At 46.6% G+C, this 71821-nt stretch overlaps 4 protein-coding genes across 4 annotated transcripts; all 4 read left to right on the top strand.

The window, feature by feature from the left end:
• Nucleotides 1-6596: 6596 nt before the first annotated feature.
• LOC146341478 (olfactory receptor 13G1-like) lies at nt 6597-9352 on the top strand. The gene is made up of 2 exons (XM_084807483.1): nt 6597-6737; nt 8384-9352. The coding sequence occupies exon 2, from the start codon at nt 8408-8410 to the stop codon at nt 9350-9352; it is 945 nt and encodes a 314-aa protein (XP_084663609.1). The 5' UTR covers nt 6597-6737; nt 8384-8407.
• Nucleotides 9353-28267: 18915 nt separating this feature from the next.
• Nucleotides 28268-45538, top strand: LOC146341477 (olfactory receptor 13G1-like). Its single transcript, XM_084807482.1, has 6 exons — nt 28268-28282; nt 28531-29474; nt 39959-40112; nt 43868-44146; nt 44375-44593; nt 45467-45538. The coding sequence occupies exons 1-6, from the start codon at nt 28268-28270 to the stop codon at nt 45536-45538; spliced, it is 1683 nt and encodes a 560-aa protein (XP_084663608.1).
• Nucleotides 45539-51949: 6411 nt separating this feature from the next.
• Nucleotides 51950-52894, top strand: LOC146341476 (olfactory receptor 13G1-like). The gene has a single exon (XM_084807481.1). The coding sequence runs from the start codon at nt 51950-51952 to the stop codon at nt 52892-52894; it is 945 nt and encodes a 314-aa protein (XP_084663607.1).
• A 15768-nt stretch (nt 52895-68662) lies between these two features.
• On the top strand, nt 68663-69601 carry LOC146341475 (olfactory receptor 5V1-like). Its single transcript, XM_084807480.1, has one exon. The coding sequence runs from the start codon at nt 68663-68665 to the stop codon at nt 69599-69601; it is 939 nt and encodes a 312-aa protein (XP_084663606.1).
• Nucleotides 69602-71821: the final 2220 nt, after the last annotated feature.

The following is a 71821-nucleotide window of genomic DNA, read 5'->3' as shown; positions in this document are numbered from 1 at the left end:
GAGTGATGAATCTAATTATGGTTCTACTGAAAAGAAAATGCCTCTCATATAGGGATGTCAGAGAATTCCATGACAGATCTCGATGAGGCCGAATGCCAGTGCATTCGGCCCCCCGAAATCCGTCGTGGAATGAAACCCCCACCCCCCCATGAAAGGCACGCAGAACGAAGTCCCCGCTGCCCTCAACCCAAGAAAGGCGCGCGAAACGGAGCACTTACCTGCTCCCGTTCGCACTGCTTCGTGAATGGCGGCTGTCCTGCGGCCGCCATTCGCTTCCACCTCTTCAACCCATGATAGGCTATGTAAATACTTATGTAGCCAATCATGGTTAACGCAGGGACGCCATTTGCATCCCTGCAGAGGCCATGATAGGCTACGTAAGTATTTATGTAGCCTATCACAGCGGGGGGGTAACCCCAGCGTACACAAATGGCGGCGGCTACCGCCATTTGCGTACGCTAGGGTTTTTTTCCCCCTGTTACGGCAGGGGGAAAAAAAACCCAGCATACGCAAATGGCGGTAGCTGCCGCCATTTGTGTATGCTGGGGGTTTTCCCCCTGCCGTGATAGGCTACATAAATATTTACGTAGCCTATCACGGCTCAATACAGGGACGCAAATGGTGGCGGGTACGACAGCCGCCATTTGCGTCCCTGCAGGGTTGCCCAGCAGCCAGATGTTCGGCTGTGGGCGGCCGGAGCCGGCCGGCGGCTCTGCGGCTTGGCCGCAGAGTGGAGCCAGCCGGGCAGGATTCCGGGGGGAGGGATGGAGCGCCTCCCCCCCCATTGAGGATTCTGAGGGGAGGGACGGAGCGCCTCCCCCACCACCGCAGATGCCCCTCAGTGGAGCAAGGTAAGGGATTCGTACATCCCTAACCTCATATAGTCCATGTTTTATTAAATGTTTCTGAAGTTAAATTGCCTGATTTTAAATGTATGTTCACCCTCCTCTTATTTATTATAGAATAGAAGTGTGTAATTTTGAATTGCTTTGTTCCCACAAGACATTGTCATTGTTACATGTATCATTTGGTTAAGATAGAACAGGGGAAGGCAAGATGGGCACTAACGTACCACTAGATACTCGAGGTGCCCACTAAGTAACTTACCCCTCCAACTTTTCTTTTCTTTTTAACACAATTTTTTATCGGCAGCTGGGATTGCTGTTGGTTTCTGTTGGTGCTGAAACCTGTGGGTTCAAAGAAGTTGTTTAGTGTGTTGGGGCTCAGACCCCATCTCTGCCTTGTACTCAGTTTTAGGGTGGGTTACTTGTCCTTTGCCGTGCCTCCCATGGCAGCCATTTTGCCTTGGGGCCGAGGACAGCTTCTTAAATTGCCAAATGTGCACATGGCCACCAAAAGGTAGCCTCCCTGTGGGCTAGAGGTGTTAGATCTTGAAATGAAATTTGAAAAATAAAAATGCCTGTCTAGTGTATAAATATCATATTGAAAAAATTATGGGCCATGTTATAGGCCAGGATTGAAGGGACTTGACCTGCCTAATGGTATTTTTAAAACCCTTAATACTACTACTAGTATTACTACTACCACTAATAATAACATAAGGACATAAGAATAGCTTTAATGGATCATACCAAAGATCCAAACCCAGCCGTGCGAAAAGTCTGGGCGGGGGGGGGATCTAGATGGCAACAGTTTCTGAATCATTTTGCGGTTATATCCGGATTTTCATGTAACTGCTTTGGCCCATCAGCAACGCACAAAGCAAGAAAAATGGAGTATACGCTACCTAAAAACACACCTTCATGGCATGTCAAATGAGAACACCATACATCAGGGTTGAGTGGGTGGTGTCCAGCAAGTAGAACTGAACATCATCAGCTGAGGAGGTGCTGCTCAGCCAGTGATAGAAGCTTGTTCCCCACCTGTGTCCATGCTCTCCTGCTCAGGGAAGGTTAATGGAAGTGCTGAATTAAGCCCCTGTAGCTTACCCCACACTTTTTGCCTCTCATCCACCATTGGGATATTGAGAAAGTTTAAAAGAGTGCTATTGTGATATTATGAATGGTTAAAATAGGCTACAGATTGTGAATGGGTAAAGCAGGCTACTGTGATATCGTGAATACAGCGCTAATGTGATACTGTGAATAAGAAAGCAGTGCGACTGCGATATTATGAATGGTTAAAAGAGACTGCAGATTGTGAATGGTTAAAACAGCACAACTGCAATACTGTGAATGGGAAAACAGCACATTTTTAAAGCAAAATTACTCTCCTGAGAGGATTCTGGGAGCACACCAACTTTAAAGAGAAGTCACCACTTCTTTGCCACCAGAGCACCACCAAATTTCAGCAGCAAATTCGGTGGCATGGCAGGAGAGAGATGGGGGCAGCAGAGACTGGTGGCTTCAATTTCAGTGGGGCTGGGAATCCATTCCAGGTTTCAGTCAGAACCAGCCAGAACTCTAAAGGAGCTGTCCAGGGTGCTCAACCCTATCCCCCAAATCACCCTGGCTGAGTCTGCACAAAGGCCAGGGGGACCACATGCAGCCGATGGACCATATGTTTTCCACCTTGATCTAATCCATCATTGTCCCCATTGTGGCCAACCAGATGCTTCGAGGTTGTTTTGCCAAAGGCAGAGAGGTTCTTTCTTGGATTCAGAGCAATGATTACAACAAGGGAGTAAGTAAGAGTCAACAAGCTTTATTAACTAAAGCAAAACTAAGCAAAATATTTTACTCTTGTATTCTGCTGTCGGAAGCCCCAGATAACAACAGTGTAGAGACTCCAGTTGGCCAATGTGCAGCACCTCCATGGTCCTGGTCTGCGCCGAAGCTCCAACTGAGTGATACTGTGGAGGGACTTATATACCCAAATTTTCCCATGGCTATGTGTTGTCTTTCACAGCTTCCTACTCAGTCACACCTGTTGTGATGGTCTCATGATGTTTAGGCATTTTTTCATCTTACCCCAAAGATAAGCTATAGTAGCAGTTGGACCACAGCCAAAGAGATCCTTCCTGCCTTCCACGGCCATACCATCCTAACTTGTTTGAAGAACGAGGAGTCAGGCCAAGAAGCCAGAAGCCTCAAAGAGGCCCGAGAAACCTGGTTTATAAGGTCTCATAGGCATTTCAGGCATGAAAGAAGCAATTCCAGAAGGTTATACAATTTCCTCAATATACAAAAGACTTCCAGAGCATTTCCTCTACAGGGATACTGCATAAGCAGGGCATGAAGTCAGTAGTGAATTTCCAACCCCAATATTCCTCCCTGAACTCAGTGGTATAGTGCCTTTGAATGTTGAGGTTCTCTGTAGCCATCATGGACAATAGACAGTGATAGATCTTTGGAAGTTACCTCAGTTTACAAACTGGTCTGTTACGTGATGTGGATGAAGTGATATATATTTGAAAAATGCAGGTCCAAACGATTGTTGGGTGTGAAGAACTTGTTACAAGGTTTGTTGTATGGGCCATACGGACTTTTACAAAGATATATTAAAACACAACAAAAGCATGTCATTAGGTTATTTACCAGGTAAGCCGTAACATATCAACATTACTTTTTCAGTTTGCAGAAATAGGGCTGGAAGTAGGGATGGCAGAGAATTCTGCCACGGATCTCGGTGAGGCCGAATGCCAATGCATTCAGCCCCCCTAACTCTGTGGCGGAACGGCCTACCACCCCCCCAGCCCCGCGCGGATCCCCCCCAGGATGAGACTTACCTGGGGCAGATCTTCCGGGCGGTGGCAGCAGCGGCGGTGGCCAGTCTTCTGACTGGCCACCGCTGCCGCCATTTCCAGTGTTAAAAAAAAAAGACATGATAGGCTACGTAAAGATTCATGTAGCCTATCATGGCTAGGTTAAAAAAAACAAAACAACAACAATGTGATAGGCTACGTAAATTTAGGGATGTCAGAGAATTCCGCCACGGATCTCAGGGAGGCTGAATGCCAGCGCATTTGGCCCCCCGAAATCGGTGGTGGAATGGTCTTCCACCCTCCCGCCACCCCCAGGACGGGACTTACCTTGGGCGGATCTTCCTGGTGGCAGCGGCTCCGGCAGCGGTTCGGCGGTGGTTCGGCGGCGGCAGCTGCGGCGAACAGTCTTCCAACCAGCTGCCGTGCCACCATTTCCAGTTTAAAAAAAAAAGTGATAGGCTACGTAAAGATTTACGTAGCCTATCATGGCTAGATTTTTTAAAAACACCATGATAGGCTACGTAAATGTTTACGTAGCCTATCACGGCTGATTTAAAAGAAAAAAAAACCCGCACGTATCCAAATGGCAGCACCCATGGGCACCGCCATTTGCGTTCCTTATTTTGGCATGTCTTAGTCTATTTAAACATTTATGTAGACTAAGATGGCAAAAGTAAGGGGAACACAAATAGCGTAGACGCTACGCTACTTACGTTCCCCTTATTTTCACCATCTTAGTCTACGTAAATGTTTATGTAGACTAAGACGTGCCAAAATAAGGAACGCAAATGGTGGCGCCCATGGGTGCCGCCATTTGTGTACGCGCATTTTTTTTCTTTTAAATCAGCCATGATAGGCTACGTAAACATTTACGTAGCCTATCACGGCTGACTGCAGGGATGCAAACGGCAGCGGCTACGGCCGCCGCCATTTGCATCCCTGCTAGCCAGCGGCCAGATGTCCGGCCGCTGGCGGAGCCGGCTGGCAGCTCTGCAGAATCCTTGCGGGGCGGAGTGGAGCTGGCCGGCCAGAATTTTGGGGGGGAGGGACAGAGCGCCTCCCCCCGACCATGAATGTCACCCTTCAAAAAGGTAAGTGACTTTCGTACATCCCTACGTAAATCTTTACATAGTCTATCACATCTGACTTTAAAAAACCCAAACAAACGCGCGTATGTAAATGGCGGTGGCTACGGCCGCCGCCATTTGCATTCCTTATTTTGGGCCATCTTAGTCTATGTAAATATTTACATAGACTGAGACGGTGAAAATAAGGGGAAATGCAAATAGCGTCCGCCACGCTATTTGCGTTCCTCTTATTTTCACCGTCTTAGTCTACGTAAATATTTATGTAGACTAAGACAGCCCAAAATAAGGAATGCAAATGGCGGCGGCCGTAGCCGCCGCCATTTGCTTACGCAAGTTTTTGTTTTGTTTTTTAAAGTCAGACGTGATAGGCTACGTAAAGATTTACGTAGCCTATCACAGCTGACTACAGGGATGCAAACAGCGGCCGCTACAACCGCCGCCATTTGCGTCCCTGCTAGCCAGCGGCCGGATGTCCAGCTGCTGGCGGAGCTGGCCAGCAGCTCTGCAGAATCCCCGCAGAGCGGAGCTGGCCAGCCAGGATTCCAGAGGGGAGGGACGGAGTGCCTACCCCCCCCCCCCAGCAGAACCTGGCGGAGCCAGGTAAGGCCAATTTCATACATCCCTAACTGGAAGCAGATCTTCTGTAAATATTTGATAATGCCTACTGTGTTTAAGTGATTACATTAGCATACCACTATCATCTCATTTAGATAGCGTATCTGTTTCACCTCAATGGGTGGAGGTGGAGAGGGGTTTGAGTGTACCAGCCCTGCCCTCTCACACCTCTACACATCTCTAAAATTGTTCGCACAGTCAGGGACTCTGGCCTTTTGAGAGTTCTTGATTGCACCCAGAGATTCAATGCATATACAGTGTGTATGTGTGTAGGCTGCATTCAGAACTTCAGCTGGAAGCATGGAGGTCAGGAGCAGCGTCAGCTCTTATGGTCCATTCCCATGGTCCATGTGTTCAGCTAAAATGTGAAGAAATCTAATACAAAGGCTAATGCCCAACATATTTCTTATCTGTATGTTCTCAAACAGTGCATTGTGCTTACATGATGTTCACTGCATATGTTGTTGCTGGACTCAGTTTAGAAGAGGGGGGGGAGATCTTCCTTCAAATTTCCACATTCTAGGACTCAATGCTGCAATTAGAAAATAACTAAGTAACCAATTCACCAAAATACATTATTTCTCTTGCTCATGATATGCATTTTAAATATGATTGATTTAATGATTCACTAATCTGTTATGTTTCACATCAATTAAAGGTTTAGATATTGGAAAGGGGGGATGATATTTAAAAGCTCAATTATATTATGGTACTATTGTTTCACAATTACAATACTTCTCCCCACCCCTCTTCAGAACATAGTGTCTTGTGTTCAGGGATGCTTGTCAATGCTCTAACCTTACATTAGTTGCTGGTTGGTTTGCCTTAAAAAAACTTTTAATGAGACTTTAGAGTTCACATAAATAGTACTGTCATGATCCAGCCAATGTTAAACATTTTGAGGCTGCACTCCTATACAAATGTACCCAGGAATAACCTCCATTGAACTCAAGGGGTCTTACTTTCAAATAGCCATTTACAGAAGTGTATTCTTGTCAGATTATTTTGATTTGAGTGGGAGAATTGGGTACATGCCTAGCTCTCTCCTATAGAAATCAGTGGAGTGTAAAGCCATTCACAAAGGGATAGATAACACCTTAGGTCTCTGAAACTTGAACATCAAGTTGTGAATTTGAAAATTTGCCAAATGCTGAAAACATTTGCTTCAGCAATATAATAAACAATGATAATCTTCCAGGTAATTCCTCAAAGGCATTTTTCCCAGTGGCACCATCGCTTTATTTACAGAAGGATTTCACAGCTGATTACTGCCTTTGTTCAGCAAATGTGACTGCAAAAGGACTGAAGTAGCCATCAGACTGATGAAAGACAAGTTTTTCTGGTAAAAGTCCATCAAAAACAAGCAACAGGTGGGAATGAAGGTAATTATTTCATGTCATGTCATCTCCCTTCCATCTTAGAAAATATTGTCGCTAGCTTTAGCATTTCTACTTAATGTAAAGAGGCCAACTATTAAACTTGAAGATATATCTTCCATTTGGATCATAATATCAAGGAGAACAGACAGAAGACAGAAACAGTGAAAACAATAATGGGAACAGATTTCTATAGAAGTACAGAATATTGTCTTTTCTGTATAAGGGAAACTGTAGGAAAGATTTCTACCACAACTTCATTAAAAAGTGGATGGTTCCCCAGGGTTGGAGAGGGACTCATACAATCTCTTTGTGGGGCTGATCTGATTCTCTCCCCACCCCAGTTGAACATCCTTACGGTAGATATTAGACATGAGCTAGTATTTTTGTTTTGTTTCAAATTAACTTTTACTCACTTCCACCATTATTATCCAACACTCTGTGTGTGTTACTAGTTGAAAGAGTTACTGTACTCATGCAAACATTTGCTATCAGTACTGTCTGTCCAGCACCACTAAGGCTGTGCATGTAAGATAATCTCAGTAGGAGAGCAGGAGGGATTTCTTTTTTTAGTACTATGATGGAAATATTTTTCCAGCATAAGTAGTTTGATAAATGTTCAGACTTAATAATGGAGGGGGGGGGGCATTGTGTTGAAAACCTTTATGTTCTTTTTCCTAATATAGTGCCTATCAATAAAAAAATAGAAGTAAAACAAACACATTTCTGCCAGTAGCTTGCAACATAGTGAATGTAACTGCAGCTGCTTCCCTTATGAACCGATAAAGCAGCTGATTCAACAGGGCTTGGTTTCATGCAATATCTGGAAATCTTAACCATATACTATGGTATAGCTTGAAGGGGTGCTAGAAAAACACACACAGATAACATGGTAAAATGATTGTTTTTCCATATTTGTCTTTCACAAACAATAAATGGCCTACTTCTTAAATCTCTGAATATAACGGCTACAAATTGTTGCACAAAATGAGTCACTCCATTTTTGTTTTATGTATTTTTTTAATGTGCAGTCCACACATATCCATATTTTAAGGATGCTTCCAACCAGTCCAGTTAGTGATGGAATGAAACTCAAACAGTGATTTTCCTGCAAGGACTGAGATGATTGCTTGGACATAGGTCATTGCTTTTGAAAAGAGAGAGAGACGCATTTGAAGACAATTATAATTAGCCAGCTGCTAAAAAAGCACTCAAATTATGGAGGCCTTACAAAACTTAGAGGGAATATTTAATCCACCTATCCTAACAAATGCTGACATTTACCAACAAATGATAAAAATTAAAGTTAAATGGGATTCTTTATTAAGAACGTTTGGTGGTTCTTGAGAAGCAATGATACACGTCAGGACTGATTGCTTCATGAGTTGTATTTTGACATGGTTCATACTGCTCTTTACATGAAGGATGGCTGAATTTGATGATGAATATAAGTACTTGATTAACAATGAGATGAAAGGGAACATCACATAGTTTTCTGTGTTCTCATGCCAGACTCCAACACCCTTTAAAATGACTGCTGGGTAAATCAATAGTTGCCAAATTTCAGAGTTATATGAGTGAGAAAAGAACAAACTATAGATCTATCTCTCTATTTCAGCTAATCCCACCTATCTGTCTAGGTCACAAGCAGAAGAAATATTGAAATGCAGAACCACTCTACCATTATGGAGTTTATCCTTGTTGGTCTAACCAATTCTACTGAACTACAATCAATTCTTTTTTGTGTATTCATGTTCATCTATGCTACAGCTCTAGCTGGTAACATCCTCCTCGTCTTTACCATATGCACTTGCAGGAAACTCCACACTCCCATGTACTTCCTGCTCATCAATTTGTCCTTAGTGAATGTCTTCTCCATCTCAGTTACAACTCCCAAACTGCTACAGATGCTTTTCACCCACAGAAAAGATATATCATTTTATGGCTGCATCACACAAGTGTTTCTCTTTCTATGGGGTTTGGGGACAGAACTTTTCCTTCTCTCATTTATGGCTTTTGACCGTTATGCTGCTATCTGCCATCCTTTGCAGTATACACTTATCATGAAGAAAGAAGTGTGTTTTGGTGTAGTCATTGGAGTGTGGATTTCTGCAATGGTCATTTCTGCTGTTCATGCTGGACTTATGCTGCAGATATCCTTCTGCAACTCCAACATCATCAATCATTTCTTCTGTGATGTACCCCCACTTTTAAAGCTCTCATGCTCGGACACCAGTCTCAATGAGACTATGGCTTTTGTATCTGATGTGATATTTGGGATCTGTAGTTGTGGATTGACTTTGACATCATACTTGTTCATTCTGAGAGCCATCTTCAGAATCCACTCCACTGAAGGGAAGAAGAAAGCTTTTTCGACGTGTTCTTCACATCTCATTGTAGTCAGTTTTTACTTCTCCTCAGTTATCTACACATATATCAGGCCCAACTCAGTCTACTCCCTAGGCAAAGACAAGTTTGTTTCTCTCCTCTATTCTGTGGTAACGCCAGTTCTTAATCCAGTCATATATTCACTGAGAAATAAAGAGGTCAAAGAAGCTATCAAGACACTTATTGGAAAAGGCAGGCTATTCCCTAGACCTCAAACTTGAGCTGTGAAATATTCTAGAGCAGGGGTGGGCAACACAATCACCTCCAGATGTTTGAGATGTCAATTTCCATGATCCCTGACCATTGGCCATGCTGGCTGGAGCTGATGGGAGTTGTAGGCCAAAACATCTGTAGGAGACCAGGTTGCCTACCCTTGTTCTAGACCTTTATCCTTAACTAATAATAATGGTTGGCAGTAGCAAGGTGATGATTTTTAGTTTCTGTGGAGTGAGGGACGTTTCATGCGATAAATATGCTTAGGAATTCATTAATTGTATATCGATTGGCTGGGTCCAGGGGTGCTAAATGCTTTGCTCTGTCAGGGGGTGGTTTCTGCCACCTGAAAGGGGTTGTAGTGCTCCCCCTCCTGAATAAGACCTCCCTGGACATGGTGATGTGTGAGAACTATCATCACATCACTAATATCCACTTTTTGGCCAAGGTGCTAGAGTGTGTGGTGGCTGGGCAGCATCAGACATTTTTGGAGGACTTATCTGGACCCATTTCAGTCTGTGTTCAAGCCAGGGTACAGCTAGGGATGTACGAAAGTCACTTCCCTTTTTGAAGGGTGACACTGATGGTGGTGGGGAGGCGCTCCCTCCCTTCCCACCGAAATTCTCCTCGCCCGGCTCTGCTCCACAGCAACTCCGCAGAGCCGCCGGCCGGGGCCGCCCGCAGCCAGACATCTGGCCACTGGGCAGCCTGCACAGGGACGCAAATGGCGGTCACCATAGCTGCCGCCATGTTCGTCCCTGTATTTTGCCATGATAGGCTACATAAATGTTTACATAGCCTATCATGGCAAAAAAAAAAGGGGGAACGCAAATGGTGGCAGCTATGGTGGCCGCCATTTACATTCCTTTTTTTTTTTTGCCGTGATAGGCTACGTAAAAATTTACGTAGCCTATTACAGCAAAAGTCAGGGGCACAAATGGTGTAGTGGCCACCATTTGCGCCCCTGTCTTTTGCTGTAATAGGCTATGTAAATATTTACGTAGCCTATCATGGCAAAAAAAAAAAAAAGGAACGCAAATGGCGGCGGCCGTAGCCACCACCATTTGCGTTCCCTTTTTCTTTTTTTGCCGTGATAGGCTACGTAAATACTTATGTAGCCTATCACAGCCTCTGCAGGGATGCAAATGTAGCCTATCACGGCTATAATGAGGAAGCGAATGGCGGCTGCAGACGCGGCCGCCATTCACCAAGCATCGCAAACGGCATCAGGTAAGTGCTCCGTTTTGAGTGCCTTTTGCAGGTTGGGGAGACGGGGGTGCTTCATTCCGCCATGGAATTCGGGGGGCCGAATGCACTGGCATTCGGCCTCATCAAGATCCGTGGCAGAATTCTCTGACATCCCTAGGTACAGCACTGAAACAGACTTGCTTGCTCTGACTGACCACCTACTCTGGGTGAAAGACAGGGGGAGTACTACCCTGTTGATCATTCTGATCTCTCAGCAGCTTTAGATACCATTGATCATGGTAACTTACTCGATCGGCTCTGTGCGAGGGGGGATTGGGAGCACTGTACTACATTGGTTCCATTCCTTCCTGCAGGGCCAATTCCAGAGAGTGGTATTGGGGATTCCTGTTCTACCCCATGGGTATGAAGCTTTGGCATGCCACAGGGTTTTATTCTATCCCCCATACTTTTCAACATCTATATGAAGCCCCTGGTTTAGCTCATTAGGAGTACTGGGGTGGGGTGTCACCAGTACGCTGATGAGCTCAGCTCTATTTCCCCTGGTTGACGGAGTCAGCTGGGGTGGTGAAGGTGCTGGACCAGTCTAAAAGTAAATTCAAGGGAAACATTGGAGGAAATGGGGGGAAATGGAGGGGGGTGTAAACAGAAGAAGAATATAACTTTATTTTGTTGATGAGTACTTACGTTTAGGTCCAATAAGACACTACAGAGGGGTTGCCTCAGAGCCACCATGGAAAAAAAGTGGTCTTTGATGAGGGATTCAAAAGTATTCTTGGAGACAGAGAGGGGGAATTGGAGGAAGCCAAAGGTGAAGGTGATGGCTGAAGGTGATGAAGTAAAACAATAATTAATTACAGATGTATAAGAAATTTATTTATCTATCTATCTATCTATCTATCTATCTATCTATCTATACACACATATATATACATATATATATATATATATACACACACACACACACACACATATACACACATACACATATATATATATATATATATATACATATACATATACATATACATATATATATATATATATATATATACACACACACACACACTCTCACACACATATACATATATATATTGTTGTTGTTCAGTCGTTAAGTTGTGTCCGACTCTTTGTGACCCCATGGACCATAGCACGCCAGGCCTTCCTGTCCTCCACTCTCTCCCAGAGTGTGCTGCTCAAGTTCATATTAATTGCATCAGTGATGCTATCTAGCCATCTCATCCTCTGCTGTCCCCTTCTCCTTTTGCCTTCAATCTTTCCCAGCATCAGGGTCTTTTCCAGTGACTTTTCTCTTCGGATCAGGTGGCCAAAATATTTGAGCTTCAGTTTCAGTATCTGTCCTTCCAATGAGCAGTCAGGGTTGAGTTCCTTTAGGATGGACTGATTTGACCTCCTTGCAGTGCAGGGGACTCGTAAGAGTCTTCTCCAGCACCACAGTTTGAAAGCATCAATTCTTCGGCGCTCAGCCTTCCTTATAGTCCAGCTCTCGCAGCCATACGTTACTACTGGGAAAACCATAGCTTTGATTATACGGACCTTTGTTGGCAAGGTGATGTCTCTGCTTCTTACTATGCTGTCTAGGTTTGCCATAGCTTTCCTCCCAAGGAGCAAGTGTCTTTTAATTTCATGACTACAGTCACCGTCTGGTCTGCGGTGATCTTGGAGCCCAAGAAAACAAAACCTGTCACTGCTTCCATTTCTTCCCCTTCCATATGCCAGGAAGTGATGGGCCAGATGCCATGATCTGAGTTTTTTTAATGTTGAGTTTCAAAGCAGCTTTGCACTCTCCACTTTCACCCTCAACAAGAGGCTCTTTAGATCCTCTTCGCTTTCTGCCATTATATATGACAAGGCCATTGTTTTGAAAGGATGGAAAGTTTGTTCAGGATTCAGGAGTGGACAAGAAGCCAGCATAGAGATTTAGGGAAGGACATCATGTGATCAGAGCAGAGTAGGGGTAATTTTTGGCATCACAGTAATGGCTGAGGGGACCAGAATTATGGACAAGGGGAACAAATTGAGATAGAGATATGATTCCAAGTGTTAAATGTTTTCACATTGCATAAGGGTTAGAAGAGGCTTCAGACTGTGAATGGTCAAAACAGCACAACTGCAATATTGTGAAGGGGGGGGGGAGCACAATTTTTAAAGCAAAATTACTGTCCTGGGAGGATTCTGGGAACATGCCAACATTAAAGAGAAATCACCATTTCTTTATGACCCCAGCACCACCAAATTTCAGCAGCAAATTCGGTGGCATGACAGGTGAGAGAGCTTGGCCAAGCGGAGACTGGTGGCTTCAATTTCGTTGGGGCTTTGAATCCATTCCAGGTTTCAGTCAGAACCAGCCAAGACTCTAAAGGAGCTTTCCAAAGTGCTGAACCCTATCCCCAAAATCACCAAGGTTGGGTCAGAGAAAAAGGCCAGGGGAACAACATGCAGCCAATGGACCATATGTTGTCCACCCCTGACCTAATCCAACATCATTGTCCCCGTTGTGGCCAACCAGATGCTTCGGGGTTGTTTCGCCAAATTCAGAGAGGTTCTTTCTTGGATTCAGAGCAATGATGGTGTTACAGAAATATCCAAGGCAGGTTGGGTTGAACACTCAGAAATGTATTAAAGCACATCACGGCCATGGGAGAGACAGATGAAACTGTGTCTGTCCCCCCAAAAGAAAACAGGATGCATTTATACAGAGTGAAAGTTGGAGAACAAAGAAAAACACACTACACATGCTCAGAAACCAATTAGTACTCAGCACAGTCTTATCAGCACAGCGGCCTTCTTATCTTTCAGGATGAGTTACTTTGGTGGATAGGAATTTCTTGCTTATGACCAAGTCACAATTTCCTTTGCATGGTCACACACACACACACACACACACACCCATCAGGCACCTTGCCTGAACCAAACTACTTACAAGGCCTTGTCAGGCCTACCTTCACAATCCCCCGTTTGAGCCTGTCAGGCTCACCATCTATGCTTGTACTGATATCCGTTGTTCATTCTCTTTCTTTCTCTTCACATACATTTATCTTTGCATTCTACTGACCATCTGGTGCAGTTCAGCTTTATATATAGTTTCAGTAAGGAATTTGATACAACGCTTAATAAAAGCAGTGATCACATGGAACAAAACAAACAACAATTATGCTTATTATATTGCACATCTTGCTAGGTGGCTGTTTCTGGTAGATCTAGGTAATGGGGCGTAATCCTTTTAGTCTGCTTTAGTGGGATTTGTCTCATTGGTGTGCCTCTATGGGCTTGGACTGGCACATGGCTGCAGATCTAGCAGCTGGATACATTCAATTCTACTTGAATCTGGTTCCCTACTTTCAGGAAAGTGTGCTTTACTTTCATGCAAAAAAGGTGGCAAGTAGGAGCAGGATGCAGGTGGGCCACATCATGAGAATGTGCCCCTGGGGGATGCTGACACAACTCTTTCTGCACTAACCGGTGCTAGGCTCCCTGCTAGGCTTATGCTCACCTCGCCAGCAAGTGTGTGGCTCACTACTGATCCTTTAGAAGTAGCTATTTTGTAATCCAGAGGTGGCTGTTTTGTAATCCAGAGGAGGCCAAAGTGCCAAAAGTCTAAGAAGACCTCACACAATAGCAGGAAAATGGGCAACAAGCCAGTACCACGATGGCAACCAGAGATGTTCTTCTCTTTCCAGGTCCAAAGTGACTCAAAGGGCTGATGAACTCTGTGTTAGGGCACATCTAGCATTGTCTGGTTCTGGGGCACGTCATCGCCAGGGGGCAACACTTTCTTGCAGTGGGATGCGGGGATCCAGGTAGGCTGACTTTGCAGCTTCACGGCGCTGTGGGTAGTCAACAGCACCTGATGGGGTCTTTTCCAGCGAGGCTCAAGGGGAGACTTCTTTGGATGGACTTTGATGTAGACTCAGTCTCTAGGCTACAGGTTGTGACACTGTATTGTGGGAATGTCTGGATGCACTTTTTTAACCTGTGAATGGAAAGCCTTCATACACTTCATTAATACTTGGCAATAGTTCAACACAGTCTCATCTCTTAAATGCAAGTTGGTAAGGTGTTCTTTAATAGGTGCTGAAGACAGGAGTCTCATGGGCTTCTTTATAGGGAACTCATGGGCACTGAGCACCGTTTGTCAGTGTGAAGTGGCACGTATGTTTCTCAGGGCCAAAGTTAGAGCATCTGGCCATTTAAGTCCTGTTTTAGCATAGATTTTGACAACTTTGTTCTTTAAGACGCCATTCTTACTTTTCTTCCAGCCTTGCTGGCTGGGGATGGTAGGGGCACTGGAAATGCCATTGAATTCACATAGCTTTGTATACACAACTACTAGGATATATTTAAAAGAGCAACATTTCTTCATCTCAATGAAATCTATTAATATCGAGCATACACATCCCTTAACTCTTGGTTCAGTCACTCTGGTTTCCAGGGGAGTGATGGGGCAGTGCACTTTGGGGCTGGCTACTAGGGAAGTCAGAGAATTTTGCCACGAATCTCAGGGAGGCCGAATGTCAGCGCATTTGGCCCCCCGAAATTGGTGGCAGAACGGTCTGCCCCCCCGCCCCCCTGGGACAGGACTTACCTTGGGCGGATCTTCCTGGCGGCGGCGGCTGCGGTGGTGGTTCGGCGGTGGCGGCTGTGGCGGCTGCGGCGGCCGGCCTTCCGACCGGCTGCCACCACCGCCATTTCCAGTTAAAAAAACCAAAAAACAAAAAAAGTGATAGGCTACATAAAGATTTACGTAGCCTATCACAGCTAGATTTTTAAAAAACACCATGATAGGCTACGTAAATGTTTACGTAGCCTATCATGGCTGATTTAAAAGAAGAAGAAAAAACGCGCATACGTAAATGGCGGCGCCCATGGGGCGCCGCCATTTGCGTTCCTTATTTTGGCATGTCTTAGTCTACGTAAATGTTTACTTAGACTAAGATGTGCCAAAATAAGGAACGCAAATGGCGGCAACCATGGGCGCCGCCATTTGCGTACGCGCGTTTTTTTTCTTTGAAATCAGCCATGATAGGCTATGTAAACATTTACGTAGCCTATCACGGCTGACTGCAGGGACGCAAACAGCGGCGGCTATGGCCGCCGCCATTTGCTTCCCTGCTAGCCGGCGGCTGGATGTCCGGCCGCTGGCGGAGCCGGCCGGCAGCTCCGCAGAATTGCTGCGGAGCGGAGCCGGCTGGCCAGAATTTTGGGGGGGAGAGATAGAGCGCCTCCCCCCCCGGCCAGAATTTCGGGGGGAGGGACGGAGCGCCTACCCCCCACCACTAATGTCACCCTTCGAAAAGGTAAGTGACTTTCGTACATCCCTATTGGCTACCTGAGCAGATGGTGCACCTTCTTTCAGATGAAAACAGATGACAGGGCAGGCTAATTCACTCAGGATTTTATATACGAAGTCTCACTAACTTAGAAAACTGTCAAAAAGTACACACACTCATCCCCCCCCCCACCAAGGCCTTTCTCTTTGATAGCAAAATAAGTTTTCTCAAAGTACAGAAAAAAGCATTCCTTATCAGTTAGAAGGTACACAGTGTGAAGAGCAATCATGGTGCATTGTTTTAGCTTCTGTTTGTAGCAAAAAGCATGGCTTTCAATGTGTGTGAATGCTGCTATAAGAACAAACTCTAAAATCATGAAAATCGCCAACTATCTAGCAAATTAGCGTACTTGTGCTATTGATCATTGCATTATTACTGCATATGATTCTGGGCAAATTCACACCTGATTGCTTGCCATTCTTCTGAAACTAAATCGAATACACTCCCCCCTTGAATTCTCACAGATTCTAATGCAGTTGTTTATTAAATAATTAAAACAAATCATATATCATTAAGCTTGCTAGGCTACATACAAAGCAAAAAGACAAAGCGAGAAAATAACTATAACTAATATAACAAGGGGATAAGGCACAACACACAGGATTTCCAATCTCCTGTACAAATATAGTGTACAAAAATAGTGTACAAATATATCTCACCAGTGACTTTCAATAAAAGCTTACACTTGCTTAGACGACTTTAAAATCTCATTCTGATCTTGACAGCATCGTTCTAGCACATCCAGTATTCTCAACAAACATTCAGTTTAGCTTGCCATTTCTTCTTTGTGAAGTAACACTGATACACACAGAAGGTTGAGCTTGAGAGCTACAATACCTGTTCAAACACATTAGCTAATACATGACAATACAGATGATCCTCAGCCAACACTCACCCTCTATTGCAAGTAGGGATGGTGGATAATTCTGCCACGGACTCCAGTGAGCCCAGATTCTAAAGAATCCAGCCCCCTGGAGTCTGTGGCAGAACACAGCACTCACCTCCGCCTCCCTACGGAATCTGTCCAGGTCGGATTCCTCTCGACTTTGATCCTGCGGAGCTGGCCGCATGCTCCGCATCACTGGTGAAAGTCAGTACGGCCTGCAGCCATTGCCATGCCATATCTCTGTATAAGTAAGTCTCCAGATGCAAATGCATAGTTGGTGCCATTTGTGGCCGTAAAACTGGTAGATTAGCCTAAATGCAGCCATTTAAGTCCCTGTTCATGTGATAGGCTACCACGTCAAAAAACAGGGATGCAAATGGCATAGTGGGCGCCATTTGAGGCCATAAAGCTGGTAGATTAACCTAAATGCAGCTGTAAATGGCTGCATTTAGGCTAATCTATCAGCTTTATGGCCACAAATGGCGCCCACTATGCCATTTGCATCTGGAGATTTACATATAGAGAGATATGGCACGGCAAAGGCTGCCGGCCACCCGTGTCAACGAAATTCACCAGCGGAACATTGCTGGTGGCCGGCTCCACAGGATAGACATGGAGTGGAGCTGGCCTGGATGGATTCCAGGGGGAGGGATGGATCGCTTGCCCCCACAGGCAGATTCCCCTGCAGAACGACAGGGAGGGAATCCTCCCATCCCTAACTGCAAGTCACACACAGTAGGGTTGGCGGAGAATTTCTCCCTGAAACTTCGGGGGGCCAAGCGCCAACGTGTTCGGCCCCCCGAAAAAGTTTCGGGGAGAAATTCTCTGCCCCCCCGCCCCCGCACCCCCCCCCCGGGACAGGACTTACCTTTCCCGAATGTCCCTCCCGGCGGCAGGTCCCAGCGGCTGTTCATCGGGTCTTCGTCAGGGGCGGGGGCGGCAGCCGATCTTTCGACCGGCTGCCGCCGCCACCATTCCAATAAAAGTAAATAAAAAAAAAAACGCCCCCGTGATAGGCTACGTGACGATTAATGTAGCCTATCACGGCTAGATTTGCAAAGTCAGCCGTGATAGGCTATGTTAATCGTCACGTAGATTATCACGGGTGACTTTAAAAAAAAAAAAGCACGTACGGCTAATGGCGGCCCCCATAGGGAGCCACCATTCACGTTCCTTATTTGGTCACTGTAGTCTACGTAAAGATTTACATAGACTACAGCGACCAAATAAGGAACGCGAATAGCGGCTCCCTATGGGGGCCGCCATTTGCGTACGCGCTTTTTTTTTTTAAAGTCACCCGTGATATGCTACGTGACGATTTACGTAGCCTATCATGGCTGACTTTGCAGATCTAGCCATGATAGGCTACGTTAATCGTCACGTAGCCTATCATGGGGTCGTGTTTTTTTTTTAACTTTTAATTTTGCGGCCGGGCGAGGCGAGGCACCTCCTCCCCAGCCTAAATTTCGGCTGGGCAAGGTGGGAAGCCTCCCCCCCGGCCTGAATTTCAGCCGGGCGAGGCGGGAAGCCTCCCCCCCCGGCCTGAACTTTGGGGGGAGAGCAGCGAAGCACCTCCCCCCCACCGCAAAAAGCTGCGAGACCAGGTAAGTGACTTTTGTGCACCCCTAACACACAGTCAGCGCATCTTGATTTTTACATGGGAGAAGCTGATGCTATTGTAGGTTTTAGGTGGCATATAGGACAATCTGTCTAGCAGACTCAAACAGGCATTTGATGACTAAGAGGAATAAAAAGCTCACACTCTCACATGGCAAGAACAATAGCCACAAATACAGATATAAAGACATTTTCTCTAAAAGCAAAAACAAAGTTCCTGAGTACATTAAACACATTATTCACATTTATGCAACATGCTTTATCTAATCATTGTGGCACCTTCACCTCTCAGGATTAACTCAATCGATTCTACCCTTCTTATCTGTTACTACAAGGTGGGAAAGAAGGACCATGGGTGCTACCAGGTGGCCGTCCGGGGAGCACCACAAATGGTCAGTGTACTGTGGACAACCAGCCAGTCCCCGCTTTTCTTTTCCAACATTTGGGGCTGAATTTGGAGTTGTGCAACATCTTCAAAAGTTGCCATGGGAGGCTGGCTTATTGCTGAAAGGAATAAGGCAGTAGCCCCAGTGAGACAAAAAGTTCTGCTACTTGAGCAGAAGCACAGTTAGGTGAAAGATTTTGTTCTGTTACAGTATGGGAAGTACAGACATCATATGCCTTCAGCATTTCTTTGACAATCCTATCTACAAAATACACACAATCTACATTAGTCAGTTGCTCATCTAACAAGTTTGGATGTGGCTTTGCTAGGTGCTCAACTACTTCTAAACAATCCTAAAGGATACCTTCAGAAGGATCTGGCAGCAAAGAAGCAGGATTTAGAGTGGAATGATGTTGCACTGTAATATAAATGCTAGAGAGAAGCAAAATGTCATAAGTGAAGAGGCATGATTGAGAGAGGTGCCGTCTTTGTTTTAGGGATGGGGGAGAATTTCTCCTCGAAACTTCAGGGGGCCGAGTGCCAACGCATTCGGTCCTCCAAAGGTTGTTCGGGGAGAAATTCTCCCCCCGCCCCCCCCGGGTTGGGACTTACCTTTCACGAATGTCCCTCCCGGCGGCGGGTCCTGGCGGCGGTTTGGCAGGTCTTTGTCAGGGGCGGGGGTGACAAAGGCCTGCCGCCATTACAAGAATGAGAGCCAGTGTAGTGTAGTGGTGAAAGTGACGGACTGGGAGCCGGGAGATCCGGGTTCTAGTCCCCACTTGGCCATGGAAGCTCACTGGGTGACTTTGGGCCAGTCACAGACTCTCAGCCCAACCTACCTCACAGGGTTGTTGTTGTGAGGATACAACGGTGAGGAAGAGGATAATGTAAGCCGCCTTGAGTTCCTTGCGAGAGGGAGAAAGGCGGGGTATAAATGCAATAAATAAATAAAGAAAATAAATAAAGAAAAGTAAAAAAAAAAGAACCACCCCTGAGATAGGCTACGTAACGATTAACGTAGCCTATCACGGCTAGATTTGCAAAGTCAGCCGTGATAGGCTATGTTAATCATCACGTAGCCTATCACGGGTGACTTGGAAAAAAAAAAGCGCGTACAGCTAATGGCGGCCCCCATAGGGAGCCACCATTCGCATTCCATATTTGGTCGCTGTAGTCTACGTAAAGATTTACATAGACTACGGCGAAAATAAGGGCAACGCAAATAGTGTTGCCCTTATTTTCGCCGTAGTCTACGTAAATCTTTACATAGACTACAGGGAACAAATAAGGAACGCGAATGGTGGCTCCCTATGGGGGCTGCCATTTGCGTACGAGCTTTTTTTTTTTTTCAAAGTCACCTGTGATAGGCTACGTGACGATTAACGTAGCCTATCACGGCTGACTTTGCAGATCTAGCCGTGATAGGCTACGTTAATCGTTACGTAGCCTATCACAGGGGCGTTTTTTTTTTTTCTTTCGAAGTTCGCAGCCGGCGCTTCTCCCCGGCCTGAAATTTGGCCGTGCGAGGCGGGAAGCCTCCCCCCCGGCCTGAATTTCGGCCGGGTGAGGCGGGAAGCCTCCCCCCCGGCCTGAACTTCAGGGGGAGCAGCGAAGCGCCTCCCCCCCACCGCGAAGCAAGCTGCGAGACCAGGTAAGTTACTGTTGTACACTCCTACTTTGTTTTAAGTAGAAGAGCTGCCACTGAGTGAGGAACACAAAGAGTTCAAGGAGAATTTAACACAATATTTTCAGGGGCTTGAACAAGGAGGGCAGCGGCTGCAGAATCAAGGAAAGTAGTGTAAGATGTCACTCATCGCTTCTTATTTCTATGTGTTCAGGTAAACACACTAAGAGCACAAGAGGGTTTTTTCTTTTGTTTTCCCTCATAACAGAAGAGACTGGCCGCCACCATTTGTGTTCCTTCTTTTTGGCCGTCTTAATCTACGTAAAGATTTACATAGACTATGACGGCAAAAATAAAGGGGAACGCAAATAGTGTGGTGGGCGCTATTTCCGTCCCTTTTTGATTCGCTGTTTTAGCCTACGTAAATCTTTACGTAGGCTAAAACGGCGAATCAAAAAGGGATGCAAATAGTGCCCACTACGCTATTTTCATTCCCCTTTATTTTCACCGTCATAGTCTAGATAAATATTTATATAGATTAAGATGGCCAAAAATAAGGAACGCAAATGGCAGCGGCCATAGCCGCCGCCTTTTGGGTACGCGGTTTTTTAATTTTTTTTAAACCCAGCTATGATAGGCTACGTAAATCTTTACGTAGCCTATCACGTCATTTTTTTTAACCCAGCCATGATAGTCTATGTAAATCTTTACGTAGCCTATCACATCGTTTGTTTTGCTTTTTTTTTTTACAAGACTGCAAATGGCGGCGGCAGCAGCCAGTCGGAAGACCAGCCGCCGCAGCCGCCGCCGGAGCTGCTGCCACCCAGAAGATCCGCCCCAGGTAAGTCTTGTCCCGGGGGGGATCCGCGGGGGGCGGGGGGTGGCAGGCCGTTCCACCACAGAGTTCGGGGGCCTGAATGCACTGGCATTCAGCCTCACCGAGATCTGTGGCGGAATTCTCTGTCATCCCTAATCTAAATATACTCTGTCAGGGAGCAAAGATAGCGCAACTAAGTTTACATAAAAGGTCTCTGGTCAATAGAAAGAAACGGGCATTGATGAAGTTACAAACCTCTCGGCTCTCTTAGAAGTTCTAGGGAGGAGCATGAAGTGGCTCAGACGTGTGAAGTGTTTCCATCAGCTGGCCAGGCCAGTGGGGACACTTATATTTCTAATGCTCAACTTGGCTACAAAAAAGTGTCAGCAACGCTAGAACATTTTTCTAATGTGCACTTGGTCATTCAGTTTGTCTTGGGAGTCCTTAAGACTCCACTCCCCGGGACTTACTTGACCTTTTTGGCGTCTCAACATACCAATCAAAAAATGCATTCTCTCATTGATCCTGTGCCACCTTGGATGCAGAGATTCAAATGTACAATTCAAATGTACAATTCGGTCCAAATCAAAGGTTGCAACCAAGGGGGATTGTTTGGAAGGGTCATGTTCCATTTGTCCAAAACTTGCAAGTCTTAGGTCCATAATTCCTGTACATGTACATTGAAGGCATCCCTTTGGGGGATGTGGAATTTCTTTCGAAGAATCTGACCCCATCCTCAGTTCAAACAGGAGCACACAGGAAAACAATCAGGAGGTCTCCACAGGTTGCAAGAAATGAAAGCACTGGCAATATAGTCAGAGACTGTCTCTCACTGAATTGGAGGCACCATCAGTCACTCGCGGTCAAGGGAGCTCATACATGGCAGGGAGTGAAGGAAAGGTCGGGTCACTCACTGCAATCTCTGTTCATTCAGGAATGGTTTGTCTTGTCATGTCATGGTATGACATGCCTTGTCAGCTGGGTCATACCATGGAGAGAAGAAGGAAAACTCACTCACACATAGCTCCAATGACTATAATTTTCCTTGGTCCTATTTACCTCAATGCATACCGGGGAACTCTAATTGTATTATTTTCCTCAGTTCACACAAGGCAACTCCCATTCATCTGGGTGGGGGGGATGATGACACCCATACTAAATGCTTAAATTACTGACTGTCTCTTTAAAGGCTGCATCCTGTCAGCCAAGGCAGAATCATCCCAGGGGCAGCCTCACATTGAATCCTAGACTGAGAGATTTCAAAAAATCTCTTACCTTGGTGGGCGCTTCTGGGATATTCAGTGAATGTTGGTCCAAATGATTCAATTCTCCTCAGCATTTGGGATCCGAGTCACAGCACCAAATTGTTAAAGAAATATCCAAGGCGGCAGGTTAGGTAGAACAGTCAGAAATTTATTAAAGCACATCATGGCTGTGGGAGAGATAGATGAGACTGTGTCTGTCCCCCCAAAAGAAAACAGGATGCATTTATACAGAGTGAAAGCTGGAGAACAACAAAAAACACACTACGCACGCTCAGAAACAAATTGGTACTCAGCACAGTCTTATCGGCACAGCGGCCTTCTTCTCTTTAGGGATGATTTATTTTGGTGGATTTCTTGCTTATGAGCAAATCACAATTAGCTTCTCATGCTCTCTCTCTCTCTCTCTCTCTCTCACACACACACACACACACACACACACACACAGTCCCATCAGGCACCTTGCCTAAACCAAACTACTTAAAAGGCCTAGTCAGTCCTACCTCAGACTACACAAGGGAGTAGAAGTCAAACAGCTTTATTAGCTACAGCAGGCAGAGTACTACAGTTAAGCATGTGATGATATAAAGCAAAACTAAGCAAAATATTTAGGTCTTCCATTCTGCTGTCGGGAGGCCCAGATAAGGACAGCGGAGAGACTCCAATCAGCCAATGTGCATCACCTCCATGGTCCCGGTCTGCACCGAAGCTCCCATCAAGTGACGCTGTGCAGGGACTTATATACCCACATTCTCCAATGGCTATGTCCTGTCTTTCACATCTCCCTACCCAATCACGCTGGTTGTGATGGTCTCATGATATTTAGACATTTTTTCATCTTACCGTACCATCCTAATGTGTTTGAAGAAAAAGGAGTGAAGCTAAGAAGCTAGAAGCTTCAAAGAGGCCTGAGAAACCTGGTTTTTCAGGTCTCAAAGGAGTTTCAGGCATAAATGAAGCAGTTGTAGCATGCCACACTATTTCCTCCATATACAAAAGACTCCCAGAGCATTTCCACTACAGGGGTATTGCATAAGCAGGACATGAATTCAGGAGCCATTCACAAAGCCCAATATTCCCCCCTGAACTCAGTAGTATAGTTAGGGATGTTGGAGAAATCCGCCACGGACTCCAGTGAGGCCAGATTCTTTGGAATCCAGCCCCCTGGAGTCTGTGGCGGAATGGACTACCCCCCCACCGCCACCCCCCGAAATCCCCCCAGGACGGACCCTACCTGGTGGCAGCTGCTCTGGGTCAGGTCGTCTTCCTTCTGCAGCTAGCCTGCGGAATGAAATGGTGGCCATCGTAGTGGCTGCCATTTGCATCCCTGTCCCTGGCCGTGATTGGCTAAGTAAATATTTATGTAGCCTATCACGAAAAGAGCAGGGACGCTAATGGCATAATGGGCGCCATTGGTGTCCCTGCTCTTTGCCGTGATGGGCTACGTAAATACTTACGTAGCCTATCACGGCCTAAGGCAGGGACGTAAATGGCGGCCGGTATAGCGGCCACCATTTGAGTCTGCAGTGCGGCAGCAACGGCCGGAAGTCCGGCCGTGGCCAGACGCAGCTGGCGGCTCTGCGGCTTTGCTGCAGAGCGGAGACGGCCGGGGAGGATTCCAGGGGGGAGGGATGGATCGCCTCCGCCCCCCCAGTGGATGCCCCGACCGGAACCAGATAAGGGATTCGTACATCCCTAGGTATTGTGCCTTTGAATGTAGAGGTTCTCTGTAGTCATCATGGACAATAGACAGCGATAGATCTTTGGGAAGTTACCTCAGTTTCCAAACTGGTCTGTTATGTGATTTGGAAGAACTGATCTGATGCTGAAAAATGTACAGGTCCACAACATCTTTGGGTGTGAAGAACTAGTTACATGGTTCTTTGTATGTGCCATAATGACTTTTATAAAGATATATTAAAACACAAGAAAAGCATGTTGTTTGTGTATTTACCAAGTAAGCCATTACATATCAATATTACTTTTTCAGTTTGCAGAAATAGGACTGGAAGTAGATCTTCTGTAAATATTTGATAATGCCTACTGTGTTTAAGTGATTACATTAGCATACCACTATCATCTCATTTAGATAGCGCATCTGTTTCACCTCAATGTGTGGAGGTGGAGAGGGGTTTGAATGTACCAGCCCTGCCCTCTCATATCTGTACACATTCAGCTGAAGGTCTGAGCAGAGCCTACATCTCTAAAATTGTTCGCACAGTCAGGGACTCTGCCCTTTTGAGAGTTCTTGATTGCACCCAGAGATTCAATGCATATACAGTGTGTATGTGTGTAGGCTGCATTCAGAACTTCAGCTGGAAGCATGGAGGTCAGAAGCAGGGTCAGCACTCATGGTCCACTCCCATGGTCCATGTGTTCAGCTAAAATGTGAAGAAAGAAATCTAATACAAAGGCTAATGTCCAACATATTTCTTATCTATATGTTCTCAAACAGTGCATTACGATTACATGCTGTTCACTGCATATGTTGTTGCTGGACTCAGTTTAGGACCAAAAAACAATTTTCCTTCAAATGTCCACATTCTAGGACTTTATACATTCAATGCTGCAATTAGAAAATAACTAACTGATTCACCAAAATACATTATCTCTCTCTCTTGCTCATGGCGTGCATTTTAAATATGATTGATTTAACAATTCACAAATCTGTTATGTTTCACATCAGTTAAAGGCTGAAATATTGGAAAGGGGGAAGATAGTTAAAAGCTCAACTATATTATGGTACTATTGTTTCACAATTACAATACTTCTCCCCACCCCTCTTTAGAACATAGTGTGTTGTGTTAAGGGGAGCTTGACAATGCTCTAACCTTACATTAGTTGCAGGTTGGTTTGCCTTAAGAAAAACAAAAATAATAAAAAAAAACTTTTAATGAGACTTTAGAGTTCACATAAATAGTACTGGCATCATCCAGCCAATGTTAAGCATTTTGAGGCTGCAAACCTATGCAAATGTACCTGGGAAGAAGCTCCATTGAACTCAAGGGGACTAACTTTCAAATAGCCATTTATAGGAGTGTCCTCTTGGCAGGTTGTTTTGATTGGAGTAGGAGAGTTGTGTGCGTGCCTAGCTCTCTCCTGTCGAAATCAGTGGAATTTAAAAGTGTTCACATAGGGATGGATTACACCTTAGGTCTCTGAGAACTGAACATCAAGTTGTGAATTTGAACATTTGCCAACTGTTGAAATTTTGCAAAAACATTTGCTTCAGCAAGATAATGAAGTATCAACATCTTCCAGGTAATTCCTCAAAGGTATTTTTCCCCAGTGGCACTATTGCTTTATTTACAGAAAGATTTCAAAGCTGATTGCTGGCTTTGTTCAGCAAGCATGACTACAACAGGACTGAAGTAGCCATCAGACTGATGAAAGACAATTGTTTCTGGTCTTTCATAAATGCCAGTATGGAACAATTCTTGAATTAATCAGAAGGAGTGGGGGAAGGTCCATGAAAAACAAGCAACATGTAGGAATGAAGGTAACTATTTCATGTCATATCATATCATCTCCCTGCCCTCTTAGCTTTAGAAGATATAGTCTACTTAATGTAAAGAGGTTCACTCTTAAACAAAACTTGAAGATAAATCTTCCATTTGGATCATCTTTATAGAGGGGAACAGAAGATAAAAGCAGTGAAAACAATAATGGGAACAGATTTCTATAAAAAGTACAGAATATCATCTTTTCTGTGTAAGGGAAACTGTAGGAAAGATTTCTACCACAACTTCATTAAAAAGTGGATGGTCCCCCAGGGTTGGAGAGGGACTCATACAATCTCTTTGTGGGGCTGATCTGATTCTCTCCAAAGTTGAACATCCCTAGGGTAGATATTAGACATGAGTTAGTATTTTTGTTTTTTTCTTCAAATGAACTTTTACTCACTTCCACCATTATTATCCAACACTCTCTGTGTGTTACTAGTTGAAAGAGTTACTGAACTCATTCAGTCACCTTCTATCAGTACTGTCTATCACCACTAAGGCTGTGCATGTAAGATGATCTCAGACTCAGTAGGGGAACAAGAGGGATTTATTTTTTTAGTACTATGGTGGAAATATTGATCCAGTATAAGTAGTTTGATAAATGTACAGACTTAATAGTGGCGGGGGGGGGGGGGCATTGTGTGGAAAGACTTCATGTTCTTTTTCCTAATATAGTGCCTATCAATAAAACATAGAAATAAAGCAAACACATTTCTGCCAATTGTTTGCAACCTAGTGAATGTAACTGCAGCTGCTTTCCTTATGAACCAATAAAACACCTGATTCAACAGGGCTTGCTTTCATGCAATATCTGGAAATCTTTACAGTATACTATGGTATAGCTTGAAGTGGTGCTAGAAAAACACAACAACTGGTTTTACAAGACAACATGGTAAAATGATAATGTCTTTCACAAACAATAAATGGCCTACTCCTTAAATCTCTGAATAGAATGGTGCAAATAGTTGCACAAAATGAGTCACTCCATTTTTTATTTTTTTAATGTGCAGTCCACACATGTCCATATTTAAGGATGCTTCCAACCAGTCCAGTTAGGGATGGAATGATACTCAAACAGTAGATCTTCCTGCATGGATTGACATTCGGGATGTACGAAAGTCACTTACCTTTTCGAAGGGTGATATTCACGGTGGGGGGGAGGCACTCCGTCCCTCCCCCCGAAATTCTCTCCAGACAGCTCCACTCTGCGGCAATTCTGCGGAGCCACCGGGCGGGGCCGCCTGCAGCAAGTCATCCGGCTGCTGGGCAGCCTGCAGGGACGCAAATGGCAGGCGCCGTAGCCGCCGCCATTTGCGTCCTTGTATTTTGCCGTGATAGGCTACGTAAATATTTATGTAGCCTATCATGGCAAAAAACCCAACAACAACAGTGAACGCAAATGGCTGCGGCTACGGTGGCCGCCATTTGCGTTCCCTTTTTTTTGGCTGTGATAGGCTACGTAAATATTTACGTAGCCTATTATGGCAAAAGAGATGGGCGCAAATGGCGGCCACTATGCCATTTGCGCCCCTCACTTTTGCAGTAATAGCCTACGTAAATATTTATGTAGGCTATCACGGCAAGAAAGAAAAAAGGGAATGCAAATGGTGGCCACCGTAGCCACCGCCATTTGCGTTCGCTGTTTGTTTTTTTGCCATGATAGGCTACGTAAATACTTATGCAGCCTATCACAACTTACGCAGCCTATCACGGCTTCCGCAGGGATGCAAATGGGGTCCCTGCGTTAGCCGTGATAGGCTACCTAAGTATTTACGTAGCCTATCATGGCTATAGTGAAGAAGCGAATGGCGGCCGCAGATGCGGCCACGATTTGCAACGCAGCAAAAATGTTGTTTGCAGGTAGCTGTCCTGTTTCACGTGCCTTTCATGGGGTGGGGGGGCAGGGGGCTTCATTCCACCAGGGATTTCGGGGGGGGGCGAATGCACTGGTATTCGGCCTCACCGAGATCCGTGGCAGAATTCTCTGACATCCCTAATTGACATGGTTGCTTGGGCATAGGTCATTGCTTTTGATAAGAGACAGAGATACATTTCAAGACAATTATAGTTAGCCATCTGCTAGAGAAGCACCCAGATTATGGAGGTCTTACAAAACGTGGAGGGAATATTTAATCCACCTATCCTAACAAATGCTGACATTTACTATCAAATGATGAAAAATAAAGTAAAATGGTATTCTTTGTTAAGAACATTTGGTGGTTCTTGAAAAGCAATGATACATGATACATATCAGGAATGATTGCATCAGGAGATGTATTTTGACATGGTACGTACAAACGTACTGCTCCTTACATGAAGGATGGCTGAATCTGATGATGACCAACAGTAACTTGATTAACAATGAGATGAAAGGGAACATCACATAGTTTTCTGTGTTCCCATGCCAGACTCCAATAACCTTTAAAATGACTGCTGGGTAAATCAATAGTTTCCAAATTTCAGAGTTATATGAGTGAGAAAAGAACAAACTGTAGACCTATCTTGCTATTTCAGTAATGCCATCTATCTGTCTAGGTCACAGGCATAAGAAATATCGAAATACAGAACCACTCTGCCATTACGGAGTTTATATTGGTTGGTCTAACCAATTCTACTGAACTTCAATCAATTCTCTTTTGGGTATTCACCTTCATCTATGCTACAGCTCTGGTTGGTAACATCCTCCTCATCTTTACCATATGCACATGCAGGAAACTCCACACTCCCATGTACTTCCTGCTCATCAATTTGTCCCTAGGGAATATGTTGTCCATCTCAGTTACAACTCCCAAACTGCTACAGATGCTTTTCACCCACAGAAAAGATATATCATTTTATGGCTGCATCACACAGGTGTTTCTCTTTCTATTGGGTATGGGGACAGAACTGCTACTTCTCTCATTTATGGCTTTTGACCGTTATGCTGCTATCTGCCATCCTTTGCAGTATACAATCATCATGAAGAAAGAAGTGTGTGTTGGCATAGCCACTGGAGTGTGGATTTCAGGAATGATCAATTCTGGTGTTCATGCTGGACTTATGCTGCAGATTTCCTTCTGCAACTCCAACATCATCAATCATTTCTTCTGTGATGTACCCCCACTTTTAAAGCTGTCATGCTCAGACACCAGTCTCAATGAGACTATGGCTTTTGTAGCAGATGTGATATTTGGGATCTGTAGTTGTGGGTTGACTCTAACATCATATTTGTTCATCCTGAGAGCCATCTTCAGAATCCACTCCACTGAAGGGAAGAAGAAAGCATTTTCCACATGTTCCTCACATCTCATTGTAGTCAGTTTTTACTTCTCCTCGATTATCTACACATATATCAGGCCCAACTCAGTCTACTCCCTAGGCAAAGACAAGTTTGTTTCTCTCCTGTATTGTATGGTAACACCAGTTCTCAATCCAGTCATATATTCTCTGAGAAATAAAGAGGTGAAAGAAGCTATCAAGACACTTATTGGAAAAGGCAGGTTATTCTCTAGACCTCAAACTTGAGCTGTTAAATATTCAAGAGCAGGGATGGGCAACATAGTGTCCTCTAGATGTTTGAGACTTCAACTTCCGTGATCCCTGACCATTGGCCATGCCGGCTGAAGCTGATGGGAGTTGTAGGCCAAAACATCTGTAGGAGACCAGGTTGCCTACCCTTGTTCTAGACCTTCATCCTTAACTAATAAAAATGGTTGGCAGTAGCAAGGTGATGATTTTTAGTTTCTGTGGATTGAGGGACGTTTCATGCAATAAATATGCTTAGGAATTCATTAATTATGTATTGATTGGCTGGGTTCTGGGGTGCTAAATGCTCTGTCCGGGGGTGGTTTCTGCTGCCTGAAAGGTGTTGTAGTGATCCCCCTCCTGAACAAGACTTCCCAGGACATGGAGATGTGTGAGAACTATCATCACATCACTAATATCTGCTTTTCGGCCAAGGTGCTAGAGTGTGTGGTGGCTGGGCAGCATCAGACATTTTTGGAGGACTTATCTGGACCCTTTCAGTCTGTGTTCAGGGCAGGCCAGTGTACAGCACTGAAACAGCTTGCTTGCTCTGACTGACCACCTACTCTGGGTGAAAGACAGGGGGATTGCTACTCTGTTGATCTTCCTGGATCTCTCAGCAGCTTTAGATACCATTGATCATGGTAGCTTGCTGGATCAGCTCTGCAGGATTGGGGTTGGGGGCACTGTGCTACACTGGTTCCACTCCTGCCTGCAGGTCCAATTCCATAGGTTGTTATTGGGGGGTTCCTGTTCTATTCCATGACTATCAAGCTGTGGGGTGCCACCATGCCACAAGGTTCTATTCTATCCTCCATGCTGCTAGACATCTATATGAAGCCCCTGGGATATTTCATTAGGAGTTCTGGGGTGGATTGTCTCCAGGACACTGATGATGCTCAGCTCTATTTCTCCTTGTCAATGGAATCAACTGGGGTGGTGAAGGTGCTGGACTGGTGCCTGGAGGCTGTAATGGGCTGGATGAGGGCCAATAAACTGAAGCTGAATCCTGACAAGACAGTCTAAAAATAAACTGAAGGGAGACCTTGGATGAAATGGGGGGAAATGGAGAGGAGTGTAAACAGAGTAAAATATATCTTTATTTTTATTTTTATTTTTTTGATGAGTACTTAAGCTTAGGTACAATAGGGCACTAGACTGAGAGTTTGCCTCAGAGCCATCATGGGAAAAAGTAGGCTTTGATGAGGGATTCAAAAGTTGTCTTGGAGACAGAGATGGGTAACTGGAGGAAGGTGAAGGTGATGGCTGAAGGTGATGTAGTAAAACAAGAAATTGTCACAGATGTGTTACAGATAGGGATGTACGAAAGTGACTTACCTGTTTGCGGATTCTGTTCATGGGGGGGCGCTCCATCCCTCCCCCTGGAATCCTCAACGGGGGGGAGGCAATCTGGGCCTCCCCCCTGGAATCCTGCCCAACCGGCTCTGCTCCACGACGGCTCTGCAGAGCAGCTGGCCAGGGCTGTCCGCAGCCAGATTTCCAGCCACAGAATGGCTGGTGCAGATGTAAATGGCAGCCACTGTAGCATCCGCCATTTGCATCCAGCCAGGCAGCCGTGATAGGCTACGTAAGTCTTTACGTATCCTATCATGGTTGGGGAAAAAAACAACAATGGCATACGCAAATGGCGGCGGCTACGGCAGCCGCCATTTGCGTTCCCTATTTTTCACTATTTTAGCTTACATAAATATTTATGTAGGCTATTATGGTGAAAAAAAAAAAGGAGAACGCAAATAATGTAGTGGGTTCTATTTGAGTCCCTTTTTGATTCGCTGTTTTAGCCTATGTAAATATTTACGAAGGCTAAAACGGGGCAGGGGGAAAGGAACGCAAATAGTGCCCACTACGCTATTTGTGTTCCCCTTTTTTTCGCCGTAATAGCCTACGTAAATATTTACGTAGGCTAAAACGGCGAAAAATAGGGAACGCAAATGGCAGTGGCCGTAGCCGCCGCCATTTGCGTACACAGTTTTTTTTTATTGGCTTGCCGTGATAGGCTACGTAAAGACTTACGTAGCCTGTCACGGCAATGACCAGGATGTAAATGGCGGCTGCGGCAGCCGGTCGAAAGACCAGCCGCCGCCGGAGCCGCCCCTGGAGCTGCTGCCATCTGGAACATCCGTCCCAGGTAAGCCTCGTTCCGTGGGGAATCCGTGGGGGGGGGCAGGGGGCAGGCCATTCCGCCATGGATTTTGGTGGGCTGAATGCCAGTGCATTCAGCCTCACTGAAATCCATGGCAAAATTCTCCGCCATCCCTAGTTACAGAGTAGAAGGATAGATGATAGATGATAGATGATAGATGATAGATGATAGATAGATAGATAGATAGATAGATAGATAGATAGATGCGGGGAAAGGCCACTGTTTTGAATGTAAGGATGGAAAGTTTGTTCAGGGTTCAGGAGTGGACAAGAAGCCAGCACTGAGATTTAGGGAAGGAAATCATGTGATCAGAGCAGAGTAGGGGATAATCTTTGGCAGCAGAGTAATGGCTGAGGGGAGCAGAGTTATGGCTGGGGGGCTCAGTGTGAGATAGAGATATGATTCCAAGTGTTAAATGTTTTCATATTGCATAACAGCTAACCAGTAGAGAAATCCTGGCAGCTCCTGCAGCCTCTTCTCCTGCAGACATAGATTTAGACAACATTCCATCCTTGCTTTCGAGAGCTCAGGCCACGTTAATGTGAACAGCAGTTAATAGGAGAGATTGTGTGTTAATTTCTCAAGACTTAGTCCACATTCTAAGGAGTGATGGATCTAATTATGGTTCTACTGAAAGAAAATGCCTCTCATATAGTCCATGTTTTATTAAATGTTTCTGAAGTTAAATTGCCTGAATTTAAATGTATGTTCACACCCTCCTCTTATTTATTGTACAAGTCTTTAATTTTGAATTGCTTTCTTCCCACAAGACATTAGGGGTAGGCAAAATGGGCACTAATGTACCACCGGATAAACCTGGTGCCCACTAAGGTACAGTATGTGTTGTGCCTTATCCCCTTGTTATATTAGTTATATTCTCATCTTGACAGCATCGTTCTAGCACATGCAACATCAACAAATATTCAGTTTAGCTTGCCATTTCTTCTTTGTGAAGTAACACTTACTGATATACAAAGAAGGTTGAGCTTGAGCTACTACAATACGTGTCCTGAGTACATTAAACACATTATTCACATTTATGCAACATGCTTTATCTAATCATTGTGGCACCTTCACCTCTCAGGGGATTAACTCAATTGATTCTACCCTTCTTATCTGTTACTACAAGGTGGGGAAGAAGGACCATGGGTGCTACCAGGTGGCCGCCCGGAGAGCACCACAAATGGTCAGTGTACTGAGGACAACCAGCCAGTCTCCGCTTTTCTTTCCCAACATTTGGGGCTGATTTGGGAGTTCTGCAACATCTTCAAAAGTTGCCATGGGAGACTGGCTTATTACTGAAAGGAATAAGGCAGTAGCCCTAGTGAGACAAAAAGTTCTGCTACTTGTTGAACAGGAGTACAGTTAGGCAAAAGATTTTGTTCCATTACAGTATGGGAAGTACAGACAGCATACGCCTTCAGCATTTCTTTCACAAAAGCAGGATTTAGAGTGGAACAATGTTGCACTGTGATATAAATGCTACAGAGAAGCAAAATGTCATACCTGAAGAGGCATGACTGAGAGAGGTGCAGTCCTTGTTTTAAGTAGAAGAGCTGCCAGTGAGTGAGGTAACCACCACTTCTTTACGACTCCAGCACCACCAAATATCAGCAGTAAATTCGGTGGCAGGGCAGGAGAGATAATTGGGGCCAGCAGAGACTGGTGGCTTCAATTTTGTTGGGGCTTTGAATCCGTTCCAGGTTTCAGTCAGAATCAGCCAGAACTCTAAAGGAGCTTTCCAAAGTGCTGAACCATATCCCCAAAATCACCTTGGTTGGGTCTGAACAAAAGGCCAGGGGGACCACATGCAGCCAATGGACAATATGTTGTCTAAACCTGACCTAATCCAACATACTTGTTGCCATTGTGGACAACCAGATGCTTCGTGGTTGTGTTGCCAAAAGCAGAGAGGTTCTTTCTTGGATTCAGAGCAATGACTGGTGTTAACAGAAATATCCCCTTCATGGATCACTGCCTTGTTGTGGAGAAGGGGCTGTGTAACTCAGTGAAGCTACAGCTATGCCGTGCAGGGCCACCCAAGACGGACAGGTCATGGCAGAGAGTTCTGAAAAAATGTGGTCCACTGGAGAAGGAAATGGCAACCCACTCCAGGATTCTTGCCAAGAAAACCCGTGGAACGTAACACAAGGCTAAAAGATATGACGCTGGAAGATGAGCCTCTCAGGTCGGAAGGTGTCCAATATGCTACTGGGGAAGAGCAGAGGGAATTTCCAAGTAGCGCCAGAAAGAGTGAAGTGGCTGGGCCACAGCCGAAGGGACACTCAGCTGTGGATGTGTCTGGTGGTGAAAAGAAAATCTGATGCTGTAAAGAACAATATTGATTAGGAACCTGGAATGTCAGATCAATGAATCAAGGTAAACTGGAGGTGATCAAACATGAGATGGCAAGATTGAACATCGACATCTTGGGAATCAGCGAACTCAAACGGACAAGCATGGGTGAATTTAATTCAGGTGACCATTATATCTACTACTGTGGTCAAGAATCCCTTAGAAGAAATGGAGTAGCACTCATAGTCAACAAAAGGGTGGGAAAAGCAGTACTGGGGTACAATCTCAAAAATGATAGAATGATCTCAGTATGAATCAAAGGCAAACCATTCAACATCACAGTAATTCAAGTCTATGCCCACCACTGAGGCCAAAGAAGCTGAGGTTGAACAGTTCTATGAAGACCTACAACACCTTCTAGAACTAACACCAAAAAAAGATGTCCTTTTCATCATAGGGGATTGGAATGCTAAAGTAGGAAGTCAAGAAATCACTGGGATAACAGGCAAGCATGGCCTTGGTGTACAAAATGAAGCAGGACAAAGGCTAATAGAGTTTTGCCAAGAGAACACGCTGATCATAGCAAACACTCTTTTCTGACAGCACAAGAGGCGACTCTACACATGGACATCACCAGATGGTCAATATCGAAATCAGAGTGATTATGTACTTTACAGCCAAAAATGGAGAAGCTCTGTACAGTCAGTAAAAACAAGACATGGAGCTGACTGTGGCTCAGATCATGAGCTTCTTGTTGAAAAATTTCGGCTTAAATTGAAGAACGTAGGGAAAACCACTAAACCATTCAGGTATGACCTAAATCATATCCCTTATGAATATACAGTGGAGGTAATGAATAGATTTAAGGGATTAGACCTGATAGACAGAGTCATGAGCTTCTTGTTGAAAAATTTCGGCTTAAATTGAAGAACGTAGGGAAAACCACTAAACCATTCAGGTATGACCTAAATCATATCCCTTATGAATATACAGTGGAGGTAATGAATAGATTTAAGGGATTAGACCTGATAGACAGAGTGCCTGAGGAACTATGGACAGAGGTCTATAACATTGTTCAGGAGGCAGCAACTCAATCCATCCCAAAGAAACAGAAATGCAAGAAAGCCAAGTGGTTGTCTGATGAGGCTTTACAAGTAGCTGAGGAAAGAAGAGAAGTAAAAAGCAAGTGAGAAAAGGGAAGATATATCCAACTGAATGCAGAGTTCCAGAGAATAGCAAGGAGAGACAAGAAGGCCTTTTTGAATGAACAATGCAAAGAAATTGAGGAAAACAACAGAATGGGAAAGACTAGAGATCTTTTCAAGAAAATCGGAGATATCAAGGGAACACTTTATGCAAAGATGGGCATGATAAAGGACAAAGAAGGCAGGGACCTAACAGAAGCAGATGAGATTAAGAAGAGGTGGAAAGAATACACAGAAGAACTATACAGGAAAGATCTGAATGTCCCTGGTAGCCACGATAGTGTGGTCACTGAACTTGAGCCGGACATCCTCGAGATGGAAGTCAAGTGGGCCTTAGGAAGCATTACTAACAACAAAGCTAGTGGAGATGACAGTATTCCAGCTGAGCTATTTAAAATCCTAAAAGATAGATGATGCTGTTAAAGTGCTGCACTCAATATGCCAACAAATTTGGAACACTCAACAGTGGCCACAAGACTGGAAAAGGTCAGTTTACATTCCAATTCCAAAGAAGGGCAATGCCAAAGAGTGTTCAAACTACAGTACAATTGTGCTAATTTCACATGCCAGCAACATTATGCTCAAAATCCTACAAGCTAGGCTTCAGCAGTATGTGAACCGAGAACTACCAGAAGTACAAGCTGGGTTCCGAAAAGGCAGAGGAACTAGAGATCAAATCGCCAACATTCACTGGATCATTGAGAAAGCAAGAGAATTCCAGAAAAACATTTATTTCTGCTTCATTGACTACGCTAAAGCCTTTGATTGTGTGGATCACAACAAACTGTGGCAAATTCTGAAAGAGATAGGAGTACCAGACCACCTTGCCTGTCTCCTGAGAAACCTGTACGAGGGTCAAGAAGCAACAGTAAGAACCGGACATGGAACAACCGATTGGTTCAAAATTGGGAGAGGAGTACAACAAGGCTGCATATTGTCGCCCAGCTTATTTAACTTATATGCAGAGTACATCATGAGAAACGCCAGGTTGGATGAATCACAGGTCGGAATTAAGATTGCCCGGAGAATTATCAACAACCTCAGATACGCAGACAATACCACCCTAATGGCAGAAAGTGAAGAGGATCTCAAGAGCCTCTTGTTGAGGGTGAAAGTGGAGAGTGCAAAAGCTGGTTTGAAACTAAATATTAAAAAAATTAAGATCATGGCATCTGGCCCCATCATTTCCTGGCATATAGAAGGGGAAGAAATGGAAGCAGTGACGGATTTTATTTTCTTGGGCTCCAAGATCACCGCAGATAGTGACTGTAGCCATGAAATTAAAAGGCGCTTGCTCCTTGGGAGGAAAGCTATGGCAGACCTAGACAGCATAGTAAGAAGCAGAGACATCACCTTGCTGACAAAGGTCTTCATAATCAAAGCTATGGTTTTCCCAGTAGTAGTGTATGGCTGTGAGAGCTGGACTATAAGGAAGGCTGAGTGCCAAAGAACTGATGCTTTCAAACTGTGGTGCTGGAGAAGACTCTTATGAATCCCCTGGACTACAAGGAGGTCAAATCAGTCAATCCCAAAGGAAATCAACACTGACTGCTCATTGGAAGGACAGATACTGAAGCTGAAGCTCAAATATTTTGGCCACGTAATGCAAAGAGAAAACTCTGTGGAAAAGACCCTGATGCTGGGAAAGATTGAAGGCAAAAGGAGAAGGGGATGGCAGAGGATGAGATGGCTAGATAGCATTACCGATGGAATGAATATGAACTTGAGCACACTCCCTGGAAAAGACCCTGATGCTGGGAAAGATTGAAGGCAAAAGGAGACGGGGATGGCAGAGGATGAGATGGCTAGATAGCATCACCGATGGGATGAATATGAACTTGAGCACAGTCCGGGAGAGAGTGGAGGACAGGAAGGTCTGGTGTGCTATGGTCAATGGGGTCATGAAGAGTCGGACATGACTTAACAACTGAACAACAACAATAGAAATATCCAAGGCAGGTTGGGGTGAAGAGTCAGAAATTTATTAAAACACACATCACGGCTGTGGGATAGACAGATGAAACTGTGTCTGTCCCCCGAAAAGAAAATAGGATGCATTTATACAGAGTGAATGTTGGAGAGCAAAGAAAAACACTATGCATGCTCAAAAACCGATTAGTACTCAGTACAATCTTCTCAGCACAATAGCCTTCTTATTTTTCGGGATGAGTTATGTTGGTGGATAGGAATTCCTTGCTTATGAGCAAGTCACTATTACCTTTGCATGGTCAAACACACACACACACACACACACACACTCACACACCAATCAGGCACCTTGCCTGAACCAAACTACTTACAAGGCCTACCTTCACAATCCCCCCTTTCAGCATATCAGGCTCACTATCTATGCTTGATGTGTTATCAGTTGTTCAATCTCTTTATCTTTACACATATTTCTCTTTGCATTCTACTGACCATCTTGTGTAGTTCAGCTTTATATATAGTTTTAGGAAGGAATTTGATACAACACTTAATCAAAACAATGGTCACATGGAACAAAAAACAACAGCAATTATGCTTACTATATTGCACATCTTGCTAGGTGGCTGTTTCTGGTAGATCTAGGTAATACTGTTTAATCATTTTAGTCTGATTTTGTGTTATTTGGGTCATTGGTGTCCCCCTATGGGCATGGACTGTCACTTGGCTGAAGATCTAGCAGTTGGATACATTCAAATCTACTTGAATCTGGTTCCCTACTTTCAGGAAAGTGCGCTTTGCTTTCATTCAACAAAAGATATCAAGTAGGAGCAGGATGCAGGTGGGCCACATCATGAGAGTGTGCCTCTGGAGGATGCTGAGACAACTCTTTCTTCACTAACAGGTGCTAGGCTCCCTGCTAGGCTTATGCTCACCTCGCCAGCAAGTGCATGGCTCACTACTGATCCTTTAGTAGTGGCTATTTTGTAATCCAGAGGTGGCTATTTTGTAATCCAGAGGAGGCCAATGTGCCAAAAGTCTAAGAAGATCTCACACAATAGCAGGAAAATGGGCAACAAGCCAGTACCATGATGGCAACCAGAGATGTATTTCTCTTTCTGGGTCCAAAGTGACTCAAAGGGCTGATGAACTCTGTGTTAGGGCACATCTAGCATTGTCTGGTTCTGGGGCACGTCATCGCCAGGGGGCAACACTTTCTTGCAGTGGGATGCAGGGATCCAGGTAGGCTGTCTTCGCAGCTTCACGGCGCTGTGGGTGGTCAACAGCACCTGATGGGGTCTTTTCCAGCGAGGGTCATGGGGAGACTTCTTCAGATGGACTTTGATGTAGACTCAATCTCTAGGCTACAGGTTGTGACACTGTATTGTGGGAACGTCTCAAAGCACTTTTTAACCTGTGAATGGAAAGCCTTCATACACTTCATTAATATTTGGAAATAGTTCAACACAGTCTCATCTCCTACATGCAAGTTAGTAAGATGTTCTTTAATAGGTGGTGAAGATGGGATTAGCTAAAACATGACCTTGAGGTTTTAGGTGGCATATAGGACAATCTGTCTAGCAGACTCAAAGGACAGGTATTTGATGACTAAGAGGAAAAGGAAGCTCACACTCTCACATGGCAAGAACGATAGCCACAAATACAGATATAAAGACATTTTCTCTAAAAGCAAAAACAAAGTTCCTGAGTACATTAAACACATTATTCACATTTATGCAACATGCTTTATCTAATCATTGTGACACCTTCACCTCTCAGGGGATTAACTCAATCGATTCTATCCTTCTTATCTGTTATACAAGGTGGGGAAGAAGGACCATGGGTGCTACCAGGTGGCCATCAGGGGAGCACCACAAATGGTCAGTGCACTGAGGACAACCAGCCAGTCCCGGCTTTTCTTTTCCAACATTTGGGGCTGAAGTTGGAGTTGTGCAACATCTTCAAAAGTTGCCATGGGAGATCAGCTTATTGCTGAAAGGAATAAGGCAGTAGCCACAGTGAGACAAAAAGTTCTGCTACTTGAGCAGAAGTACAGTTAGGCAAAAGATTTTGTTCTATTACAATATGGGAAGTACAGATATCATATCTCTTCAGCATTTCTTTGACAAAACCTATCTACAAAATACATACAATCTACTAGGGATGTACGAAAGTCACTTACCTTTTCGAAGGGTGACATTCGTGGTGGTGGGGAGGCGCTCTGTCCCTCCCCCCAAAATTCTGGCTGGGGAGGGAGGCGCTCCGTCCCTCCCCCCCGAAATTCTGGCCAGTCGGCTCCGCTCCGCAGCGATTCTGTGGAGCCGCCAGCTGGCTCCGCTAGCGGCCAGACATCCGGCTGCTGGCTAGCAGGGACGCAAATGGTGGCGGCCGTAGCCACCGCCGTTTGCATCCCTGCAGTCAGCCAGGGATTCCATTCACCTTAATGACTCTTACAGATGCAAATTGCCTGACCCTAAGAGGAAAACTTAAGGGAGCAGGTAGTCTAGCTAATAGAGACAATTGATCCCCGTTTGGGTGGCAAGGGTGGGAACCCTGCAGTCAGCCATGATAGGCTTCGGAAAAAAGGAAAAGGAGTGGGGTCAAGCTGTCAGGAGCGCCCTCACTCTTTTCATAAATCCTCCAGTAGCCAGAATCAACACACAGACTAAAGGGCTTTTTTCAAGGCTTTATTTCCATTCACCTTAATGACTCTTACAGATGCAAATTGCCTGAGCCTAAGAGGAAAACTTAAGGGAGCAGCCTACCATGGTAGTCTAGCTAATAGAGACAATTGATCCCCATTTGGGTGGCAAGGGTGGGAACCCCCAAACTTATGAGCTAGGGGCAGAGGGTCCACCTCTTTCCCGTGAAGCATCGGGGCGCAACGGTTGCTGGCGCGACAAGTGGGCCTAGTGCCGCCTTTCAGTGCCCGCAACCTGCCGCTTGTCCCGTCACCGATGCCTAGGGTCCAGAAACTCCAGTTGCTCTTCCCCTTCCCCATCAAGGTCACTGGCACTCTCTGGAAGGTGAGCTGGGATGGATTCTCCCTCTAGCTGCACCACTGGAATTCTGGCGGGCTCCTCTCCCATGGGCTCTATCTCCACAGAATAGCGATGTTAGAGAATTCCTCCACGGAACCCAGGGAGGTCGAATTCCAGTGAATTCGGCCCCCAGGAATCCGTGGCAGAATGGAGCAACCCGCCCCACCACACCGCGAAAGCCTCACGAAATGGAGCCTACCTGGCTGCAGCTCCGGAGGCGGTTGCGGCTCTGGTGGCAGCGGCTCCAGCGGCAGCAGTAGCTCCGGCAGCTCCAGGCACTGCCGGGCTGTGGACACAAATGGCAGCCGCTACGTCAGCCACCATTTGTGTCCCTGGCAAGCTGTGATAGGCTACATAAGTATCTATGTAGCCTATCACGGCTCAGAGCAGGGACGCAAATGGCATAGCAGCCACCATTTGTGTCCCCACTTTTGCCATGATAGGCTACATAGATATATACGTAGCCTATCACGGCTCAGCAAAGGGATGTGAATGGTGGCCACTACGCTGGCCTCCATTTGTGTCCACAGACCAGCCGTGCAGATGCACCCAGCCAGCAGGTCCACAGAGTCTCTGTGGAGTGGAGCCAGCTAAGGTAGGATTTCAGGGGGAGGTACGGAGTGCCTCCCCCCCACCGCAACTGTCACCCTTCAAAAAGGTAAGTGACTTTCGTACATCCCTACCTCAGAATCAGAACTGCTTTGGTACTCTATGGTAGGGATGTATGAAAGGGACTTACCTTGTCCCGCAGCTTTTTTCGCGGAGGGGGGGGCGCTTCGCTTCTCCCCCCGAAGTTCATGCGAGTGGGGGGTGTCTTCCCGCCTCGCCTGGCTGAAATTCAGGCCGGGGGGAAGACTTCCCGCCTCGCCCCCAGCCGAAATTCAGGCCGGGGAGAAGCACCCCATCTCCCCGGCCGTGAACTTCAACGGAAAAGTAAAAAACAACAACAACGCCCCGTGATAGGCTACGTAACGATTTACGTAGCCTATCACGGCTAGATCTGCAAAGTCAGCCATGATAGGCTACGTTAATCACCACGTAGCCTATCACGGGTGAGTTTAAAAAAAGAAAGAAAAAAGCACGTACGCAAATGGCGGCCCCCATAGGGAGCCGCCATTCGCGTTCCTTATTTGGTCGCTGTAGTCTACGTAAAGATTTACGTAGACTACGGCGAAAATAAGGGCTTTTTTTTTTTTACTTTTCTTGGAATGGCGGCGGCGGCAGCCGGTCTCCCCCCCGCCCCTTTCGAAGCCCTGCCGAACCGCTGCTGCGACCCACAACATTCGGGAAAGGTAAGTCCCATCCCGGGGGGGGGAGAATTTCTCCCCAAAACTACTTCGGGGGGCTGAACACGTCGGCACTCGGCCCCCCGAAGTTTCAGCGAGAAATTCTCTGACACCCCTACTCTATGGGCTCTGATCCAACCCTGACACTCTACTACTTCTAAACAATCTGAAGGGATACTTTCAGAAAGATCAGGCTGCAGAGAAGCAGGATTTAGAGTGGAACAATGTTGCGCTGTAGTATAAATGCTAGAGAGAAGCAAAATTGTCATACCTGAAGAGGCGTGATTAGGGATGTATGAAAGTCACTTATCTTTGCGGAGCTTGGATTCGCGATGGGGGGGAGGCGCTCTGTACCTCCCCATGAAATCCTACCTCAGTGCCCACTAAACTATTTGTTTCCCCTTATTTTTGCCGTCTTAGTCTGCGTAAATGTTTACATAGACTAAGACGTGCCAAAATAAGGAACGAAAATGGCGGCACCAATGGGTGCCGCCATTTGCATACGCGCTTTTTGTTTTTTCAAAGTCAGCTGTGATAGGCTACGCAAAGATTTACGTAGCCTCTCATGGCTGACTTTGAAAATCTAGCCATGACAGGCTACGTAAATCGTTACGTAGCCTATCAGGTGGTTTTTTTTTTACTTTACTTGGAAATGGTGGCGGCAGCAGCCGGTCAGAAGACCGGCCGCCACCGCTGCTGCCGCCGCACTGCCACCGAAACACCGCCGGGACCTGCTGCCGCAAGGGACATTCACATGAGGTAAGTCCCATCCCGGGGGGGGGGCGGGGGGGCGAAGAATTTCCCCACCAATTTTGGGGGGCCGAATGCATTGGCATTCGGCTTCCCGGAGATTCGTGGAGAAATTCTCCGACATTTCTACTCTATGGACTTGGACTGGCACATGGCTGGAGATCTAGCAGTTGGATACATTCAAGTCTACTTGAATTTGGTTCAATGACCTTTGTTTTCATTCAACACGCAAATAGCGTGCCCTTATTTTTGCCGTAGTCTACGTAAATCTTTATGTAGACTACAGGGACCAAATAAGGAACGCGAATGGTGGCTCCCTATGGGGGCTGCCATTAGCGTACACGCTTTTTTTTTTTTAAGTCACCCATGATAGGCTACGTGACGATTAACGTAGCCTATCACGGCTGACTTTGCAAATCTAGCCGTGATAGGCTACGTTAATCATTACGTAGCCTATCACAGTGGCGTTTTTTTTTTTTTACTTTTCTTGTAATGGCGGCGGCGGCAGCTGGTCAAAAGACCGGCTGCCGCCCCCACCCCTGACGAAGACCTGCCGAACCGCCGCCGGGACCCGTCGCCGGGAGCGACATTCATAAAAGGTAGGTCCCATCCCGGGGGGGGTGGCGAGGGTGGCGGGGGGGCGGAGAATTTCTCCCCGAACCTTTGGAGGACCGAATGCATTGGCACTCGGCCCCCCGAAGTTTCGGGGAGAAATTCTCCCCCATCCCTATTTGCGGGGAGAATTTATAGATGTCTTCTCCCTGCTCTTTCGGGAGCCCGAGGCCAATGACAAGGATAAGAAGCACGATAGGGAACCTGATCAGAGTAAGGGTCGTAAGGTGCAGTGCACCTGGGCAAACTGGCTACCAGGTTTTTTAATTTACACTGGCATCCTCTAACAGAGATTCCCCGAGAAGGGTTAGGTCCTCACCAAGTATCTGGACATAATATACAGGGCTTACACTGAGTATGAAGGGAGTGCATGGCTGGCCTATGATGAGGCCTTCCACCAGAGGGCCACCATTGACCCTTCCATGTCCTGGGATCTGAAGGACCAGGACCTTTGCCTCTAATTTATGACCCCTTCCAGGCCAGGCTTCGGTGACAAATCCAACAGTGGCCACATTCTCGCCAAGCTGTCTCCCACAATGGCCTCCAGGCCTATTGCGGGTCCAGGGGTTCAACACCACTGGCTGTGCTAGGAGTTCAACTCCAAGGCCTCCTGCTCTGGAAACCCATGCTGCTTCCGTCACGAATGCTGCCTTTGTGGCGGTCAGCACTCCTGCGCCTCCTGCCCAAGGGCCAGAGGATGGAGGGGTCCCCCAAAGGAAGGCCACGGTGGCAGAAAACAGGGTGGCAGGCATCAACCCGCTCCCAAAGAGCCCCAGCCCAGTTAAGATACTTCCACTCCTTCAGTTTTACCCAAACCGGAGGGATGCAATCTACTTGGAATGCAGTTTCACACTGGGTTTTAGGATCACCTTCAGGGGTCAGCATAGGCCGTGTTTCACTGGTAATCACCAGTCCATCCTTGTCATGCAGCACTTGGTTCAAGATAAAATCAACAAGGAAGTTCTTACGGGACAAGTCATTGGCCCCTTTTCCATGCCCCCAATACCCAACCTTCAGATTTCCCCTTTGGAAATAGTCCCCAAGAAATCTCCTGGAGAGTTCAGGTTAATTCATGACCTCTCCTTCCCCAAGGGCCAGTCTGTTAATGATGAGATCCCAGATTATTTATGTTCTGTGCATTGCACCTCCTTTGATAAGGCGGTGGCCATGATACGGGACCTCGGCCATGGGGCATTGATGGGCAAGTGTGGTATCAAATCCGCCTTTCGCATTTTGCCTATCAATCCTGTGGACTTCTATTTGCTGGGATTCTGCTTCCAGGACAAATTTTACATCAACCGTGCCCTCCTCATGGGTTGCTCCATCTCTTGTGCCACGTTCGAAACGTTCAGTACCTTTCTGGAATGGGCCGTGAGGGATAGGACGGGCTCCGGAAACATGATTCATTATTTAGATGACTTCCTGTTTGCTGGACCTGGGGATGGCAGTCAATGCTCTGGCTTAATCAGTGTATTCGTATCCCTTTCCTCGTACCTAGGTGTTCCTTTGGCACATGAGAAGACAGAGGGCCCATCTGTTCCTTTAACATTCTTAGGGATCAAATTGGACACCCTCACACAATGTTTTCTCCTCCCTCAGGACAAACTGCTGGTCCTTAGGGGTAAGCTCCAGACCATCCTGCAGCTTTGCAAAGTCTCTCTCAGAGTTCTGCAAGAAGTAGTGGGGCATTTGAACTTCGCTTGTAGGGTGGTGGCCCCCAGCCGCGCCTTCCTGCGATGGCTCTGCTGGGCAATGCAGGGTCTTCGACTCCCTCATCATTGCACCAGAGTCACCTCCGCCATGCGCATGGGCCTGCAGGTATGGTTTAACTTCCTGAGGAATTTTAATGATGTCTCCTTCTGGAGGCACGAGTTGCTTCTTCAAGCTGACCTGCAGATTCATTTGGATGCTGCCAGCACCTTTGGTTTTGGACTAATATGGCAGGAGTGGTGGTGCCTTGGCCAATGGCCAGAAAGCTGGGCTGCTGCCAGTATTTGTCAGGACCTTACCTTCCTGGAATTCTTCCCCGTTTACTTGGCAGTGCACATTTGGGCCAACCTGATGGCCAATTCTGTCGCCCTCTTCTGGTGCGACAACATGGCCACTGTGCAGTGTGCACATCATCAACACATTGTCCTCTAGAAACCAACAGGTCATGGTTTTGGTCAGAGTATTTACCTTCCAATGCCTATGCCACAACATCTGGTTCTGCGCCCGCCACGTACCAGGTTTGGGGAACCCAACTGCCAATGCGTTGTCACAAAACCAGATTGACAGGTTCCATGTATTATCCCCGTGGGTACGTCCACTACCAGACCCCATGCCAGCCAGATTATGATTGGCATTCTCACGTCAACCACGCTATCCTGAATTCTATAGCCCCCAGCACTAGAGCTGCCTATTACAGAGCAGGTAGGGAGTTTCGCGCCTTCAGGAGCAGACTTCAGTTACAGGACTCTTGGCCCTTACCTGTGGACCACTTGTTACAGTTCTGCATACATTTGCATAACAAGGGGCTATCCACTAGGACCATTACGGGGAGGCTTGCCACTTTGGCCTTCTGGGCCAAAGAGTGAGGGGTTGAGGACTCCACCTCAGATTTCCAAGTTAGGCGGGCGGTTCAAGGTTGGGCTTGGATATCCCCTTCCCCGCCATATTCCAGGCTCCCCTTGTCTCTGGATATCCTTCTAGGGCTCCAGAGATTGCGGCCCTCCTTTTGTTCTTCCCCATACAAGGCTTCCCTCTTCCATGCTGCAGCTTTAACAGCTTTCTTTGGGGCCCTTAGGATTTTGGAACTGGTCTGGGCTTCCAAATCTGACCCAGTCAGGAGGGCCTTAAGGTACTCCGACATGCAGATTCATCCCAACCTGATCCACCTCCGCATTCGACGGTCAAAGACCCATCAGTCTGGCAAGGGCACGTTGGTGGCCCTCAGCTGGGCCCAGGCCGAGGAGTTATGCCCTGTCAGGGCCTTGCAGGTTTTTCTGGGGCACCGCAGGGCGAGTGAGGATCCCCTATTCTGCCATAATGATGGTTCACCACTGACAAAGTTCCAATTCTGGACAGTCACTAAGTCGGCCTTACCCACACTGGGTTTGGGTAATTGTTGTTTTGGGACCCACTCTTTCCACACTGGGGCAGCCTCTATGGCAGCTGCTGTAGGTTTTTCATCCAAGCATGTAATGGCTGTAGGGAGATGGTGCTCCAGGGCTTTCTGGTCCTACGTTCACGCTTTGCCTGATACTTCATAATACTTTTCTTCACCTTCCCCGATAAGTTATTCCTTAGACTGGATTAGACCTACGCCGATATGGGTGCTTATTTGTGGGCACAGTATGATGTTTTGGACTGCTTGCAGGTCTTCTATGTCGGCCTTCAGATCCTGGCTGCAGTTTCGCCAACAGGTGGAGATACAGTGGCTTGGCGGGTGGGGTATGTGATGGGACTCACTCCTTCCCACCCTGTTTCATCAAGGTTTGGTCAGTTTCCCTCCACAGGTCCTGGTGCTGCACCTGGGAGGGAACGACCTGGGCTGCAAGCCCGGAAATGGCTTGGCCGAGCAGGCATTGGTCGATTTGCAGATGGCCTGACATCGTTGGCCGGAGGTGACCATATTGTGGTCCTTGATGCTCCCAAGAATCAACTGGAGGGCACAGAGTAATGCTGCCATGGAACGGGCTCAGTGGAAGGTGAACAGAGAACTGGCATGAGGGCTGTCAGAATTTGGCAATGGGTGCATTACCCACCAGGGAATTCTTTGGACAAGGAGGGAGCTTTACAGGCAGGACAGTGTCCACCTGTCCGATGCATGGAACAACATATTTTTGTATAATCTGCAAAGGGGCCTACGGGAAGTTCTTCTTCGCAGGTGGGGGGAGTTTCACAAGCAATGGGCTTGTGACTCCTGTGGTGGCTAGGATGGGCAAAACATGAAAGAGATTAGGGATGGTGTGTACGCAGAGGCACCTTATGGTGACAGGTGACACCTCAGGCCCCCCGAACAGGTTGTGTGGCTCAGCGGGGGGATAAGGGTTGCCTGGGAGACCAACTCTCCTCATTCACCCAGGTGTTTTGCGGCAGTGGGAGGGGGTGACGGGAACGTCTACCTCCCCCAGAAGAGGCAGTCCGGAGGGATGGCGAGATCACCACCACCCCTCAGGCTGGGTGTGTTTTCACCCAAGAAGTGCCAGCTAGCCGCTTACACAGTTAGATGTCCATCCTAGTTACCCCTTTGCAGGTATTTCAATAAACGTGGCCCAATTTTCAACCCAAGCTTGTTGTCTGCATCTTCTTTAACCCATCTCTGCTCGCAAGTGCCCTAACCCCGGTGCCAGCTTGTCTGGGTGAAAAGGGGGCCCATTGCGGGCAGGTGGGGTGAGACAACATAGGGGCCTCTCACTGGGGCACCCCAGTGTAGGGATGTACAAAAATCACCTACCTTTCAGCGATTATGCTGATGGTGGGGGGGGAGGCGTTCTGTCCCTCACCCTGGAATCCTCGCCAGGGGTGAGGCGCTCCGTTCCTCCCCCCCAGAATCCTGGCCAGCCAGCTGTGCTCTGCAGCGATTCTGCGGAGCCACCGGCTGGCTCCGCCAGCAGCCGGACATCCAGCCGCTGACTAGCAGGGATGCAAATGGCGGCGGCCATAGCAGCCGCCGTTGGCGTCCCTGCAGGCAGCCGTGATAGGCTACGTAAATGTTTACGTAGCCTATCATGGCTGATTTAAAAACAAACAAACACGCATACGTAAATGGCAGGGAGCACCGCCATTTGCGTTCCTTATTTTGGCATGTCTTAGTCTATGTAAACATTTACGTAGACTAAGACGACAAAAATAAGGGGAACGCAAATAGCGTAGACGCTACACTATTTGTGTTCCCCTTATTTTCGCCGTCTTAGTCTACGTAAATGTTTACGTAGACTAAGACATGCCAAAATAAGGAACGCAAATGGTGGTGGCCATGGCCGCCACATTTTGCATACGCACATTTTTTTTTTTTTAAGTCAGCTGTGATAGGCTCCGTAAACATTTACGTAGCCAATCACGGTATTTTTTTTTAAATCTAGCCATGATAGGCTACGTAAATCTTTACGTAGACTATCAATTTTTTCGGGTTTTTTTTTAACCTGGAAATGGGGGCGATGGCAGCCGGTCGGAAGACCGGCTGCCACAGCCGCCACTGCCGCCGAACCGCCGCCGTCGCCAGAGCCACTGCCGCCAGGAAGATCCGCCCAATGTAAGTCCCATCCCGGGGGGTGGCGGGGGGGGTGGCGGGCTGTTCCACCACTGATTTTGGGGGGCTGAATGCGCTGGCATTCGGCCTCCCCGAGATCTGTGGTGGAACTTTCTTACATCCCTACCCCAGTGGCACCACCATGCAAGGAGGGGCAGGCTGAGTTGCCTTAAACTCAGCCCCCCTCCCAATCTCAGCTCTCTGGCTCACGCAGCTCCTTCCCACCCTCCCCTAAGCAGTGTGGGTTTCTTGCCGTTTGCCCCTTTGGGAGCCATGTTGGAATTTTAGGTTCACAGTTCACAGATTGGCCTATTACTGTGCATCTTTTTGCCTACGTCACACTGTTATTGGGGTTGAGTGCATCCTGTAGGTGAATATGGTCTAATCTCATATGTCACATTCCAGTTGGCAGCTAGGACAGGCAAAACCTGAAAGAGATTAGGGATGGCATGCATGCAGAGGCACCTTATGCTGACAGGTGATGCCTGAGGCCCCCTGAATGGGTTGTGCGGCTCGGCGGGGGATAAGTGTTGCCTGGGAGACCAACCCTACTCACTCACCCAGGTGTTGTGTGGCACCGGGAGGGGTTGACAGGGAAAGGTCAACCTCCCCCACAAGGGGCAGTCCGGAGGCGTGGCAAGATCAACACCACCCCTCAGGCTGGGTGTGCTTTTGCCCAAGAAGTGCCAGCTAGTTGCTGGCACAGTCAGCTGCCCGTCCTAGTTACCCCTTTGCAGGTATTTCAATAAACATGGCCCAATTTTCAACCCAAGCTTGTTGCCTGCATCTTCTTTAACCCATCTCCGCTCACAAGTAGATTTTATGTAAATATTGAATAATGTGAACTGTGTTTAAGTAATTACATTAATATTCCAGTATCATCTTATTCAGATAGCATATCTGTTTCACCTCAATGTGTGGAGGTGGAGCGGATTTGAATGTGCCAGCCCTGCCCTCTCACACCTCTACACATTCAGCTGAAGGTCTGAACAGAGCCTACATCTCTAAAATTGTATGCACAGTCAGGGACCCTGCCCTTTTGAGTGTTCTTGATTGCGCACAGAGGTTCAATGCATATACAGTGTGTATGTGTGTAGGCTGCATTCAGAAATTCAGCTGGAAGCATGGAGGTCAGAAGCAGGGTCAGCATTCAGGGTCCACTCTCATGGTCCATGTGTTCAGCTAAAATGTGAAGAAATCTAATTCAAAGGCTAATGCCCAATATATTTCCAATCAATATGTTCTGAAACAGTGCATTGAACTTACATGATGCTCACTGCATATGTTGTTGCTTGTCTCAGTTTAGGAAAAATAAAAATCTTCCTCCAAATGTCCACATTCTAGGACATTATACATTCAGTGCTGCAATTAGAAAATAACTAAGTAACCTATTCACCAAAATACATTATTTCTCTTGCTCACAGCATTCATTTTAAATATGCTTCATTTAACAGTTCACAAATCTCTAACGTTCCGCATCCATTAAAGGCTTAAATATTGGAATGAGGGGGATGATAGTTAAAAGCTCAATTATATTATGATACTATTGTTTCACAATTACAAGACGTCTCCCCACCTCGCTTTAGAACATACTGCATTGTGTTAAGGGGTGCTTGACAATGCTCTTCCCTTACATTAGTTGCTGGTTGGTTTGCCTTAAAAAGAACTTTTAATGAGACTTTAGAGTTCTCATAAATAGCATCATCCAGACAATGTTAAGCATTTTGAGACTGCAATCCTATGCAAATGTACCTGGGAAGAAGCTCCATTGAACTCAAGGGGACTTACTTTCAAATAGCCATTTACAGGAGTGTCGTCTTGTTAAATTATTTTGATTTGAGTGGAAGAGTTGGTTGTGTGCCTAGCTCTCTCCTATAAAAATAAGTGGACTGTAAAAGCATTCACATAGGGAAAGATTACACTAGGTCTCTGAAACTTGAATATCAAGTTGTGAATTTGAACATTTGCCAAATGTTGAAATGCTGCATAAACATTTGCTTCAGCAAGATAATGAGCAATTGTCATACTCCAGGTAATTCCTCAAATGGTTTTTCCCAGTGGCACCATTGCTTTATTTACAGAAAGATTTCAAAACTGATTACTGGCTTTGTTCAGCAAGTGTGACTACAACAGGACTGAAGTAGCCATCAGACTGATGAAAGACAGTTGTTTCTGATATTTTCTAAATGCCAGTATGGAACAATTCTTGAATTAATCAGAAGGAGTGGGGGAAGGTCCATGAAAAACAAGCAATACGTAGGAATGAAGGTAACTATTTCATGTCAGGTCATGTCATCTCCCTTCCCTCTTAGCTTTAGAAGATATAGTCTTCTTAATGTAAAAAGGCTCACTATTAAACTAAACTTGAAGATAAATCTTCCATTTGGATCATCTTTATAGAGGGGAACAGAAGACAAAAGCAGTGAAAACAATAATGGGAACAGATTTCTATAAAAAGTACAGGATATCATCTTCTCTGTGTAAGGGAAACTTCACGAAAGATTACTACCACAACTTCATTACAAAATGGATGGTCCTGCAGGGTGGGAGAGGGACTGATAAAATCTCTTTGTGGGGCTGATATGATTCTCTCTCCAGTTGAAAATCCCTACAGTAGATATTAGATGTGAGCTAGTATTTTGGCTTTGTTTCAAATGAACTTTTACTCACTTCCGCCATTATTATCCAACTCTCTCTGCATGTTACTAGTTGAAAGGGGCACTGAACTCACACAAACACCTTCTATCAGTCCTGTTTGTCTATCACCAGTAAGGCTGTGCATGTAAGATGATCTCAGTAGGGGAACAGGAGGGATTTCTTTTTTTTAGTACTATGGTGGAAATATTGATCCAATATAAGTAGTTTGATACATGTACAGACTTAATAATGGGGGGGGGGGCATTGTGTAGAAAGCCTGTATGTTCTTTTTTCCTAATATAGTGTCTATCAATAAAACATACAAATAAAACAAACACATTTCTGCCAATAGCTTGCAACCTAGTGATTGTTATTGCAGCTGCTTTCCTTATAAACCAATAAAACAGCTGATTCAACAGGACTTTCCTTCATGCAATATTCGGAAATGTTTATCGTAAACTATTGTATAGCTTGAAGTGGTGCTAAAAAAAAACACACAACTCGTTTGACCAGATACCATGGTAAAAGGATAATTTCTTTCACAAATGATAAATGGCCATACTCCTTAAATATGTCATTGTAACAGCTGCAAATTGTTGCACAAATTGAGTCACTCCATTTGTTGTTGTTGTTGTTGTTGTTGTTATTATTATTATTGAAGTGCGGTCCACACATGTCCATATTTAAGGATGCTTCCAACCAGTCAAGTTGGGGATGGGATGAAAATCAAACAGTGGATCTTACTGCATGGATTGACATGATTGCTTGGACATAGGTCAGTGCTTTTGAAAAGAGACAGTCAGAGACACATTTGAAGACAATTACAATTAGCCAGCTGCTAGGGAAGCACTCAAATTATGGAGGCCTTACAAAATTTGGAGGGAATATTTAATCCACCTATCCTAACAAATGCTGACATTTACCAACAAATTTTGGAAATGAAAGCAAAACAGTATCCTTTATTAAGAAACATTTGGTGGTTCTTGAGAAGCAATGATACATACCAGGAATTATTGCTTCAGGAAATGTATTTTGACATGATACATACTGCTCCTTACATGAAGGATGGCTGAATTTGATGATGATCCAAATTACTTGATTAACAATTAGATGAAATAGAACATCACATAGTTTTCTGTGTTCTCATGCCAGACTCCAATACCATTTAAAATGACTGCTGGGTAAATTAACACTTGCCAAATTTAGGAGCTATATGAGTGAGAGAAGAACAAACTGTAGATCTATCTTGCTATTTCCGCTAATGCCATCTATCTGTCTAGGTCACAAGCAGAAGAAATATTGAAATGCAGAACCACTCTGCCATTATGGAGTTTATCCTGGTTGGTCTAACCAATTCTACTGAACTACAATCATTTCTCTTTTGCGTATTCACCTTCATCTATGCTACAGCTCTGGCTGGTAACATCCTCCTCATCTTTACCATATGCACTTGCAGGAAACTCCACACTCCCATGTATTTCCTGCTCATCAATTTGTCCTTAGTGAATGTGTTGTCCATCTCAGTTACAACTCCCAAACTGCTCCAGACTCTTTTCACCAACAGAAAGTTCATCTCATTTTATGGCTGCATCACACAGGTGTTTCTCTTTATATGGGCTTTGGGGACAGAACTGTTACTTCTGTCATTTATGGCTTTTGACCGTTATGCTGCTATCTGCCATCCTTTGCAGTATACAATCATCATGAAGAAAGAAGTGTGTGTTGGCATAGCCACTGGAGTGTGGATTTCTGGAATGATCAATTCTGGTGTTCATGCTGGACTTATGCTGCAGATTTCCTTCTGCAACTCCAACATCATCAATCATTTCTTCTGTGATGTACCCCCACTTTTAAAGCTGTCATGCTCAGACACCAGTCTCAATGAGACTATGGCTTTTGTAGCAGATGTGATATTTGGGATCTGTAGTTGTGGGTTGACTCTAACATCATATTTGTTCATCCTGAGAGCCATCTTCAGAATCCACTCCACTGAAGGGAAGAAGAAAGCATTTTCCACATGTTCCTCACATCTCATTGTAGTCAGTTTTTACTTCTCTTCAGTTATCTACACATATATCAGGCCCACCTCAGTCTACTCCTTAGACAAAGACAAGCTTGTTTCTCTTCTTTATTCTGTGGTAACACCAGTTCTTAATCCAGTCATATATTCTCTGAGAAACAAAGAGGTGAATGAAGCTGTCAAGACACTTATTAGAAGGGGCCGACTATTCTCCAGACCTCAGAATTGACCTGTTAAATATTGTAGAACAGGTTTGGGCAACACAGTGACCTCCAGATGTTTGAGACTTCAAGCTTCCAATGATCCCTAGCTATTGGCCATCCTGGCTGGAGCTGATGTGAGTTGTAGGCCAAAACATCTAGAACTCTTCTTCTAGAGTTTCACCCTTAAGCAATAAATGGTTGGCAGTAGCAAGTAGGAGTGCACGAAAGCCACTTACCTGGTCTCGCAGCTTGCTTCGCGGTGGAGGGGAGGGGCTTCGCTGCTCCCCCCCAAGTTCAGGCCGGGCGGGGAGGCTTCCCGCCTCGCCTGGCCGAAATTCAGGCCGGGGAGGAGGCGCCTCGCCTCGCCCGGCGGCGAAATAAAAAGTTAAAAAAAAAATGCCCCCGTGATAGGCTACGTGACGATTAACGTAGCCTATCACGGCTAGATCTGCAAAGTCAGCCGTGATAGGCTACGTTAATAGTCACGTAGCCTATCACGGGTGACTTAAAAAAAAAAGAAAAGCGCGTACGCAAATGGCGGCCCCCATAGGGAGCCGCCATTCGCGTTCCTTATTTGGTCACTGTAGTCTACGTAAATTTTTATGTAGACTACATCGACCAAATAAGGAATGGGAATGGCGGCTCCCTATGGGGGCCGCCATTATCCGTACGCGCTTTTTTTTTTTTTTAAAGTCACCCGTGATAGGCTACGTGATGATTGACGTAGCCTATCACGGCTGACTTTGCAAATCTAGCCGTGATAGGCTACATTAATTGTCACGTAGCCTATCATGGGGGCGTTTTTTTTTTTTTTACTTTTATTGGAATGGCGGCGGCGGCAGCCGGTCAAAAGACCGGCTGCCGCCTCTGCCCCTGTCGAAGACCTGACGAACCGCCTCCAGGACCCGCCGCCGGGAGGGACATTCGGGAAAGGTAAGTCCCGTCCTGGGGGGGGTGCGGGGTGCGGGGGGGTGCGGAGAATTTATCCCCAAAACTACTTCGGGGGGCCGAACACGTTGGCACTCAGCCCCCCGAAGTTTCGAGGAGAAATTCTCCCCCATCCCTAGTAGCAAGGTGATGATTTTTAGTTTCTGTAGAGTGAAAGATGTTTCATGTGAAAAATATGCTTGGGAATTCATTAATTATTGTTTGATTGGATGGGTCCAGGGGTGCTAAATACTTCCCTCTGTCAGGGGGTGGTTCCTGCTGCCTTGAAAGAGGCTGTAGTATGCCCTCTCCTGGAGAAAACCTCCTTGGACTCAGAGGTGTGTGAGAACTATCTCCCCATCACTAATATTCCACTTTGGGGCAAGATACTAGAATGTGTGGTGGCTGGGCAGCATCAAACATTTTTGGAGGACTTATCTGGACCCATTTCAGTCTGGTTTCAGGCCAGGGTACAGCACTGAAACAGCCTTGCTTGCTCTGACTGCCTACCTACTCTGTGTGAAAGACAGAGGGTCTGACACCATGTTGATCTTCCTGGATCTCTCAGCAGCATTTGATACCATTGACCATGGTATCTTACTGGACTGGCTTTGTGGGATGGGGGTTTGGGGCACTGTGCTACAGTTGTTCCACTCCTACCTTCAGGGCCGATTCCATAAAGTGATATTGGGAGATTCCTGTTCTACCCCATGGCTATTAATCTGTGAGATGCCACAGGGTTCTATTCTATTCCCCCATGCTGTTCAACATCTATATGAAGCCATTGGGTGAACTCATTAGGAGTAGTAGGGTGGGTTGTCACTAGTATGCTGATGATGGTCAGCTCTACTTCTCCTTGTCAACAGAGTCAGCAGGGGTGGTGAAGGTGCTGGACCAGTGCCTGGAGGCTGTAATGGGCTGGATGAGGGCCAATAAACTGAAGCTGAATCCTGACAAGAGGGGAGCTCAGTGGATTGGTGGTTCCTGAGTCTGGGAATTGGATAAGTGACCTGTCCTGGATGGGGTTGCACTCCCCACAAAGGAGCAGGTGCATAGCTTGGGAGTACTCCTAGATCAATTTCTGCCACTGGAGCCCCAGGTGGACTCTGTTGCCTGGAGTACTTGGGGCCAGCTTCAGCTGATCTGCCAGCTGTGGCCTTTCAGGGCTAACTTAGGCACAGTAGCGCACACGCTGGTAACTTCCCAATTAGACTATGATGATGCACTTTATGTGGGGCTGCCCTTGAAGACTATTCAGAAGTTGCAGCTAGTGCAAAATGCAGCAGCTAGACCATTGACTGGAACATCTTGCAAAGATCACATAACACCAACCTTAAAGGAATTGCATTGGCTGCGCATACACTTGCGAGCGGAGATGGGTTAAAGAAGATGCAGACAACAAGCTTGGATTGAAAATTGGGACACATTTTATTGAAATATTTGCAAAGGGGTAACTAGGACGGGCATCTAACTGTGTCAGCGGCTAGCTGACACTTCATGGGCGAAAACACACCCAGCCTGAGGGGTGGCGGTGATCTCGCCATCCCTCCGGACTGCCCCTTGTGGGGGACGTAGACCTTCCGGTGTCACCCCCAACCCAGTGCCGCACAACACCAGGGTGAGTGAGTAGGGTTGGTCTCCCAGGCAACCGTTATCCCCCCGCTGAGCTGCACAACCCATTTGGGGGTCCCTCAGGTGTCACCTGTCACCATAAGGTGCCTCTGCGTGCACACCATCCCTACTCCCTTTCCAGTTTTGCCCGTCCTAGCTGCCACAGGAGTCACAGGCCTATTGCTTGTGAAACTCCCCCCACCTGCGCAGAAGAACTTCCCGCAGGCCCCTTTGCAGATCGGACAAAAATAAATCATTGCCTATGTCTGACAGGTGGACGCTGTCCTGCCTGTAAAGCTCCCTCCTAGTCCAATGAATTCCTTGGTGGTTGATGCAACCGTCACCATGCTCTGACAACCCATATTCCAGTTCTCTATTCACCTTGCGCTAGGGTTGGCGGAGAATTTCTCCCCGAAACTTCGGGGGGCCAAGCGCCAACGTGTTCGGCCCCCCGAACAAGTTTCGGGGAGAAATCCTCCGAACCCCCCGCCCCCCGCACCCCCCCCAGGACAGGACTTACTTTCGCTGAATGTCCCTCCCGGCGGCGGGTCCGGCCGGCGGTTTGGCGGGTGTTCGAGCGGGGCGGGAGCGGCAGCCGGTCTTTTGACCGGCTGCCGCCGCCACCATTGCAATAAAAGAAAAAAAAAACGCCCCCTGATAGGCTACGTGACAATTAACGTAGCCTATCACGGCTAGATATGCAAAGTCAGCCGTGATAGGCTACGTCAATCGTCGCGTAGCCTATCACGGGTGACTTTAAAAAAAAAAAAGCACGTACGGATAATGGCGGCCCCCATAGGGAGCCACCATTCCCTTTCCTTATTTGGTCGCTGTAGTCTACGTAAAGATTTACGTAGACTACAGCGACCAAATAAGGAATGTGAATGGCGGCTCCCTATGGGGGCCGCCATTAACGTACGCGTTGTTTTGTTTGTTTGTTTTTAAGTCACCCGTGATAGGCTACGTGACGATTGACGTAGCCTATCACGGCTGACTTTGCAGATCTTTGCAGGGGGCGTTTTGTTTTGTTTTTTAAACTTTCGCATTTGCGGCCAGGCGAGGCGGGAAGCCTCCTCCCCAGCCTGAATTTTGGCTGGGGCGAGGCGGGAAGCCTCCCCCCCCGGCCTGAACTTCGCGGGGGGAGCAGCGAAGCACCTCCCCCCCCACTGCGAACGTCCTTCGAGGACAGGTAAGGGACTTTCATCCACCCCTACCTTGCGCCAGGCCCTTTCCATGGCCGCATTGCTCTGCGCCCTCCACATGATTCTCGGGAGCATTGAGGACCATAATATGGTCACCCCCGGCCAGCGATGTCGGATCGTCTGCAGATCGGCCAACGCCTGCTCAATCAAGTCCTTTCCAGGCTTGTAGCCCAGGTCATTCCCTCCAAGGTGTAACACCAGGACCTGTGGAGGGAAACTGACCAAACCTGGTTGAAAGAGTGTGGGGAGAAGACAGTCCCATCGCATACCCCATCGGCCGAGCCATTGTATCGCCACCTGTTGGGGAAACTGCAGCCGGGATCTGAAGGCCGACGTAGAAGCCATGCGGGCAGCCCGAAAAACTATACTGTGCCCACAAATGAGCACCCGTACCGGCGTCGGTCGAATCCCATCTAAATAAAACATTGGGGAAGGCGAAGAGAATCATCAAGAAGCATCAGGCAACTTGCGAATGTAAGAGCGGAAGGCCCTGGAGCGCCATCTCCCTACCGCTTTTACTTGCATGGATGAAAAACCTATGGCAGCTGGCATAGAGGCCACCACAATATGAAATGAGTGAGTCCCAAAACGGTAATGTCCCAGACCCAGTGTGGTCAAGGCTACCTTAGTGACTGCCCAAAATTGGAACTTTGTCAGTGGTGAACCATCCGCATGGCAAAATAGGGGACCCTCACTTGCCCCGCGGTGCTCAATGAAAGCCCGCAAGTCCCTGACAGGGCATAACTCGTCAGCCTTGGCCTGGTTAAGGGTAACCAATGCTCCCTTGCCTGCATGATTGGTTTTTGAACGTCGAATATGGAGGTGAATCAGGCTAAGCTGGATCTGAATATCTGAATACCTCAAGGCCCTCCCGGAGGTGTCGGATTTGGAGGCCCAGCCCAGTTCTGAAATCCTGAGGGCCCCGAAAAAGGCTGTTAAAGCTGCAGCGTGAAAGAGGGAGGCTTCGTATGGAGAAGAGCAAATGGAGGGCCACAATGCCTGAAGACCTGTAAGAATAACTGGCGACAAAGGGTGCCTGGAGTCTGGCGGGGCAGGAAACATCCATGCCCAGCCTTGCACAGCTCTCCTAATTCGGAAATCTGAGGTGGAGTCCTCTACCCCTCGCACTTTGGCCCAAAAGGCCAAAGAGGCGATCTTCCCCGAAATGGTCCTAGCAGATAGTCCCTTGTTATGCAGATGTACGCAAAATTGTAACAAGTGGTCCACAGGTAAGGGCCACACATCCTGCAACTGAAGCCCACACCTGAAGGCGCTAAAGTCCCTACCTGCTCTCTCATAGGCAGCTCTAGTGCTGGGGGCTATAGAATTCAGGATCGCGTCTTCGACTTGAGAGCGCCAATCTCCCACAATTCGGCTGGCATGGGGTCTGGTAGCGGACGTGCCCACGGAGCCAACGCACGGAACCTGTCGATCTCGTTTCGTGACAAAGCATTGGCTACAGGGTTCCCCAGACCCGGCACATGGCGGGTGCGGAACCATATGTTTTGGCGTAGGCATTGGAGGGTAAATGCTCTAACTAAATCCATGACCCTTTGGTTTCTAGAGGATAATGTATTAAAAACATGCACTACGGCCAAGTTGTCGCACCAAAAAAGGGCAACAGAGTTGGCCATCAAGTCTGCCCAAATATGTACAGCCACGTAAATGGGGAAGAATTCCAAAAAGGTGAGGTCCCGATTGATACCGCCGGCAGCCCAGGTCTCCAGCCACTGGCCCAGGCACCACCGGTCTCGCCAAATTAGCCCAAAACCAAAGGTGCCAGCCGCGTCCGAATGGATCTGCATGTCGGCTCGTAGAAGTAATTCGCGTCTCCAAAAGGAGATGCCATTAAAGTCCCTCAGGAATTTAAGCCATACCTGCAGGTCCACGCGCATAGCAGAGGTGACTCTGGTGCGATGATGCAGGAGTTGAATACCCCGCATTGCCCAGCAGAGCCGTCGCAGGAATGCGTGGCCGGGGGCAACCACTCTACAAGTGAAGTTCAGATGGCCAACGATTTCCTGTAGTTCTCTAAGGGAGACTTTACAAAGGTGCAAGATGGACTGGAGCTTATTTTTAAGTATCACCAATTTATCGTGGGGAAGACGAGAACACTGTGCGCGGGTATCAAGCTCGATCCCCAAGAATGTCAAAGTAACAGTTGGGCCCTCTGTCTTCTCGTGTGCCAAAGGGACACCCAAGTCTGAGGAAAGGGATATGAATGCCCTAATCAGGTCAGAGCATTGACTGCCATCCCCGGGCCCAGCGAACAGGAAGTCATCCAAATAATGGACCACATCGCTGCAGCCCGTCTTGTCCCGTATGGTCCATTCCAGAAAGGTACTAAATGTCTCAAACATGGCGCAAGAGATGGAGCATCCCATAAGGAGGGCGCGGTCGATGTAAAATTTGTTCTGGAAGGAAAATCCCAGCAAATCAAAATCCAGAGGATTGATAGGCAAAATGCGAAAAGCGGATTTGATATCACACTTGCCCATCAATGCCCCGCGGCCCAGAGCTCTTATCATGGCTACTTCAGCGTCAAAGGATGTATAACGCACGGAACATAGGTAATATGGAATTTCATCATTAACCGACTGGCCCTTGGGGAAAGAGAGGTCATGAATTAACCTGAATTCACCGGGCGATTTCTTGGGTATAATTCCCAAAGGGGAAATCTTCAGGTTGGGTAGCGGGGGCGAGGAAAAGGGGCCGATGACTCGACCTGACTGAACTTCTTTGTTAATCTTATCTTGCACCAGGCGCTGCATAATAAGAACAGACCGGTGGTTACCGGTCAAATACGGCCAGCGCAGGCCCATAAAGGGAATCCTGAAACCCAATGTAAAGCCACGTTCCAAGTAGATCACTGCCCTCCAATTTGGGTAATGACCTAGAAGTTGAAGGAGTGGAACAATCTTAATTGGGCTGGGGCCCTTTGGGAGGGGGAGGATACCCACCGCCCTGTTTTCTGCCACCCCGGCCATCCTTTGGGGGACCTCTCCAACATCTGGCTCTCGGGCAAGAGGAGCAGGAGTGTTGACCGCCACAAAGGGAGCACTCGTGCCGGAAGAGGCATGGGTTATGGGAGCAGGAACCTTTGGAGATGAACTCCCAGCACAGCCAGCGGTGTTGAACCCCTGGACCCGCAATAGTCTTGGTGGCTATTGTGGGCGACAGCTTGGCCAGGATATGGCCGCTGTCAGACCTGTCGCCGAAGCCTGGCCTAGAAGGGGTCATGAATTGGAGTCAAAGGTCCTGGTTCTTCAGATCCCAGCGCATGGAGGGGTCGATGGCGGCCCTCCTTCGGAAGGCCTTGTCGTAAGCCAGCCATGCGCTCCCCTCATATTTGGAGTAAGCCCTGAATATTATGTCGAGGTACTTGGTGAGAACCCAAGCCCTCTCAGGGAACCTCTGCTGGAGGATGCCAGTGTAAATTAAAAAGCCTGGCAACCAGTTCACCCAGGTGCGAAGCACCTTGCAAGCTTTGCTCCGCTCAAGATCCCGGTCACGGGTCCTATCTTTGTCGCTGGGTTCGGGCTCACGAAAGAGCAGGGCAAAGACATCGATAAATTCACCCCACAATATCTTTTCTCTAGTAGTTAAGTGAAAACCAATAGGGGAGGACGTTGCACCAGTGGGCATAGATCCACGACTTAGGTTGGCGCATGGGTCAATCGAGGACAAGTGTGGGGCTAGCAGGGAATGAGGTAGGGAAGCTAGGGGGTCACTAACCAAACCGGCGGGCCCCTGCCAAACACTGGCAACGTTAAGCGGATGAGGCTGGACTAATGGCGGGGCAGGTGCAGTGGTGTCTCCTGCCGGTAGTAGTAAGGGGAATGAAGTGCCAGTCCCTAAAGAACTGGGAGGGCTGGCTGATGAAGCAGCTGAACTAGGAGTTGAGGCCGAGACAACGGGATGAGGAGTACTAGCTGCGGGGCCTGAAATAACTGAAGGAAGTGTACGAGGGGGGACTGGGCTGCCTTGAAAGGTAACCCACGGCACCCAACCCAAGGGGTTGATTTGCCCCATACCCGGCCAGGCGAATTGAGGTGCCAAAGCGGTCTCACCTGTACCAGTCGTGGGCATGCTCTGATCCCCAGCTGGAAAAACCGAGGTTGTTGCTTGTGCGCCCAGGGAAGATGAGGCAGCAGAAGGGAGGAGCTCCGCTGAAGGCGGTGAGCCTTCTGGAAGAGCCAAGGAAGAGGAGGTGGATGCCTCAATAGCGCCCAGGCAATCTGCAATAGAAAGAAGCAACGAGCGTTGGGTCTGTTGTCGCGTTCACTTGTGCTGGACCACTGAGGATTTTTTGTGCCTGGCCCGGGGAGGAGGAGGGATCCCTGAGGAATGCTCAGCAGCTTCCAAACGAGAAAGAATTGATGCCAGTACTGGGTCTGCGTCCTCATCAGAGTCAGAATCAGGCCTTGGCAGCGATCTTTTGGGGAGGGGGGGAGGGGCCCTCCCCTTCCTTTCTTACCACCCTGGCCTTTCTTGGGAGGCATGCTGCAGGAAGTGAATTAACCTAGTTGCTATCAAAGAGTTAAGAAAGCCGCTGGGCACCCCAGACAATAGGCAGCCACCCCGCAGTCTTAAGATCTGCAGGTACAAGTTCCAGACCAAGACAGAGAGGCCTGGGGATGAAGATGGGAGCGCTGCACTACCGTTTAGATAGAAAATCAGATTTCAAGAGGTGCAGCCATGGGCCCAAGGTGATGGAGCTGCGTTTGAGCGCAGGCGCCCTCAGCCGAGGGCACCCTGTCTTGGGAGGCGCCAAACAGGCAGCTGCCGCTGTTACTCAATTTTATTAATTAAATATTTAATAATCATAATTTAAGTAATTATTTTTTTATTATTTATGTATGTATGTATGTATGTATGTATGTATTTTTTGGGTGGGGGGGGAGACGTCCCAAGCCCTTGGGAGGCGACCAATCGGGGCTGTGATAAACACACTCCGACTCGGCTCAGCAGCCAGGCGCCCCTCCCAACAGGCAGACTCGGCTGATGAGTGGGGGGGGCAGGCAGACCGCCGCTTGAAGCGCTGCCACCGGCAAACACTGGCGCCATGCACACCCGCCCCCTGGTGCTTCTCACCGGGACAACACCTCAGGCCGAGGCGGCACCGGCGGGAGGCTGGCAAGGCGAGGAGGAAGAGGCTGGCAAGGCCGGCGGCCAGGTAGACAGGCCGGCTGGCAGGCGGGCCATGAGCCGGCCCGGCGGCCAGTGGACCAGTCAGGCAAGTGGGCGGGAGGGCGGGCAAGTGAGTGAGCGAGCGGGCGGGCAGGCAATTGAGCAAATGGGCGGGTTGAGCGGGCGGGCGGGCAAGTGGGCAGGAGAGCGAGGAGAACGAACGGACAGGCGGGGGAAAGGAGACGGCGAGGGAGGGAGGGAGGGAGGGAGGTGGAACGATATCACCAATAACTGCCCCGGAGGCAGCAACGTTGGCTCTCCCAATGGCCAGCAGCAAGTCAATAGCTGTACAGCGAAGGCGTACAGAAGCACACTGGGTGCACAGAAGCACACTGGGCCCAGGCGGCTGGAACGAGGACGAAGCCGTTCTCCAGCAGGCCAAATTCCTTCGTCGTGTCTTTAGCTGCGTCGCGCCAAAGAGCTGAGATAAGGAGGGGGTCGAGTTTAAGACAACTCGGCCTGCTCCTCCCCGAATGGTGGTGCGACTGGGGTGCACCAATCAGAGGCCCATACATCTTATCACCCCACCCGCCCGCAATGCCCCCCCCCCTTTCAGCCAGACAAGCTGGCACCGGGTAGGGCATTTCTGGACAGAATTAAAGGTGCTAGTGATAACACGTAAAGCCCTAAGCATCTTGTGACCTCAACATTTGAGGGAGCACCTCCTGCTATGTATGTCTGCCTGAGGATTGAGATCTGTTGGAGGAGCCCTCCTCTGCATCCCACCAGTTTGAGGCATGCAGTATCGTGGGAAATGGGAGAGAGCTTTTTCTGCTGTGGCACCCTGGTTGTGGAATTAGGGGTGTACGAAACCCCGCTTATCTGGCTCCTCCGGGTTCTGCAGGTGGGGGGAGGCGCTCTGTCCCTCCCCCCGGAATCCTCAAAGGGGGGGAGGCTCTCTGTGCCTCCCCCCTGGAATCCTGCCCAGCCGGCTCCAGCCGCCCACAGCCGGACATCCAGCCGCTGGGCAGCCCTGCAGGGATGCAAATGGTGGCTATTGTAGCTGCCGCCATTTGCATCCCTGTAGCAAGCCATGATAGGGTACGTAAAAATTTACGTAGCCTATCACTGCAGGGGAAAAACCCCAGCATACGCAAATGGCGGTAGCCGCCGCCATTTGCATACGCTGGGGTTTCCCCCCCCCCCCCGCCATGATAGGCTACATAAATACTTACGTAGCCTATCATGGCCTCTGCAGGGATGCAAATGGTGTCCCTGTGATAGCCGTGATAGGCTACGTAAGTTTTTACGTAGCCTATCAAGGCTGAAGAGGAAGAAGCAAATGGCGGCCGCAGGATGGCCGCCATTTGCACAGCAGCGCGGATGGGAGCAGGTAAGTGCTCCGTTTCAGGCACTTTTCATGGGGTGGGGGTGGCGGGGACTTCGTCCCACGTGCCTTTCATGGGTTGGGGGGGCAGGGGCTTCATTCCATGACAGTTTTCGGGGGGGTGAATGCACTGGCATTCGGCCTCACCGAGATCCGTTGCGGAATTCTCTGACATCCCTATGTGGAATGCCCTCCCCTTGTAGGCACGATTGGCACAGGCATTGGTTTCCTTTCCTTTTGGTGCCAAGTTAAAACATGGCTTTTTATCAAAGCCTTTGAGGGCTAAATGCATTCCCCAAGATAGCACACTGTTTTAACAGCTTTATTGTTTTCAATTTTAAATTGGTATTAGCTTGCTTAATGGTTTAATATGTTTCAGCTGTTTAAATTAGTTATTGTTTTATACTGTCTAAGTTGATTTTATCTATATGCTGCCCTGAGATCCTAATGATATAGGTGGGATATAAATGTTTTTAAAATGAATGAATGAATGGGGCATTTTTCCTTCACCATGCATAACTAAAAGCTTTTCATTCAAAATTATATATGTGCAAGTGGATTCTGCCAGAGTTTATGCATATACAACTCTACACGCAGCAGGGGATTCTGCCTTCTGCACACAGAAAGCCTATGGAAATACAGTCTGCAAGAGCATACACCATATTCAGCTGAAAGCATGGGGGTCTGTGACAGGGTCAGTAGACACAGTTCCACTGCATTCCTGTGTTCACTGAGTATGTGAAGAATGCCAGTTCTTAGTATTTTTCCTCTCTTCATGTCAGTACACTGTATATATGTGACATTCAATATAATCAGAAGTTGTTGCCAGATTTCATAGCAGAAGGGCCATAGCTCAGGGGTAGAGCACATACTTTGTATGCTGAATGTCCTAGGTCCAATCCCTGACGTCTCCGAGTAGGGCTAGGAAGAACCCTGCCTGAAACCCTGGAGATCCAGTCAATGTCAACAGTCCTGGGCTTGATGCTAGGGATCTACAAAAGTGACTTACCTTTAACAAAATTTGATTCGAGGTGGGGGGGAGGCGCTCCGTCCCTCCCCCCTGAAATTCTGGTGGGGGGGAGGTGCTCCATCCCTCCCCCCCCCGAAATTCTGGCCAGGGGGGGAGGTGCTTCATCCCCCCCCCAATCCTGGCCGGCTGGATGCGCAAATGGCGGCGGCCGTAGCCGCTGCCATTTGCGTCCCTGCAGTCAGCTGTGATAGGCTACGTAAATGTTTACGTAGCCTATCACGGCTGATTTAAAAGAAAAAAAAACGTGTGTATGCAAATGGCGGCGCCCATGGGTGCCGCCATTTGCGTTCCTTATTTTGATATGTCTTAGTCTACGTAAACATTTACATAGACTACGGCGAAAATAAGGGGAACGCAAATGGCGTAGCATCTACGCTATTTGCATTCCCCTTATTTTCACCGTCTTAGTCTATGTAAATGTTTACGTAGACTAAGACGTGTCAAAATAAGGAACACAAATGGCAGCGCCCATGGGCGCTGCCATTTGCGTACACGCGTTTTTTTCCTTTAAATCAGCCGTGATAGGCTACGTAAACATTTACGTAGCCTATCACGGTATTTTTTTAAAATCTAGCCTTGTTGGCTACGTAAATCTTTACATAGCCTATCACATTTCTTTTTTTTTTTTTACTGGAAATGGCGGCGGTGGCAGCCGGTCAGAAGACCAGCCACCGCAGCTGCAAAACCGTCGCTGAACCGCTGCTGGAGCTGCCGCCGCCGCTGCCAGGAGGATTCAGCCAAGGTAAGTTCCGTCTTAATGCCACACACACCATGGTCTCTTAAGAAGGATCCCCTCCTGAAGAGGAAAATGGGGCACCCAATCTTGTTCCCCTTCCCAGTGGATCCAGCCCAATGCCTTCCGTGCCTACAGAGCTGTGACTTAGAATTAAACATTTCATAACCACCTTTACAGTTATACTTGTCAAGCCAAACACATCTAAATATCACGGAGTTAATATTCTTTCAATGGGGAAAGTGAAAACCCTGCACACTGGTGGCAATCTGTGTGACCGGAGACCAACCGTAATCCATGGCAAGAAATGAGTTACCCTGGAGTGAGTGGGTGGGGAAGTCAGTGATGGCAGTGCTGAAGCCACGTGGGAGGACCCGCTCGTAACAGCCTCTGGCAGATTAGAGGGAGGAAAGTTTTCCCTCCAGTCCACCAGCAAAGCCCTCTTCCTGTTGTGACTCAGCTGCCTCCTCCCTGCCCCCCCACTGGGACTGCATGCCACCAAAACATTGCTCCCCAGGTAAGCCAGGAGCTGTATTTATCTGATACTAAGCCCTATGGAAACCAATCAGGCTTGCTTTCGTCCATGTAATCATGTAAAGGATTGCATTGTAAATGTTCCCAAACAACTCAATGTCATTTAAAACAAGTTTACAAGTGAGTGGATTTTGCCAGATCTCTAAAAAACCCAAATGATAAATTGGGAATTGGAAAGTGTCCCCAGTGTTGAAATGGTGCAGAAATTTTGCTTCAGCAGTGAGATGAATCATCAACATCCCCAACGGTCCTTCTCCCAGATGCACCATTACTTTATTAAAAACAAGATTTCTGAGCTGAGGTTTACTCAAAAGGTAAGTGACAACAGGTTCAAATGAGTTACCATCATCAGCGATCAGACCCACAAATGGCACTTTGCCCTTACATTTCCCAGCTGCCAGCTGCCAAAGCAGAAAATAACATGAACGCACCAGAACAAGCAAACTAAGTCCAGTAAGAACACAGAAGAACAAATAAGAATGAAGGTAAATATTTCCATTTCATCCCCTCCCCCTCTTGCTATCTCCCTTACATCTACAAAAATATGGGGTTGGATCCAGACTAAGTTAGTTGAACTTAGTTCCTACTGAAAGAAATGTATTTCTAAAGTCATGACTAACTAATTACAGATTACCTTGATTTTAAATGGGATCTAAATTCAATTAACATCATCTGGATCCAACCCTTAACACTTAGCCATTGAAATTCCACTGATGGTTTTTAATCAGTTAGTAAACAAAAATGGACATTAATTCCTTCATTTTTATCATTAGTATGGAACTGAACACAAAAGCGTTAAAGTTAAGGAGTCAAAAACTTGAGAAAGTGAAGCTGAGAAAGTGAAATTGAGAAAGTGAAGTTTCATGAACTTCATGTAGAAAATATCTACCTCTCATCACTTTAAAATCAATTTTCCGTTCTGTATAAATAAAAGTCTGGGAGGAATGCAGGAGGACCTCCAGTGGTGGGACAGACAGATAAATGGCTTTGGGGGCAAAACCTACCCATGATCCACCAGTTGACAAGCCCGAATCTATAGTTTAGGCTTACAGTGCAATCCTGCGTATGTTTACTTGAAAATAAGTCCCAGTGTGTTAGATAGAGCTTACATCTTAGTAAGTATGTTCTCATAGTAAGCGTGTCAAAGCTGATTTTGTGGGGGGGCTGTTTTTTGTTTTGTTTTGCTTTTTATGACAGTTTAATATCAGTAGACTTTGCTGTCCCTCACCATCACCACTATCACCTCACTGACCACACTGACCATCACCACACTGACACATACATAAAGCATCATTAGTCTGATAAGGCACTGAGGGTAGGTAGAAAGACAGTATGCCTGTTCCTCCTTGTTGTGTCTGTCTTTTTACCTCCAGGCCCATGTAGCAAGAACAGTTTCAAATAGAGAGAGAATCCTTTTCTCTACTTATGGTGGCACTACTTCACATCCAGTATAATATGTAGTTTGATCAATGTGGGAACATACTGGGGCTGGGGGACACTCAGGGGGAAGCCTGTGGGTTGAAGCCAATGTTAGTCCTACTTAAATTAGTCAGACAAACTTAAGTTCTATTCATAAATGGGGACACTCCACCCTTGCCCTTTTTTTCTGATGATACATTCTGGATCTTTTGATGAGGACAAGTACTTGATTATGTACTCTGACCCATTCCCCCCACCCCCAGGATACATTGTTGTTAGTTGATCAGTGACCATCCCTTTGTTAGGCAGATTTAGAGTGCAATCCTTTTCATGTTTAGACAGCAAAAGGTCCTACAACTCCTAGAATGCTGGGAGCTGTAGGGCTTTTTTTCTCTCTAAAAGCACAAAGGATTTTGTCCTTAATAGCCCAGAATGGTGCACTGATGGAAGCTAATGGTTAAGAGCTTTCTGTCTTATAAAATACCTATTAAAAATGTCTGTTTCCTTGAACCCAGAGCAGCAGTCAATCACATACACAAACACAGATTCCCTCTCAAAATTGCAGGGGGCTTTTGGGTGTTGTTTGGCATGTGGGAAATAGAATTTGGAAATTTAGTGATACTAGGGTAGGGTTAGATCCATAATTAAAGCTGAGCCCTTGAAATCAATGGTAAACAGATTAGCATAAGTAGTGCAGTTAAAGAAAACCCTTTGGGGTTGTAGAACTTTTTTTTTTATATCCAGCCCTATGCACAGCATTGCACTGTTCATCTGGATCCAACACACACACACACACACACACACACTATGTATGTTATTTGTTTCACTATTGCAATTTTGTCTGTGTTATCATCCAACAAAGTTTGTGAATGGCAAATGCTAAGGTAATTATCAGTCAGTACTTTCTGCAGTTTAATTCCCTCTGACAACACCATTTACAGCTCTCTCCCGCTACCCACATATGTGTATATTAAACTGTCAATATGAGGTTTATTTGTTTGTTTGTTTATTTGTTTGTTTATTTATTTAAATACTTCCATACCACTTATGATGCAATCCTATGCACCCTTGATGATTGTAAGCTCGAATTCAGAGGCGTACCATCATTCTCTGCAGGGTGGGAAGAGCTGCAGAAGTGATCTTTGCCTCCCCATCCTCCCGCCTTGCAGTTTTGCTCGTGTTTTGAAGGGGGGGAGGGAAGGAGGCTTGAGAGGCCTCAGGAGAGCTCATATCCTGGCCTCCCCAATCTCCTCCCTTTTCTCCCCCACTGAAACAGCCCCTTTCTTCCTCCTTTATAATCAAGTTCCTGTACTCAGAGGACAGCCTGCATGGTTCTTTCCATGCCAGCTGAGAGAGGGTGGGTGGGTCAGACCTCCAATTCTCCCCTCTGAGGTCAGAGCATTGTCTGCCTTTGGAGCAGGGAATTTGACCTGTCCTATGGTCCCCTCTGACAATGTACCTTAATATATTGCATCCCTAAGTGGTTCACATTAAAATATAACTTAGTACTCTAACAGTGCAAATAAAAAAGAAACAATTAAAACATTAAAGAACATTCTCATGTTTTACAATACTTTAACAAGAACAACAAGGTAGTAACAGAGTCCCTCACAAAAAGAAAAAAGCCTGTGTGAACAAGTGTGCATCTGATGAAAGGGGCAGGGTCCCCAAAAGCTTATGAGAGAATATATATATATATATATATATATATATATATATATATATACACACACACACACACACACCCCACAAGATTCTTTGTTGTTCTTGTTTTATAACCACACTGTCTCTGTCTAGGTCAGCAGAATTGGAGATATTGAAATGAAGAACCAATCTGCCATAACAGAGTTTATACTGGTTGGTCTAACTAATTCCCCTGAACTGCAGATACTTCTGTTTTGGGTATTTGCATTCATCTATGCTACTGCTCTAGCTGGTAACGTCCTCCTCATCTTTACCATATGCACATGCAGGAAACTCCACACTCCCATGTACTTCCTGCTTATCAATTTGTCCTTAGTGAATTTGTTGTCTATCTCAGTTACAACTCCCAACCTGCTCCAGTCTCTTTGGACACGCAGAAAGACCATCTCATTTTATGGCTGCATCCTACAGGTGCATCTTATCATATGGGCATTGGGGACAGAACTTTTGCTTCTCTCATTTATGGCTTTTGACCGTTATGCGGCCATCTGCCATCCTTTGCAGTATACAGTTATCATGAGAAAGGAAGTGTGTGTTGGCATAGCAAGTGGAGTGTGGATTGCTGGGATGGCCAATTCTGCAGTTCATGCTGGACTTATGTTTCAACTTTCCTTCTGCAAAACTAACATCATCAATCATTTCTTCTGTGATATACCCCCACTATTAGAACTTGCGTGTTCAGACACTAGTCTCAATGAGTCTATGATGATGGTCTCAGATGTGGTATTAGGGATAGGTAGCTGTGGATTGACTCTAACATCATATTTGTTTATCCTGAGAGCTATCTTCAGAATCCGTTCAACCGAAGGGAAGAAGAAAGCTTTCTCCACGTGCTCCTCACATCTCATTGTAGTCAGCTTTTACTTTTCTGCAATTATCTACACATATATCAGGCCATCTTCAGTCTATTCTCTTGATAAAGACAAGCTCATTTCTCTCCTGTATTCAGTGGTAACCCCAGTTCTTAATCCAGTCATATATTCCCTGAGAAACAAAGATTTCAAAGAAGCAGTCAATACACTTGCTCGACTTGGAAGACTGTGCCCAAGACCTTAAGACTGATCTTCAAAAATCATCTGCAACAATTATTTTGTGAAAAAGAAGTGTGTCTGTGTGTGGGAGGGTGGGGTGGGGTGGCAGCAATAAATTGTTGAACTGGTTGATGTGAAGTAAAATATGCTTCATATCATATTGTTATGAGTTGGGAGTTGGTCTCCATAACTTTCAGGGATCCGTTCGAGCCCAATGCCTATGATTTGTAAGAGATTCAGGATCCCTTCCATATATGTAATCCTTGACTCTTAAGATTGTCTGAAGTAAAGCTATTAGCTTGGGTATCTGGAGGCAGTAGGCTGATGTGTCCAACATGACCGGGCCATCATGGGTTGAACAACCGTCGCAGAACCCAATTATTAATCAAGGTTTATGCAAAGTTTTTCAACCCTTGAATAAACAATGGTGGCCAGGTTTGCACAACATGGTGCAAACCCCAATTGTCCCATTGTGGGACTACATACTCCAATGTATGCACTCGGCACATGTCATGCGTCATTATGGTTTATTAAACCCACAGTAACCGCGGTGTCATGTAAATTGGGTCAGTATCTCTTAAAGGATAGTTGATCGCTGGCAACATTCTGATGGTATGTTTCAGTGGGAGCTAGGATGGCTCAAGAAACCATAGGTAATGGGCAGAGATTACTAATTTTTCTCCTCCTGCACAAGAAAAGGGGGAGGGGGAATGAGGTCTCTGTGTGTAGCAAGAAGTTCATCTGTGCTGGAACAGAGACATAAAGGAGGCAGAGATCTGACTGCTCTTTACACAGACTCATCTTGCACTGTGGGCTCCCCTAGAAATCTAAGTGTAAACAGGAATCCATTGACTGTTAGCGCTCTAAAACCTCATCTTATGTTCAGCCTGTATCTACTGTACCTGTAGTGATGTACGAACCCCCCACTTTCCAGTCTGGAGGGAGTTCGTAGAGGGCCCATCCGTGCCACTCAGAGCCCCTTGAAATCCTCCGGAGCTGCTCCATGTCTGGGCAGTTCGTGGAGCGGCTCTCCAGCTCCCTATACAAGGTGATACACTAATGGTGGCTGCCATTAGCCTATCACTGGGAAAAATACAGACACAAAAGGCATACTGTACGCCACTTGTGGCTGTAAAGCACTGATTTTGGCCTAATTGCAGTCATTTACAGAAGTATTTAGTTTAAAATCAGTGCTTTACAGTCGCAAGTGGCATACAATAAGCCATTTGCATTTGTATTTTCCCCAGAGATAGGCTAATGGCAGCTGTCATTTGCATATCACCTTGTGTAGGCAGCCAGAGAGCCACTCCACACAAAATCCTCCAGATCTGGAGGTAAGTGGTGCCGATCCGCCGCAGAATCCAGAGGTTGGATTCTTTGGAATCCAGCTTCATTTGAGTCTGAGGCAGAATTCTCTGCCATCCCTATGTACATGTAAATAATCACAGAAACACCATAGATCTCCAGTGACCTTCTTCTAAGAAAACTGAATCCTGGCTGGAACCCCTGAAACGGATCACTACTTGGAAGTGGGGTTTACCTACCTAACAATATGATACATTTATACTTGGGAATAACTTACAGAACAGAACATGTATGTATCCATCACTGCTTGTAAATCATTGCTTTTCATTCAAAATATGTTGAAATTGATCTCCCATGCTTCCTTTTCATGACTGGCACATATTTTGAAGAGAAAGACATCAATTTAATATACACATGAGTCCTTCATAAATCACATATCTACTGTTGATATAGTTGTCTGAAAGAGCTGAATGTAAGGCCTCCAACTAGATTTGTCATGTTATCTCCCAAGCACACATGCATGCAGGGGGAGGGGGGGATACAGTTAAAAGCTTCAAGGGACCAAGCCTTGAACATTGCCTGCTACTACATTCCTGTTGCCTGCCCCTATCTGGCACCAACTTGGTGGAGAGTAAATCCTTCCTCATTGTAGCAGTTATTGAAGGAGACTATGCCACCAGATGACATCAAACCCAGCAGATTAAGTGGGGACAATTCCATTCACTAACTGTCATTGCCCTGGATTGTGAATGATGACAAGTGATGCTCCCAGATGCCAGACCCCTACAAATGCTCCTGTCATTTTATTCACACCAGTTGAAAATACTACATCCTCTTGCTTTTCCTGTGGGGCGAAAGGAACCCTCTGATATATGCTGTTCTATATATCAGTTTTGGTATTTCTACAGATCAAATTCTTATTATGTTTCTGCAACATCAA

Source organism: Heloderma suspectum, chromosome 6 (assembly GCF_057233095.1).
Source record: "Heloderma suspectum isolate Gila_16-S chromosome 6, 16-S_ref, whole genome shotgun sequence".
NCBI classification, from domain to species: domain Eukaryota; kingdom Metazoa; phylum Chordata; class Lepidosauria; order Squamata; family Helodermatidae; genus Heloderma; species Heloderma suspectum.
Note: the sequence above shows the minus strand (reverse complement) of the source record. Positions and strands in the feature narration are given on the sequence as shown.

Excerpts from the sequence above, each read along its gene's own strand:
- LOC146341477 (XM_084807482.1), top strand. Across the intron at positions 29,475-39,958 it reads ACACTTATTGGAAAAGGCAG|CATCGGGGCGCAACGGTTGC; the intron begins GTTATTCTCTAG and ends TTTCCCGTGAAG. Across the intron at positions 40,113-43,867 it reads TCACTGGCACTCTCTGGAAG|GGCCAGTCTGTTAATGATGA; the intron begins GTGAGCTGGGAT and ends TCCTTCCCCAAG.
- LOC146341476 (XM_084807481.1), top strand. The coding sequence starts at position 51,950 with ATGCAGAACCACTCTGCCATTATGGAGTTTATCCTGGTTGGTCTAACC.
- LOC146341478 (XM_084807483.1), top strand. The coding sequence starts at position 8,408 with ATGCAGAACCACTCTACCATTATGGAGTTTATCCTTGTTGGTCTAACC.
- LOC146341475 (XM_084807480.1), top strand. The coding sequence starts at position 68,663 with ATGAAGAACCAATCTGCCATAACAGAGTTTATACTGGTTGGTCTAACT.